This window comes from Mercenaria mercenaria, unplaced genomic scaffold (genome assembly GCF_021730395.1).
Source record: "Mercenaria mercenaria strain notata unplaced genomic scaffold, MADL_Memer_1 contig_1215, whole genome shotgun sequence".
In the NCBI taxonomy this organism is placed as follows: domain Eukaryota; kingdom Metazoa; phylum Mollusca; class Bivalvia; order Venerida; family Veneridae; genus Mercenaria; species Mercenaria mercenaria.
Genome location: NW_026459197.1, coordinates 9,014 through 72,513, shown reverse-complemented (window position 1 = coordinate 72,513; position 63,500 = coordinate 9,014). Strand labels below are relative to the sequence as shown.

The 63,500-nt window shown below is 32.0% G+C and overlaps 4 protein-coding genes across 4 annotated transcripts; all 4 read right to left on the bottom strand.

The window, feature by feature from the left end:
- Positions 1-18,767: 18,767 nt before the first annotated feature.
- On the bottom strand, positions 18,768-20,395 carry LOC123542853 (heavy metal-binding protein HIP-like). The gene is made up of 2 exons (XM_045328875.2): positions 20,248-20,395; positions 18,768-19,183 (listed from the first exon to the last, which is right to left on the bottom strand). The coding sequence occupies exons 1-2, from the start codon at positions 20,393-20,395 to the stop codon at positions 18,768-18,770; spliced, it is 564 nt and encodes a 187-aa protein (XP_045184810.2).
- A 6,612-nt stretch (positions 20,396-27,007) lies between these two features.
- On the bottom strand, positions 27,008-30,543 carry LOC123542361 (complement C1q tumor necrosis factor-related protein 2-like). Its single transcript, XM_045328177.2, has 2 exons — positions 30,233-30,543; positions 27,008-27,875 (listed from the first exon to the last, which is right to left on the bottom strand). The coding sequence occupies exons 1-2, from the start codon at positions 30,492-30,494 to the stop codon at positions 27,460-27,462; spliced, it is 678 nt and encodes a 225-aa protein (XP_045184112.2). The 5' UTR covers positions 30,495-30,543; the 3' UTR covers positions 27,008-27,459.
- Positions 30,544-33,659: 3,116 nt separating this feature from the next.
- On the bottom strand, positions 33,660-37,336 carry LOC128551524 (uncharacterized). Its single transcript, XM_053532416.1, has 2 exons — positions 36,758-37,336; positions 33,660-35,232 (listed from the first exon to the last, which is right to left on the bottom strand). The coding sequence occupies exons 1-2, from the start codon at positions 37,041-37,043 to the stop codon at positions 35,174-35,176; spliced, it is 345 nt and encodes a 114-aa protein (XP_053388391.1). The 5' UTR covers positions 37,044-37,336; the 3' UTR covers positions 33,660-35,173.
- Positions 37,337-43,030: 5,694 nt separating this feature from the next.
- LOC123542513 (complement C1q tumor necrosis factor-related protein 2-like) lies at positions 43,031-44,274 on the bottom strand. The gene is made up of 2 exons (XM_053532415.1): positions 44,130-44,274; positions 43,031-43,446 (listed from the first exon to the last, which is right to left on the bottom strand). The coding sequence occupies exons 1-2, from the start codon at positions 44,272-44,274 to the stop codon at positions 43,031-43,033; spliced, it is 561 nt and encodes a 186-aa protein (XP_053388390.1).
- Between the last annotated feature and the right edge of the window lie 19,226 nt (positions 44,275-63,500).

The window sequence follows — 63,500 nt, the reverse complement described above, 5'->3', positions numbered from 1 at the left end:
AGTAGATCTGGGACAAGCTAGGACTGAATAATGTGGCCATGAACTCGTGAAAATGGGAGAGAAAGCGAAATAAAAAATTCCTTTAGGGAAAATTAAGGGAATAGGGAATTTAGAAAAGATTCAGAAATTATAAGGAAATAAAATCTAGATGAATCTTACAAAAGTTGGAGAAAATATTATCATTGGCTTTCTTTCATGACGAGAAGAACTTTTTTCTAGAATTGTATGAATGTAAAATGTCAGAAAAAGAGCTTGGCTTAATGTTGGGGTGGTAAAGGCATGCTAATATCTTCAAAACTTAATGTACACGGCCCATATATAATCGCCTGTGACTAAACTAAAATTAAGACATGGAGCACCTGTGATAAATTACAGATTCCGGTGTATACCGGATTCAAGCAATTTGAATGATAGGTATCTTTAATGTATATATTTTGTTACCACGGTAATCCTAGTCCTAATCTTTAGTCCAGTATAATTTGCCTATTACACACTAAATGTGTGCGGACTTGCAGTGATTTGCGTATTTTTGTTGTGCGCGCTCCGATTGGTAATCACTTCAGGACATGCGCAGAATACTGCTCCAGGTCTGTAGTGAGTAACATCGTCAAAACTCCAATTGTTAAACATGCAAATTGTGTTAACAATGTTTTAGTGAGTTCATGGACCACTTCTTTGAGTATAGATTCACTGCTTTGTATGTAGAGTCCTCTTACCAACCGGGCTCATAGAAGATACAAAGTCGATGAGATCTTCCTCTTTGATTCAGTCTCGAAATCTCCTTTGTCTAGTGAGTTACTTTAAACCCAATAAATGTATTATCTAGTGAGTTACTTTAAAGCCGATACATGTTTTATGTAGTGAGTTACTTTAAAACCAATACATGTCTTGTGTAGCGAGTTACTTAAAACCAAATACTTGTATTATCTAGTGAGTTACTTTAAAACCAATACATGTCTTATGTAGCGAGTTACTTAAAACCCAATACTTGTATTGTCTAGTGAGTTACTTAAAATCCAATACATGTATTGTGTAGTGAGTTACTTTAAAACTAATACTTGTATTGTCTAGTGAGTTACTTAAAATCCAATACATGTATTGTGTAGTGAGTTACTTTAAAACCAATACATGTATTATGTAATGAGTTACTTTAAAACCAATACATGTATTGTGTAGCGAGTTACTTAAAACCAAATACATGTATTATGTAATGAGTTACTTTAAAAGCAATACATGTCTTGTGTAGCGAGTTACTTAAAACCAAATACTTGTATTATCTAGTGAGTTACTTTAAAAGCAATACATGTCTTGTGTAGCGAGTTACTTAAAACCAAATACTTGTATTATCTAGTGAGTTACTTTAAAACCAATACATGTCTTGTGTAGCGAGTTACTTAAAACCAAATACTTGTATTGTCTAGTGAGTTACTTAAAACCTACATGTATATTGCTTGCTCCAGTATAAAGTCATATCAGAATAACCTTTTCTGTATAAAAAACCCATGTCTGTTATTCTGTTATATAGTTAAGTGTTCAGAATTCGTTTCATTTATCGTAACGTGTATACCTTGTAGAAATATGTTTTGTTAAACATTAAGAAATGATCTAGTTTATACTTTAGGTCTGTATATGTATTTGTTGAATATTACAATCGGGAATTAGAGTAGATGTTGTCAATCTTTAATGTATTTAAGTTTAGTAAACTGCTCATATTCTCAAATCCTAATCTGCCTCAGAATACATTTGGGTCAGACAAGTTCTGTACCATTACTTGGGAAATGAAACTACTAAAATGTCAGAATTGTTGATTTTGTCATAGAAATGACAACTTTTCAATAGGGTGCTGATTTCAGTGAAAGTAAGTGGACCCTATAGGTGACAATTTTCAAAACTACTTCTTGATTTTATTTGGTATTATTGTAAAGGTCTAATTTCGTTTTTAGAACGTTGATAAATGATAGTCCAGACTACATTATAAGTTATTAACACTATTTGTGATATTATCAGCTCCTTTAAAAGCACGATTTAATGTTGATACAAGACTATGAATCGTGACTTCCTTGCTTTTTAACATTAATTAATCGAGTTACTTATTGCCTTGATTAGAAAATAAGACTTTGTACAGATGGTATCAACAGCAACAACATTAAGCATCACCGGCCACACTACAGGCGTAAGTTCTCTGTCCTGCGTCTAAAATAATTCGTCCACCACATCTGATTCATGCATGTTGGGAAGTTTTCTGTTAAGGAGAACAGGTTTGTACTGGTACAGAATCCAGGAATTCTGGTAAGGTTAGTTAACTCCTTGCTGTTACAGAACTGAAATGCGGTTGATAAACCCAGAACAAACAAACGAATATACACTATTGATCCAAATAATTGTTGCAGTTCTTACAGGACATAATTATATATTCCGTTTTAAAACTAAATTAAAAATGTCATTTCTTAGGGATTTAAGAAAAACTTAATGCAGGAAATTTAGTCTTGAAAAGAAAGATGCACGTTTTGCGTTGTGTTGAAATATGTGCTGCACGCTCATTTTGTCTTTTTCGAATTTTTGTAAAACTTCAACTGCTGTAAAACACCTAGAATATCTGCACGTGAGCGTTCAGTGTATAAATGTTTAAAACGCAATGCTCTGTAATATATCATGCTTTTGGTGCTTTGTGTTTTATTACTAAAATAGATGAACGAATGCAGCTTCGAATGTTTTCAGTTATATAGTGTAAAATCAGAAATATTTGGGAGGGATTTAGTCTTGATATTTTCCTCAACTTCCCGTATTCATGAAACAAAATATTTGTGAAAGTGCTATTTTTGTCATAAGTTACCTTTTACAAATATTTTACCACTCGAGTCAATTATAGCCTCGCTAAAATATTTTGTTTGGCATACTAGAATAGTTTAATTGTTGCTTGGAATATTTACTTATGACTATATAGATACAGGAAATATGCGTGTAAAATACAGAAATAGTGTAGTAAAAACACAGGGAATTAGAGAACATTCCAAGAAATCCGTAAGTTTTGTCAGTTTCACATACTTTTGACAATTCCATATACTTTTGTCAGTTCTACATACTTTCGTCAGTTGTACGTAAATTTGTCAGTTGTTCGTAGTTTTTCAGATAAACGTTGTTTCCTTTAGTATGTGTAACAACAATTTCTCCTTAAATTTATGCAGCTTCAATGCCTCTGTTGATGGTTTTAGAAGAATAAACGTTTTAAAAATGCTCTTGAATCATGTTGATATACATTTTAAACATTCATGTTGACAGGAACGTAAGTCGGTACAAATCTTCAATAGTAACGTCTTCCGATATGCGGGTAGATGCACTGATTATGTCTATCAGTCTGTCCGTCTATTACATTATTTTTCTTCACTAAAAAACTAAATGAATTTCAACCAATCATTGTTGGAAGGTTACGAACCAAAGCTTGTTTCGCTTGTCATTGGCATTTTTCGCATGATATTTGGCCGTGTTGGCTATGCTCCCGCTTTTAAGTCCCCTCCCCACAACATACACACAACACAGTGACCTACATCTCCGCAATAAAACCATGAAAATCGTTTTGATAATACAGGTGTAATACAGCTATATTTAAAGGTGACTGTTTGACACTTTAGGCCTTTCTTGACTGAATTGAATTCACAGCTTCATCTATTAAACAATTCAGTCAGTCCCTTCCCAGTATAGATTAAAAACAGATTAAAACCTATCTTACACTGTACAAATTGTGGTCTAAACTTAACTAAATACATTAAGTACAGTTAACACTGTTACGTTTATTCAATAAAATATTCAGAGAGTATTTGCAACTCATTTTGTACTAAATACTTGTATTTCTCATCAAAGCTGGAAGGTCGCCGTATGATCTTACATGGTGTCGGTGTGACGTTTAACCCAACAAAACAAAAAATATTGTCTCAAGTACTTCACTAAATTGTCCCGACTACTGTGAAAGAACTAATCCGTTTTCAACAAATCTTTGTTGGAAGGTTCAGTAACAAAAAAACAAAGACAAATATCAAACAGGAAATGCCACGTACCAAAAACGCAGCCTCCTCAAAACGAAACCCACAGCTCGTAGGCGTGCACACCACTCACAAACACACACAGGACAAAACGAACAAACAAAGGAACACAGTGGGTCACCGCCTTGGAACGGTCAGTGGCAAAAAATCCACTGGGGAGCTTAAACCGGTTTATGGTGCGCACCCAACCTCACTCTTACCCCCACCATGTTCCAAAGTTACGGTACGGGACAGTGTAAATAAAAGTAATCACCGCCAGGTGAATCTCTAACACGTAATGGAAACAAAAAGGCATGGCATGTTAAACACAAAAATGCTTGTGTTTGAATATATAAAAAGCAAACCTTAAGAACCAAAAACGTATGTACTCGATGTCTTTTCAGAAGACAGAGCAACAACAGAAACACCCTTAAGGGCCCGACGAAACAGGCCAGAGGACAGATATCAAAACAAGACTTCTTTGCCCATTTCAATATTTTACAGTTTAATTATTTTTACATTGACTATGCAAAGTAAATGGAGAGATAGCCTAATAGAATCGGTATCCACTTCGTCGATCACGTCCAGATTTCAGCAAGTTTTGATGCACTTTGTACCCGATGGAATTGCTTCATAACCCATATAATTTGATGTTCAAAGCTTGCCATCGTTACAATCGTCGTGTTTCGTGTAGACTACATTCCAACAATTAAAATTCTACTCGAAAATGCGCTCAAAATGGTCGCCAAACTTGGTCTAAAGCATCCTCTCAAGATTATGCAAGTTGTTCTGCTTGACTACCTCTAATATGATGAATGTTTTTCGTACTAAACAGAATTGTAAGATTTCATTTACAGGATATGGCATATGTTTGAGGCCGTGGCCGAGTGGTTAATGTCGCTGACTTCGAATCACTTGCCCCTACCGCTGTGTATTCAAAACCTTGCCTCGGGCGGGGCGTATGTTCTCGTGACTATTTGATAAACGACATTGTGTCTGAAATCATTAGTCCCCCACCTCTGATTCATGTGGGGAAGTTGGCAGTTACTTGCGGAGAACAGGTTTGTACTGGTACAGAATCCAGGAACACTGGTTAGGTTGTATGACTAAAATACTGTTGAAAAACGGCGTTAAACCCAAATCAAACAAAATCAAAACCTTGCATAGGTTGCTGGAATACATATAGCCAGATATGGGGTAATGCAAAAATGTAATTGCAATGCATTACTATTTTGTAAGTAATTCAATGTAATGTGTAATGCAGTCTATTTGCATTACATGTAATTGTAATATAATTTACAGTTTCAAAAATATGTGTAATGCAAGTACATTACAATGCATTACATTACATTACATTAGTAACAAGAGGGTCATGATGACCCTGGATCCCTCACCTGAGTCATATGAGCTACATGTTTCAAATGTCAAACTGATGATAAAATATTAAGAAAGTCAGTAGGTCACATTCATGGTCAATGAAATTTAGTTTTACGATTTAAATTTCAAGGCTGTATCTTAAAAAAACAAGAAAGTAGGTCAGTAGGTCAAGATCACAGTCAAGTGACATCAGGTAATTATAATTAAACAGTCTTGGAAATAGGATCAGATGATTTTTAAGTATTTTTTCCTATATAACTCACATAACTAAGTGACCCCAGGGCGGGGGCTCTTTTAACCCCAGGTGCATAATTTGAACAATTTTGGTAGAGGACTACTAGACAATTCATCATACCAAATATCAAAGGCCTAGGTCCTATGGTTTCAGACAAGAATTTTTATTAAGCTTTTTCCTATATAAGTCTATATAAAACTTGGGACCCCCAGGGCAGGGCCTCTTTTCACCCCAGGGGTACAATTTGAACAATCGTGGTTGAGGACCATAAGACAATGCTACAAACCAAATATCAAAGATCTAAATGTTGTGGTTTCAGACAAGAAGATTTTAAAACTTTTTTTCCTATATAAGTCTATGTAAAACTTGGGACCCCCGGGACGGGGCCATATTTGACCCTAGGGGGATAATTTGAACAACCTTGGTAGAAGACCACTAGATAATGCTACATACCAAATAACAAAGCCCTAGGCCATGTGGTTTTGTACAAGAAGTTTTTCAAAGTTTTCCCTATATAAGTCTATATAAACCATGTGACCCCCGGGGCGGGGCCATATTTGACCCTAGGGGGATAATTTGAACAATCTTGGTAGAGGACCACTAGATGATGCTACATACCAAATATCAAAGCCCTAGGCCATGTGATTTTGTACAAGAAGATTTTCAAAGTGTTCCCTATATAAGTCTATATAAACCATGTGACCCCCGGGACGGGGCCATATTTGACCCTAGGGGGATAATTTGAATAATTTTAGTAGAGAACCACTAGATGATGCTACACACCAGATATCAAAGCCCTAGGCCCTGTGGTTTTGGACAAGAAGATTTTTAAATTTTCATTTTGGTTGCCATGGCAACCAGAGTTCTGCATGGAATTAAATTCTTTGAACAATTTTGAAAAGGGGACCACCCAAGGATCATTCCTGTGAAGTTTGGTGTAATTCTGCCCAGTGGTTTTCAAGAAGAAGATTTTTTAGGAAATGTTGACGGGCAGACGACGGACGACGCACGACGGACGCTGGACATTGTGCGGTCACAAAAGCTAACCATGAGCCTTTGGCTCAGGTGAGCTACAAATAGTTAGAAAAAAATGTATGTGTAAAAAAATGAACTGGTGTTGGTTGTATATAGAAATGTATCAAATTAACAATAATAAACATAAAGCAAATTAATACCAGGATATATTGTATTTTTAACAAAGCTTTATATGAAAAAGAAATCGTCATCATAAGAAAATATCTTATTTGCCTATGCAGTTAAGCTGAGTAAAATTTTACCATACCCAATTACCTGGTTATAACTGTAAAATTGACAAATCACAGTTATCAAAAGCTATCAATTAAGTCTTTATCTTAATCCATCTATTGTGCACTGTAAGAACATCATTTCACCACGTGGGATGGGGTCCAGGGGGTTATGCTTCTGTTGATGGAAGGGCATAGCAAAAACAGTTGATGGGCGCTTTCATCGATAGTCGCTGGACTGTGTGGTGGGGTGTCATTGGGGGTTGCTTGACGCTGCAACGTATCAAGATACTCTGCCAGTGCTATTATTGTATAGTTAAGATGTGATATTATATTTGTATAGTCTCTTATAATTCATCTATATGAACGGCCTTTTACATGTAGTTTTACTGGTTTTTTATATGTATATTTATGTAAATGTAAATGGAAGAGACTCAAATAAACTAATAAAATATTTAACCACTGACCATAGAGCTTTGTATGCAAATGCTTGCTGGGAGGTGTTAACAATTCAGTGATAATTGATCATGTTCATCAGGTGAAAAATACCTGTTTATTACTGTGTTCAGATAGAGCCAAAACTTCATTTTGCAAATTGTATACCGTTGCTTTTTGATATATCATTAGATGCAATAGCTTGTATGAAACTATAATGTATACTGCGTTGTATTGTACATAAATATGTGTCATGGTGATTAATTCATCAAAACTGTCAAAAATGTAATTGTAATTTAATGCATTACAATGTCCAAAGTAACTGTAATGTAATGCATTACAAATGTGAAATCCGTGTATTGTAATTGTAATTTAATGCACTGTTTTGGCAATGTAATTGTAATTTAATGCATTACAATCTCAAGTAATTCACCCCATGTCTGCATATAGTTGGCCAGCGGAAAGTCGGTGATTCTGTCCCGGTGCCTTTTTGTAATTTAATACTGCATGGAGGAGCAACTGGTGTCACCCTCCGCTGTCGGAAGTTTGAAAGTCGCTACATGGCCTACAATTATATAGGGGTGAAGTTAAACCCAACCAAAATATTTAAGGTCAAATGGCCCAGGTTAGATCGGAGTGTTCAGGGCATCATTTCCTCTTTTTTGAATATTCACTATACACACAAACACATTTAGAGCACATCACGCTACTCGGGACATTTAAAAATCTTATCTAAATAGAGTTAGACGCTCCTGGAAACTTTATTACTGCCCATAGGTAAGAAAATATCTACTTTGTTGGAGTTGTTTTCTGAATAGCATTATCGTATGCCGAGTTAATTTACATTTGTATTAACGTCATTTATTATGTTAATTATTGAATTTTGCGTCACTTACATGTCAGTTTGGTGTGTAATTTTACGTCGTCAAAGACTTATGTTTCCTTATTCTTTATACTTTTGTAGTTAATCATTTTTAATATTCACGAGAGTATTGAATTTGTATGTTCCTGTTTGCAAATATTACCTAGACCTTACCCATAGCGAATACATATAAACTTAGTTCTCTCGAACTCCGTTAATTCGGACACAACCCCTTGCTCAAACTCCTCGCCAGGTCCTATAATGCGAGTGTCGATGGCTGGAACTGCTGATAACTGGAAAAAAAAATTCCGGTCTCCTCGCGTTTCAGCGAACGAAGTTTGACTGTATTATCGATTCAGCGGTATATCACACTCATAAAGTGACAAAATTGTGATTTAAGAAAACATTATATCAATTCCTTTAAGGACCAAAGTCCAGAAAACTGTATATTTAGTTAAAACATATTTTATTGCATATAATCCATAAATTCATAAATGTATATTTTCCAAACATGTTTACAGGGTGGGACCACAAGCTCTGCCAGCATTAGTGAAAGTATTGTTCCCAACTAGCTTATATGCAAATTACTTTTACAAAATAAATGTATTACAAGATAAAGAACAAGCATAAAGTTATACTGATAAGTAAAATATTACATGTGAAACGTTATGTCTTGTCGCTTCAAAAGCGGTTTAATTTCCCAAAGGCATGTAAACCATTAAGTTTAATGAAGTTTATAAAACAGTACCAAGACACAATACAATTGCAGAAGAGTTATAACGAAGGACAGAGTTGTATGAACGTGGAAATGCATGTGACAGTTTAATGTCATCGTGTTAAAGCACATACTATTAGGTACATTGCACTTCACATATTTAAACAAAATAGTTATGTGCGTAAACAAATGCGTAAGCAAATAGTATCACTGTATTGTGTGTATCAGGTCACAACCTTGCAAACTCATAAAGGTGTAAACGATCCATTGTCACTTTTCACGTTTACATGTATATCTTATAGAGTCAGCGAAATAACAAAACATTGTCTAAGAAAAGTACGGAATTGAATACAGATTGAGTACAAAAGTTTTTTCAAATCGATATCTATAAAGTGTATTCTAACAATACATTCAAAACATTTAAACAACCATTCTTACAATATAAACTTCTTTACCTTAGTTTCAGATGTGAGTATATAAACAATTACTAAAAGCATCTATGTAAACAAAGTAATTGTGTGCCAAACCAAACAGTACAACTGTTTTGTGTATATCAGTTCAAAACCCTCACACTTATAAATGTATAAGTTAACACAGAATATTTAGTAACATTAAAAGAGTTTTTAATAAACATACTTTACTAATTAACATTTAATTGTGATAGCAGCTGTACATGTACAAATAGTTTTAGGTAGAAATATCTGGATTGAAATAAAATATTTAATAATAAAATTTTTCAAGAAAGTTGGTCACTGTCTTATTGACGACACTGCACTAAAACACCCATAAACGATGGCCAGCGATGTATATTAAACATTATGTAGTTTTCGCTTAACGAAGACGTAACGTACACTTGCTCCCTAGCTTCCATTATAACCGGTGCACTGAGGGAACTGCAGCTGCTATGGCTATCCTCGTATTCTGTACTAACAGCAATTGTGTTTGTTCCATGCATAATAGAAAATACCGTAGGTTTCTTTAACTGATTGCATACATGAACTGTGAAGTGATAAAGTCCAGCGACTGGTGCAGTAAACTTTCCAGTTGTCTCATTATATCCTCCTCCTTCATTTAGCAGGATATTATGAAATATGACAACCTGGCTCATATGGTAATTTCCACTGACATTTGTGTATGCATTGAATGCAATAACTGGATTTCCCAAGTCTTCATCTGTAAATTATTTTGAATATTATGCTATTGATTTAAAGTGTGAGAATGGGTACGTGAAATTATGAAATCTTAGAGAAAAATGCAATATTGTCAATATCAATATCAACAAAATGATAGCTAAGTGCACCAACTTGCTTAATATATTTATATTTTTCCTCCTCTCCAAGTAAATACAGAAATATATAAAAAAGACATTCTAAAAACATCTGGAGCAAAATGGACAGCTCCTGTATTGACAGGTTTTCCCAATAATATATATACATGTTATATTTTATATCGAACTTGGTGTAAACCAAATTGAAAGAAATTAGCTCAAATGCCAAACTTAAATATGTTAGTCAAAGTTGTAAAATTTCTTGAATGAAATTCTTGCAATTTTTTAAATAAGAAAAATTGATGTACTAATAAACTTTCTAGCAGGGACTCGGCACAAAATAAAAAAAGAATAGTATTACCCATGAGAAAGGTGTGCACATTGTACATCGAACACAAAAAGTTTAAAACAAATGCAGGTCATACTTGTTCTGCTTGATCAGTTGGGAAAAGTACCTCGTATTTATTTTTCTTTCACTTTTGACCACTGTTTTTATGTTGGATTCAATTTATTGGTTATTTCACAGTTGTTTCCCTTTGATCTTTTATGACAGGAATACTCTAAAAGGGGTTCTATTTATTAGATACGTTATCGGGGCTTGTTCCAAATGTCACGGGTTCGTTCAAACCCTGCGCAGAACACAATCGTGGTTTCTTTGTCACAGCATGGACTTTATTAACAAAACCACAAATTCTAACATGACACAACTAAGACAAATGTCTTTTAAAATGACGCGCAAATCAATTACATACAATAGGTATATCATCTGTATATATTAAGGTACACTTTATCTTTCCACTAAACGTATATTTGTGTTTATAAATTTCCTAATTGACTCATTTTTTCTTTATAAGATGAAATCATGTTCTTACCTTTAGTTTTGTTTTTTTATTTCGTCGCGTAGTTTTTTGTTTTCCTCAGAAAATTTCTCCAGTTGTCTTTCTGTTTCCTCTCTACGATGCTCTAAGACAGAAAAGATAACTTCCTCGGATCGTTTCAGCTCTTTGTCCCATTGTTCCATTTTCGCTTCAACTTTCATTACTTTCCCTAACATCTGTTCCTCATATGGAAATCTGGAACAAGTCATCTCATTTTCCAAAGTGTTTGAAGGAATGAAGACATAAATCACGCACACAAGTATCCCTGAGACCGCATTCATGTTGTCAGTATAATAGAGAGAAAAACGTGACGACTTTCATTATTATACCTGAAATCAGGATGTTATAGCTAATACAAAGGTTACTATCAACCAGTCATAAGAAGAACAAAATGTTACAAACATAAGACAAATGTGAGGTATTCACTGAAGATTGTAAGATAAATATGAGGCAATGAGATGTAAGCAACAGGATGTTGTAAATGATAAAACATTTTTTTTTTTTTTTTTGTTTGGGATCTTTGTGTATTTTGAGATTTTTATCTACAGACTATTTACCGCACAGTGATTCATATCAAAAATATGTTGTCCAAGTTAAACAGTAAATAAGGAAAATAACTGGTTTTTGTTTACGTTTGCAAGCTGAAAAAAAGAGATATTCATAAACTCTATGTTTAGTACAATGGCTCCCAAAGTTTAACAAAAACTCTACTTTCTTATTTTCTGAGTCATCATTATTTTTCACTGGAGTTTACAAAAGTACTTGAGTTTTCCTAATATTCTATTTTTGCTATGCAAAATCTTAAGTTTTAGTTTTAAAAACGTTTATGCACAGAATAGCACTTAAAATATCTCCTGGTCTATCAGAAATAAATCTGGGGAAGTATTTCCAACAAATTGTACTAACTTACAAACCGACCGTCGGGTCTCTATTGCTTAGGTTTGAGATTAGTGCCAGACTGATCATCCAAGTCGTTTATTTACCTCTTTATATCAACATTCTTTGGTGTGTTTATCATTAAACAATACTTATTTGAGTTACACTTGTACACATGTATTATAGGCTAAGGAATACTTATTGGATCCTAAAGTAGACACTAGGTATCGTTTAAATTATAGTTGATCGTTATCTGTATGCAGTCAGAACATGCGTGTTTTTTTTTTCTCACGAGCACAACAGGATGCTTGTCATATATTTTGCGGAATGTCTTTATAATACCAATCAACAATACTGTACATAATAATAATAATAATAATATATAATATAATAATAATAATAACTTTATTTAAAGAAGGTAACACATAAAGATATATAACAGTGTTAGAACATATTAAACATCTTAAATTTCAATGTGGCCTTCTGTAATATTAATAAAAACGGTTCAACACACAAAAATAGATTAAAACCAATTATCTAATTATAATATAAGACAGAATTAGAATGATAAACATTTAAATACAGCATTCACTCTTGACAAACACTCCATTTAATTAGAAAAAAATATGTATACAATCATAAAAAGTAAAATCACTCAGATATGCATTCACCCATATATTAAAAGAAAATAAATAAATAGCAATTGCAGAAGAAAAAAAAAGTTGTAGCTTATTCAGGTCCTAATAAGTACTTTTGTACTTGCTTTTGAAAGAAGTAAGTGAATCCACACAACGAATATTTTGTGGAATGATATTCCATACTTTAGCACTATTATAGCCAAATGATCTTTTCATATAATTCGTGCGACATTTAGGTATTAAAATATCATTATGTACAACTGATCTAAGGCCATAAATTTCATTGCTGGAAAATGTTACAATATCAGATATGTAAGATGGTACCAGACTTTTTATAGTTTTAAATATCATTACTCCAGTATGGTATTTGCACCGATCAGAAAATTTCATCCATCCGAGTTCTTTTAACATTTCAGATTTATTTGTCTGCAGTTCTTTATTTAAAACAATCCTAGCAACTCTTCCTTGAAGTGCAAAAATCTTATTTAATGAGCCTTTACTGCATGTAGACCAAATTGTACAGCAGTAATCTAAAACAGACAAAATATATGCATTGTAGAATAATTTTTTCATATTCTCTGTTAAAAAATATACAATCCTCTTCAATAGTGCAATTTTTGAATTAATTTAAACATATTTTATCTATTTGTATATTCCACGAAAGTGTATTGTCGATATAGATTCCTAAAACTTTTTGAACTGTTACATTTTCTATGATAGATCCACCAATAGTTAAGTTCAAATTGCTGCAGTTGCGCTTCTTGTGTTTTGTACTTGTAAGCATACATTTTGTTTTTGATGGGTGTAACAGCATGTTGTTTGAAAAACACCATTTTTCGATTTTATCTAAATTTTCTTGGAGTTTACTTTCAACAATTTTCATATCATAATCAGATTCATATATTGTCGAGTCATCAGCGTATAGATCAATATTACCTTCGTTTGTTGATAATGCTATGTCATTGATATAAAGTAAAAATAACAGGGGACCGAGAATTGACCCTTGTGGAACGCCGGAACTAACTGTCATTTGTTCGGATCTGAAGTTACCAACTTTAATCAACTGTTTTCTGTTGGATAAATACGACTGGAATAATTTAATTGTACTATCTGTAAATTTATATAATCTTAGTTTATGTAGTAAAATAGAGTGATCAACAAGATCAAATGCTTTCCTTAAGTCAAGAAATACAGCACCTACGTATTTTCCAGAATCTACGTCTTTTAACCAGGCATCTATTAATCGCGTAAGAGCTGTATGGCATGAATGATTGGGTCTAAATCCTGACTGAGTTTCGTGAATGATGTTAAATGTTTTGAAAAAAGATTGCATTTGAATCGCTATATGTCTTTCAAATATTTTAGATATTGTCGGTAAAATTGAGATAGGGCGATAGTTGTTTGGATCTTCTTTGTTTCCTTGTTTAAATACTGGAACAACAAATGCATCTCTTAAAGAATCTGGAAACGTACATGTGTCGATACTTTTGTTTATCAAAAAAGCAATTGCAGACGTGATATAGTCATCACAATATTTAAGTATATTAGGACCAATGCCGTCTAATCCCGTTGATTTATTAGTATCTAATTTATCTATAATTTTTTTAACTTCAAATGCCGATATTGGTTCAATATCAAATATGTTAAACTTCAATTTGTTGTCTAGATACTTTTCCAAAATTGAGAAATTATTTGTTACAAATTCTGTCTTCTTAACGATATTTGATATATTAATGAAATGACTGTTCAGTGCATTCAATATATTTGAAGGCTCATCGATAATGTTTTCATTGATAACCAGTTTTGATGGCAATGATATGCCATTTTCTTCTGTATTGTTATTTGATATATTTCTTATATTTTTCCACAAATAGCTTGGATTTTTATTATCTTTTATTGCAATGTTATATATATTCTTTTTACTTTTCTTTATCATGGATGAAATTTTGTTCCGCAAAATCTTGTATTCATTAAATTTTTTATCCTTATGTAGCTTATCCCGTTGAATAATTGCTTTTTTGATATCTTCTGTAAACCACGAAGGTTGTATGACGCGTTTTACCCTTTTCGTTTTCATAGGTGCATGTTTTATCAGCCTTTTATACTTACTATATATATATATATATATATATATATATATATCGTAAAATTATAAAATGACTTCACACGCTCGCTTAGTTTTTCTTAAATTTTAATATAAAAGTCACAAACTAGTTTCGCCGTGAATGGCTCATCAGTGTGTCTAAATATATAACAATAAGAGAAAGGGAATTAATTCAATAGAAATGACGTTGACGTCAGGGAAACAAGGGACGTAATTTCGACGTCAAACAGGGGAGTTAATGACGTTATAATGTTATTTATCAATCCGTATCATGTGAAATCAATGTTACAAAGGGAAGGTATAATATTCTGCATTTTAGGTATTCGTTCAGGAGTTATTCAAAATTTATTGTTTAGTTTCCAAATTCATTCATCTTAATAACACATCAAGATATGGAAAAACTATGGTTTAAAAGGCACATTAATGTAAATCAGGGTATCACGTTAAAGTATGAGTCTCCATGGCCTGACGGGTACTGTTGCCCCACACGGATTTGTAAAACTTCAAGTGTAGTTAGACACTGAAAGTGTAGTTAGACACTGAAAGTATCTGCACGTGAGTTTAAAAATCAATGCTCAGTATTACGAGTTGTGTTTTTAATAAAATAGACGAAGGAATGCAGCACTTGATATTTTATATACTATAAATAACAAAATAAAAAAAGTGATTTATTTTTGCTATTTTGTTTCACTGTCCGTAATCATGAATTTAATGATCCGTGAAAGTGCTACTTTTGTCTTGAATAATGCCTTATCTTTCACAAGACATATATAATGTATATTTAAGTACAAGAGCCAATTACAATTTTGCGCAAATAGCGAACTTCTAACCTCGTTAAAATATCTGGTTTGGCATACTAGTATTTTAATTGTTGTTGGAAAATTCCTTTTTCACTAAGATGTACATACAGGAAATAAAAATGTTAAATAGGAAAGTAGTGTAGTAAGAAACACAGGAAATTGGACAATATTTGAAGAAATCCGTAAGTTTGTGTTAGTTCCACAAACATTTGTCAATTCAACATATTATTGTCAGTTCCACGCTCTTTTGTCAGTTCTACGTAGTTTTGTAAGTTTCATGTAGTTTTTACGTCCTTTAGCATGTATAAAATCAATTTTCCATAAATTTGTGCTTCTGTTGATGCTTTTAGTAGAATAAACGTTTTAATTTTTTTTCTGAATTAGGTTTGTATAACTTTAATAGTTAATGTTGGCCGATGACTCAAGTCAGTACACGTAATTTACGTCGTCCCATATGCGGGCATACAATATACTGATCCTGTTTCACATATTGTTGGAAGATTGAGATCTTGCATGTCATTGGCATTTTCCTCATAAACAATTTAAGCAGAGTTACGCACACGCCCTAAAAGGCCCTCAACAACCTAGTGATCTACACAACCGCCCCACCTCCTCACACACAAACTTGATGAATATCGTTTGGATAACAACAGGTATAATACAATTCTACTACAGGATGACAGGTGGTCATTTCAGGTCTTTCGTGAATTAATATTTTCACAACTTTATCTATTTACTTTTAGAGTCAGTCTCTTATGAGTATAATTAAGACATAGATAAATATCTTAATAATCATACAGTTTACATGTGTGGGCTAAACTTAACTAAATATATCAAGTACTGTATATGCTGTTACGATAAAATATTTAGACATTATACACATGGTCTTTACATAATATATGCCACTGTCAATTTGTATCTCAATTGTTTGATTCATATCATGTATTATTACTGTCATAAAAACACGAAAGAATAGATCTTAACAGATCATTTCTGGGTTAGTTTGGATCGCAAGTCGCAAGTCCCAAAATATTGATGGGGTTTGAATTTAATCTGATAGGACTGATTAGTTAACCTTTTTGGGCTGAATGATTTCTGTTATTGACCTCTGACATCTCAGATATGTGTATCATGTTTTGAGTACTTCACGGAATTGATTTTCAGCATTATACTCGATGGAATTACTTAAAAATTCATAACCACTCGCATGATATCTGGAATTAATATCTAATATAAATTATGGTCCTTTCAACTTTGAATTTCAGACAAGAAAAAGGCCTTAAGACCACATTGTGTAAATAGCTGAATGTGTGTTGGTTTTAGCTTGGCTATTAAAAGAATAAATAGAGCTATTGGTCTCGCCCATTCTTCGGGGCGGGCGTTCGCATCGGCGTCCCAATTTGGCTTAGTTTGTATAAGTAAGATGGTATCTCAGTAACCAAACGTGACTTACATTGCATAGGTTCCATAAGCTGGAAGCTCAGTACCAACTAACGTGAATGGATTGAAACTTCATACGCTTGTTGCTGTTATGATTTAAATTGCAGTGCAGAGGTTCCATAACTGTGCTTTGCACTTTTACGAAGTTAAGCACCTTCTTCGACTGAATAATATTTGTTTAAGTTTTTGTATGTAAGCTGGAATCTCTATGCCCACTGATGGAATACACACATGTCCACTGTGATGGTCTGACATGCATTGTACAGGATCAGTTATTCCATTTTGCATTTTAACAAGATTATGCCCCTTTTTTGACTATCTATTCATTTGACAAGGCTGTTGAACAGCTGTTGTGATGGCAAAAGTCTGTTAACTGTAAAGGGAGACCACTGCGTAGGACATTGGGTTCTAACCTAGTGCTCGCCCGTGTCTGAAATAAATATATGCTCGGGGTTGAGCTCCTGTGGTCTAATCCTCTACCATTAAAATATGGACAATCGCAATATGACCTATAATAATGTTGGTGTGGCATTAATACCAACCAAAACATTTAAAGCCAAGTGGTCCAGGCTAGGACCATCATATCTCTCTTGATACTTTTAAACAATCATCATGCACACATGTACATTCAGAGCACACACCACTGGGGTCACTTAATGTGTTTACTGTTTAGAGCTAAGTGCTCTTGGGAAGTTCTTAAATTGTCTGTTGGAAGGAGAATTCAGCTTAATTAACTTAAAATATATTAAAAGGTATAACAATCGAAATTATCAAATGATGTTGTTAGACACAAGTGTAAGCATTTAAGGGTAAAAAATCATAAAATCCTTTTCATTTTTTAAACATTTTAGTATTTTACATATGCTTCTTTTGCCGGTTATCGACCACAATTCTCTAACGTCAGTGGGGTGAGGGGGGTGGGGGCATTTTCCGTCGTAATTACTATTGGATAAAATTCCATCTATGACCTGAGTCGTTGTTGCGACTCTAATTTTATTGAAACAAACCCAATCAAATAATAGGATAGATTATTAGCAAAAAGCTACGTAGAATTAAACAATATATAGAGTAGAAAGGGCAGTTAGTGTCGTAAATGTAATAACAACAAACTCATATTTTAGGTCCAAACACACATTTCTCGTCGGCAATTATTTCAAAATCGTCGCTCAGTTCCAGTACTTTCATATTTCACGCCTTATCTACACACTCGTACATTAGTTCGAACAAATCAATATATATGAATGCTATCGTTCAATGTGTTTATAAATATGCTACAGCACTTGCGCAGCCCAATTTCTGTCGAAACAAAGGCCAGTATTAAAGGTGAAGACGATCCATTGTCTGTTTCCTCATTTACATCTCTCTTCGCGTCAGCCAAAGTCGAAAACAATGTCTAAGAAAATTACGGAATCAATCATAGATCTAGTACAAAATATATATCAAATCGGTATCTGTAAATGATTCCACGAAGTGTCTAAAGTGTATTCTTGCAATGCATGCAAAATATGTAAACAACCATTCTAACAATATAAATTTCTTTGCCTAATTTCATATGTGAGTATATGAACAATTATTACAAAGCATCTATGTAAACAAAACAACTGTGTGCGAAAACAATCATAATAACTGTAATGTGTATCAGGTCAAAAACCTGCACACTCATAAATGTATAAGTAAACACAGAATGAATATTTGGTACCATTAAAAGAAGGAAGATTTATTAACAAAGATATATTACCAAATAATATTTAATTGTGATGGAAGCTCTACATGTACACATGTTTTATTTAATTAGCGAAGGTAGGAGAATCTAGATAAAAATCAAATATTTAATGATAAAATGATTTAGTAGAAGATCACGATAATACATCGTCACTGTCTTATTGACGACGCTGCACCAAAGCACCCATAAACGATGGCCAGCGATTTGCATTAAACCGCATGTAGTTTTCGCTGTACGAAGACGTAACGTACGCGTGCTCACTAGCTTCCATTATAGCCGGTGCACTGAGGGAGCTGCAACTGCTATCTCTGTCCTCATACGCCGTGCTCAAAGCAATTTGAATTTTCCCATGCATAATAGAAATTACCATAGGTTTCGTTTCTTGATTGCATACATGAGCTTTGAAGTGATAAAAACCGGCAACTGGTGCAGTAAAATGTCCGATCGTCAAATTGTATCCTCCTCCTTCATTTAACAGCACTTCCGGAAATATGACAACCAGGCCCAAAGGGTATTTCCCACTAACTCTTGTATATGCATTGAATGCGATAACTGGATTTCCCATTTCACTTTCTGTAATAAGGATATATAAAGAAATATTATTCATCAAAGAGCTGGGACTGACTACATGAAATTCACAAAACATATTCATAAAATATGCTTCCATGCCTGAGCACGTGTCAGTACATTTTGCCTTTAAATTAAACAGAACTTGATCTATTGACTATTATATAACGGCTTATGTTTTCAGCGGAAAGTTTTGGTTCTGCTTTCAAATGTCGCCGGTTGGGCACAGTGGTGGTTTCTTTTGTCTTAGTTAGTTTAATAGATAACGAATTCAAATATAACATAATTAAGGCACATGTCTTTTAAAATGGCGCGCAATGAACTAGTATCAACAGGATATCTTAGGGTTCACTTATCACTTTCCACTTAACGTTTAGAAGCTTCCGCGGCCGAGTGATTAAGGTCGTTGAATTAAAAATACTTGTCCCTCACCGGTGTGGATTCGGGCCTCACTTGGGGGCGTTGAATTCTTCATGTGAGGACGCCAACCAGCCTGCTTTTGGAAGATCGGTGGTTATACCCAGGTGCCCGCCCATGATGAAATGATGCACGTAATCTGGGGATGCGGTCTTCCTCAACCGTCAAAAAGCTGGAAAGTCGCCATTTGACCTATAATTGTCGGTGCGACGGTAAACCCAACAAAATAGATAAAACAAATTGAATATGTTTTATATACTTCCTAATATTTACTAAATTTTCTGTGTAACGTTAATTTGTAACACTGAAAGATTTTTTTCTTGCATATCGGACTGGCGTTTCCGGTGATTTTACCCATGCCGGCAAAACCCATCTGGCATCCCCACAACATACACACTCACACACATGCTAGATGACTTTCGTGTTGTTATGAAAACTAGCGATTCATGCATTGAATATGTAACATATGAAAAACATCAGGTACCTTGATAGTTTCTCTCCGTTCCTTATAGTATATTTCTCGATTAAAAATACGTTATTTTACGGTAAGAACATACCGTTACGCTACAAACGATAAAACTAAAGGGAAACTTTGTTATTGTGCGTCACTTCCATCCGATTCGAAAACATATGACAGATATTACTATTCTTACCTGTTGTTATATTTTTAATCTCGTCGCGTAGTTTTTTGTTTTCCTCAGAAAATTTCTCCAGTTTTATGTCCATTTCCTCTCGACGATGCTCTAAGACAGAAATGATAACTTCCTTAAATCGTTTCAGCTCTTTGTCCCATTGTTCCATTTTCGCTTCAACTTTCATTACTTTTCCTAATGTCTGTTCCTCATATGGAAATCTGGAACAAGTCTGCTCATTTTCCAAAGCGTCTGAAGGAAGGAAGTCGTAAATCACGCACACAAGTATCACAGAGACCGTATTCTTGTTGTCAGAAAATTAGACAGAAAAACGAGACGATTTTCATTATTATACCTGAAATCAGGATATTGTAGCTAATAAAAGTGTAGTATCAACCAATCATAAGAAGAACAAAATGTTACAAACATAAGACAAGTGTGAGGTATTCGGTTCAAATGATAAGATGATTGTGAGATAAAAATATGTAAGCAGTAGGATGTTGTAAATAATGAAACCTTTTGTATTGTTTGTGATCTTTTGTGTATTTTAAGATTTCTATCTAAGAAATTTCAAAAACAAAATATTTACTACAAAGTGATTCATTGTCAAAAATATACTGACCGACTTAAACAGTAAATAAGGAAAATAACTGGTTTTGTTTACGTTTGCAGACTGACTTAACAATAAAAAAAAGATTGACATTCAAAACATCTGCGCTAAGTACAATGAACTCCATAGCTTTCTTGATTCAGGATATTTGTTTACTGGAGGATACGAAAGGACCTTGCTGTTTTCATATAATTGTACTATACATAGTCCTTAGACCACTCAAAGGGGCGGCTATAAAAAATGTGTATGCGCAGAATCGGAAGGACCTACTTTTAAATTGACCTTTGGATCATTATTGCTTAGGTTTAAAATTATTGCCAGGTTGGACATGCCAGTCATTTACAGTGTCAACCTCTTTATATGAGCCTTCTTCGGTGTGCAATCAATACTTATCTTAAATACACTAGTACACATGTACTAAAGGCTAAGGCAAATATAATCCTAATGTAGACACTAGGCTTCTTTTGGCATAGAAACTTTATAGCTGAACATTACCCCTAGAAAAATCGAAAAATATCTTATATCTTAACATCTAGTTGAACTTTGATACACTTTGACCCTTAAACTTTATATGATTAAAGACAAAGGCGAGCGCATTTACTTGAATAATTGCCGTTATATTTCCTGGAAGTATGCAGTCAGAATATGTATTTTTTGCAGATGTTCTTTTTGAAAAAGAATGAACATTGAAGAAATCTATAGATATCGGTATTGATATAGGGAAGGTATCATGTTTTGCGTTTTCAGGTATTCGTTAAGTGGTTATTTTAAATTTAGCATTTAGCTGTCAAGTCCGGCAATTTCTTAAGTGATTTATTTTACTTACACATTTAACGTCTCAAAAAGTGCATTCATTGATGTTTTAATAGTTATAAAACGTTATCATCAGACAGTTTGACAAATGAAAGTTTGGAACTCCGTGGACGAGCGGGTACAGTCGCTGACTTCGGATCACTTGTCCCGCATCAATACTGTATCGAAATCTTGCTTAAGGTGTAGAATTTTTCTCGTGAGGAATCCGCCCTGTTAGCTTAAGAAAGACAGATGGTTGTACTCAAGCTCCCGCACGTGACTGATACAGTGTCCGGTCCGGAAGGTCGACCGGTTCTGTCTCCATCATCAGAAACTGAATAGGTCGCCATAGCCATATGACCTGAAAGGTAAAGAATTGTTCTTGAGGAAAATATCGCTTTCACAAATATTTAATTTCATGACCACAGAGGAAAATAGCAAAAATAAATTCCTAATAAATATTTCAGACATCAAGTGAATCATTCCTTCGTCTATTTTAGTAATTAAAATTCAACGCAAAAAAGGATCATGTTTAACAGAGCATTGCTATTTACACTCGCGCAGATATTTTAGTTTCTTACAGCAGTTTTACACAAGAATAATTAGAAAAAATGTTTCATATATGAAAATATAAACAATTACTTCTGAGTATGTATGAACACATATACTAAACATGTTTGTGTGTATAAACAGAACTATGTGTTAGGTTTAGAATACTACACACTAATCAGTTTATAAATAAACAGTATATAAATACTTAACGCCAAATATCATCATCATTTGACGCATACATTATAATACACTACAGCTTACACATTGAGTCCTTCTATTATATAACATTCGGTCACTTACGAGAGATAATAGGTAAGGGTAGATTTCTTAGAAGCACAGAGCACCATAAACACAGCCTCAGAGCCACGCACTTGCAAAGTAGGCCCATAACAAAAAGAAGCTGTAACGGAAAAAACATTACAGACGGGTTGCTTCAAAAATCCAACAAGTACATTTTGATTTTATGCAAAATACAGATAGAGGGGGAGGAATGGGTAAGGGGTAGAAAGTTATTCAAGTTTCTATTTTCTAAATTTGTATAGATGCTCAGCAGATAAACTTAAGACGAGCCATCCATTTAAAGACCGTTTAATCGCTATTTTCAGCTCTTGTATCACTACCAACATTTCTAAATTTTTGATATCATATTACCAATATTTCTAAGCTTTTGACATCATGTCTTACCGCTGTAAAAGCCCACGTAAAAAAAAATAGCCAGATGAAATATAAACAGTGGAAACTCTCCACAGGTCGCTCAACATGACAAAAATGAAATGTTGTAGGCTCGGTTATCCTTAACGTGGGAAAGTCTAAGGAGGCTTCCTTACGAAACGTCCGGGACTGGTTATGAAGATAGTCGCATGCTTTTGACAGAATTCCCAGAGTGAAATCTTGCATCTTTTTCCAATGGTAGCGATAGAAGTTACTTAAATGACTTTATTTGTTCCTAAGACATTATTGTAATTCAGCAGAACACCAAAATAAAATAAGTCATAAAAGAAAGGGCTTAGGCGGCGTAGCTATCATCATATATTTAGTAAATAAAATATTTTAGTTCTAAATACATATATTCGTCATTAGTATTGCTCAATTGATCAATTTCACTACTTTTGTGGCCCGTACCTGTTCACACATTAATGTTAAATGAACATAATACACAATTATGTATGTTTTCCTTCCTTCAGAACAACGTTAGGATATTTTAGGCTGATTGTATATATGTGTATGAGATCCGTTGTCATTTTCCTCATCTATAGACCTTTTTACGATGCTATTGGATGCCAGAATGTTTTACCAGATGGTTTTATTCTAATGCGCATGCGCTCTTTATATGTGGCAAAAGAACGATATTACGAATTGTTTTACCACAATAAAGTTGATTTTAATCAAAACATTTATTATACAGAATGATTTAATTAACGTTAGGTATGTTATCAATCATATCTTACCGTACGGCTTATAAGCCGGCTTTATTCTTATTTTCGACAGAACAGAACAAGCATTCCCCAGTCTATTTCCACACACAATACACATATAAAAAACAAAGACAAATATCAAACAGGGAATGCCACGTACCAAAAACGCAGCCTCCCCCAAACGAAACCCACAGCACGCAGACGTGCACACCACAAACACACACACACACACGCGCGCGCGAACACACATACACACACACATACACATACACTCGCACACAAAGCCAACACACGAGGACAAAACGAAGAAATAAAGGAACACAGTGGGGCACCGCCTTGGAACGGCCAGTGGCAAAAACACCACTGGGGAGCCTACACTGGTTTATGGTGCGCACCCAACCTCACTCTTACCCCCACCATGTTCCAAAGACACGGGACAATTAAATAAAAGTAATCCCCTCCAGGCGAATCTCTAACACACGTAATGGAAACAAAAAGGCATGGCATGTAAAACACAAAAATGCTCGTGTATAAATATTATATAAAAAGCAAACCTTAAGAACAAAAAACGTATGTACTCAATGCCTTTGCAGAAGACAGAGCAACAAGAGAAATACCCTTAAGGGCCAGACGAAATAGACCAGAAGACAGATATCAAAACAGTTCAGTCCTGGTGGGATTTAAAAACTGCTTATTATAGAGTCCTCCCCCTCTTCCGTCAGACACAATCAAAGAGGGAAGCGTAGTGTCCAACTGTAAACGGACTGGACACTAAACATGCGGTATGTCTCAAAACAGTTGGGTCGTAACCTCTTTTAATAAAACGTTTTATAATTTCGCCAATACAGTTTGAAAATTACTATGACCCAAGATCTTACGAAGTTTGTAAACCACATCCACATAGAAAACGGGTTTAGAAATACCTTCTCGCAGAAGTGTCTTTAAATTACTTTTGAATTTTAAAACCAAACTTGTTCCTTACATATAAAAATGTAATAATTTCTTTAATTTTATCTGTAAAAGGAAGCTTTTTCTTCAAACTTCAAACAGCTGTTGTATATATTTTTCTCCAACTGGAAAGACATCTATTATGAATTCTTAGGGGACGCGGCTCTTTGTCATTGAAGTTGCAGTTTTAAGTTAGAAACCGGAAATTAATACGTATCTGTTATGCAACTGACGTGATAAAACATAGAACACCTTGGTCATCAAGACCATAACATTGGACTTGTTTTTAATTTCGAGGATGTCATCTAATTAGACCGGATCATAAAAGTTACTGAAGCATATACATGTATTAAGATGTCTTTGATGTGACATACTTTATTGTCCTTCGGTCATCAATGCAATAATCAGTCGGATTAATATATCACACGGCGGAGCTGTTTTGTATATAAAAAATAAACATATCACACCATATATAAAATTCTAATATCTATATGAATATACTTTGGAACTTTGATGGGCATTTTCTTTTAAAACGATGTTCATTGACATATAAAAATCAAAATTCGTGAGATTTGGATCAAATCAAGGACTTTCACGGTAATTTACAACTGGAATTTATTTACTGAAGGAAAGTACCTAATATATATATCTAATGTTTATCTTTAATGTTAATATGCTGGATCATTTCCATATTCTTGATATAATCGAAAATGTATCGTGCGCAGAAGTCATTAACCTACAATTAATAGAATAATTATAATGAACTTGTATTCCGCAAAAAATAAATACTCTTCTAACAACAGATAAAGAATGTTTACTAAGTGTAAAACTCCCCGCTAACCGCCCATTCTCTATTAAATTTTACCGCTGCTGTCACTATGCTCACCACTTTGATATTGCTAAATTAAAAATTCAAAGAATCAAAGGAAATAAAAAATAACAATTCTAAAATGATAATAATCCTTTCGAATACGAAATGAATTGATCTCCATTTGGATATTACTGGATACAAAATCAAAGGCGGGACTTTGTCCGTGTTTGTTAAATTTTACATAGGGGACTGTGGGGGACTTTATAGATGTACGTGTGGGGTGGGGGAGGGGAGTGTACTTCAGTTGGAATAAATCTGTAACCCAGTGTCGAAAATCTTCAGTTTTTAAAATTTTAATATCCATACTTCTGTTTCTCTTAATTAAACTTTTAATTTTTAATTTCGACTTGAAATGAAATTACTAGTATCATGAAAGCTAATTGCGACAGGTTGTAAGTTCTGTCAGATCTGTATATGTTTTGTGTCAATTAAAAATGGCCTAAAAAGAATTAAAGATGGCCAATGTTTCATAAAAAATTAACAGGTGGTCCAAAGGATCACTATTACGAGTGAATTATCCGAATTCTGGAGTCTAAAAGCTTTACATTAGTACTTACAATAGATAGATACTGTGTAATCATGAATACGCGTGGGGGACTTATTTTGTAGATGCGGTGGTTGTATAAATGCGCGAAATGAGGTCCAAAAGAACAGTCAAAATTCCCTTTCATTTATTTCGAAAAAAGTTGAAGTCCACAAAGAAATTGCCGTTTCTAAGGCTAAAACCACACAATGTCATTCCCACGAAATTACCGTATAAGTACTTTTTCTGCGGGCTTAATATTATGCGGTTTTTTAAAAAATGAAGTGGTTTTAAATTTCTGGATCTTCTGTCTAACGTTGATAGGATTAATTTCTGCGGTTCTGTATCCACCGGTTGTTTCATTAATTTCAAATAGACAGGTACGTATTTTGTTGTTATTTTGACAGTTATATTGGCTTCCGGTTTGAAAATAGCAGTTGACGGATAGTGATGTAATATCATCATCGTCACATAACTGTGAAAGAATATACAACGTAAGACAACGTACACATTTAGGTGTGAAGTTTTGAAGCAATTAAGCTAGTATAACCGAAAAAGGAAGATAATAAGAGGAGTATGTATTCATTCATTGTTGCAGGTCATTTTATAAATATGGTCATGCCAAACAGACACGAAAAATACCTGAATCTATACAGTGTTCCCTCTCTACAACAACACCCTTTGGGAGACGGAAAATTTGGTTGTTGTTCGGAGGGAGTTGTTGTAGAGAGGTAATATAAAGAACAATTAGCATATTTTGGAGTCAGTAGCAACTGTTGTTGCAAGGATGGACTTGTTTTTCAGTGGGCCGCTGTAGAGAGAGAGAGAGTTCTGTATTTTGCAAACATTTTCCTTTGTGCATTGTAACGGTATCATAAGTTTTGTTAATCAGGCCTTTTTCAAGTCCCATACAAATAACGGTAAATATGACAATCGCCATACGGATCGGTCAACAATAGACACAACAGATACAATGGATTGTGTTTGTCACATAATTTAAACAAATTGAAACTGACCATGCAAACCCTCAAAAGCCTATCAATGGTGAACGCAAATCAAAACAAATTCGATGATTTTAATTATTGTTTATTCAAAAGAAAAACAATAATAAAACGTTTCTATTATATTACCGTTACTACTAAATTTTCAACTTGCTTCGTCGGCCTTTGGCTACATGTGGGACAAAAGCCGATAACGCTATCGGACATTGTCTTATACTTAACCGGATTATAATGGCGGGTTGTATCGTCGTATCACGGCATGTCAGGACAAAAACTGCGGATTTTAAATCTGCGGTCTTATTGTCTTCCGCGGAAAACGCAAAAATAAAGTTCCCGCAGAAAAAGTACTTATACGGTAAATGATTTCACAATACATAAGAACATTCAAGCGAACAGTTTGAACACGTTTTTCTTGGCATAAAGATGTACGTACAGCCCAGTTGTTCTATTTGCGGCTCTACACTAAATCATCCACAAACGACCTATTTGCGGCTCTACACTAAAACATCCACAAAAACGACCTATTGGCGGCTCTGCACTAAAACACCCATAAACGACGGTTGTCGATATACATTAAACTGCATGTAGTTGTGTTCGTATGTAGATTTAACATACACACTCTCCCCAGCTTTCATTAATGCTGGTGCACTGAGGGAACTGCAACTGCTATTGTTGTCCTCATATTCTGTGCCAACAGCAATTGTGTTTGTTCCATGCTTAATAGAAATTACCATAGCCTTGGTGTCTTGATTGCAGACATGAGCTGTGAAGTGATAAAGACCGGCAACAGGTGCAGTAAAATGTCCAGTCGTTGAATTGTATCCTCCTCCTTCATTTAGAAGGACTTCCGGAAATATGACAGCCTCGCCAATAGGGTATTTTCCACTGACTTTTGTATATGCATTAAATGCAATAAATTGATTTCTCATTCTCCCGTCTGAAACGATATAAATGAAAAATATATTTATATAAATTGTGTCATTTTGTTCATTAAAACACAGGAGCCTTGAAATATAAAGAATGTACTTCACTCTAAAACGGACAGGTTCCTTATATGAATAAGAACTGTTTTTATTCTGACGTTTCAGAAACGCTTCACTTGATTTATTAAGGTGAAGATAAATAAACAGTTACGTCTAACAAAGGAGGTTTTTATTCTTGTAATATCTGAAATCGCATAAATATACCATGATGTATTCTGTAAGACCAGTCTTTGAAAGCAGAGAACGAAACTAAGCAAAACAAATAGGTTAATTGAGAGGTAACGGCAAGTTCTACACTCTCACGCTTAAACGGAGCCCTTAATATATATATTTACGTCTCATTTTTGCATACATACATTTCATACAATTACATTATAGTAAAAAACATAAAATCATATGAAAGACCATTCTATTATAGAATTATAGGAGACTAAATTAAATACTATATAACATGTTTATAAAATGAACAACATCATCCGAAAAGACTAGACAACATACCAACATTGCAGCATATCATCAACGCTTTTACGTTACTACTCGTGAAAAGCAAGGCCTTTTTTATATAAACATCTCTGATAAACAACCACGTCTCTACAAAGAGAGATATGAATGCGGAGAAAATACTTACATGGGGAGGGAACGGGAACCAGCAGGAATAACTAACAGGTTTGCTCGGGGAAAACCTGACAGCTGTTTACGAAACTTGTCCAGCGAGGAAACCGTGTTGGGGAGACATAAATACGGGGGAAATTATTTAAAAAAGGAGGGAACGGGTACCAGCAGGAAGACCTAACAGAACTGCATGGGGAAAACCTGACAGCTGTTCACTTAACTTGTCCAACCGAGCAAATAGCTTACGAGAGAGATAATTACGGAGGGAGGGATTACTTAATGTGAGAACGGATAGCAGTTGGTAAAAAACTACAGGCAATCTAATGGAAAATAAGCAGAAATAGAGGAAAAGGATTGAAGATAAGGGTTGGAAATTAAAAGTTAAACAAGACATATTTTTTATTATATGAATCTATGTTTAAATACATTAAGAACTGTTAATTCACTGACTAAAAGTATTTTTGACTTCCCCTTCGTCTTTGCAGCTCGGAAGGACATTATCAGTAATCAAGCAGATATCTGTTATGTAGACAGAATTTAGACTTCAAAAAGTAAAATACTTATAATATTGACCTGGGGCAAGTTCTATGTGAAACTGAAGTATTTATTGATTGATGATTGTTTAAATATAGTTAATTGCTACTATACAAATGAGTATTTCAGAACTTTTGATTATTTTTTCTGTAAAATCAACAATCCATCAACAGATTGTTGGTACAAAACTGTACTCTAATTCTCTCCCTTTAACCTTTCTATAGATAAACTTTGATATTTTATGGCTAGCAAATTCCTCTAACCGCATTGGTCGGTAACTTATCAAATGGAGGTCTTTAGGAAGTGATATTTGCCGCGAAAGGCGATATTCTGATAGACAAATCCACGTGCTTTAGTAAATATAGATCTATCTTATATGGACATCTTATTTGTATAATGCGGCATGATTAGGGATAAAAAAGCATCTCTTAGGGAGCGATTACATTATTACAAATTGAATGGGTTTTGTATTTTCGCAGTTTAGTAGAACATCATTTACTGTCTTTAATAATTATTTCTTATTAACAGTCTAGCTTAATTTCACCATAAGGCACTAACCGCACTTTTTAAGTAGAGCAGTCATAAAACTAAATACTGACTTTATGATAATAAAGGTGAATTTTCAACTCTATGGACCTGACAAGGATGATATACCAATTCATTATTTGTGTTCCTATTAAGTCTAAATATTTTTGTCACCAATTAATCAATTTAACTGACACAGTATTTTCAACGTTATGTCTTCTTTTATATCAATTTATTAATTAAGTTCCTGTTAACTACAATTACTTTTTTGCTAATTGTCTCGGTAGCCGCTTCTCTTGCGGGAGGGCGTGAGTTCGCTTCCTGGCCGCAACATAGGCAAGACATGAAAAATGGTACTAGTATCTTCCTCGCTTGGTGCTCAGCATTAAGAGTATAGTTCTAGGACTGGTCAGCCTTGTGTCAGTATAAAGCGACAGGGTGAGGTATCATGTCATGTGTCTACCGCATGATATTCCAGTAAGGCAGCGCTATTTAAAATTGGGGCTTGTGTTTGCTGCTACAAGTACACACATTCGTTTATATGAATGAACAATTATTGAAAAAGATGCTAGGCCCGAACGCATACACTGAATACTTTTTTCATCAAATGAACAAATGAAACTGAAACAGCATTTCCTACCTTGCATCTTTTCAATTTCGTCTCTCAGCTTTTGTAGTTGTTTGTCCGTTTTGTCTCTACGATGTTCTAAGACAGACAGAATAGCTTCCTCGAATCTTTTCATCTCTTTGTCCCATTGGTCCACTTTGGCTTCCACTCGTAGCATTCTTTCTAGCGTTTGTTCGGCGTATGGAAATTTTGAACAAAATTGCTCACTTTCAACGGACTTCGAAAATTGAAGAGCACATATGGAAATAATAAACAAAACGTACAACACATCCATGGTTTCTATAAAGATATTGAAATATTCGATGGAAAACAACTGAGCATACTTATTTATATAGCTGACAGCAAGAAAAAGGAAAGTTAACGTCATCCAATGAAACACCTTTACTTTCGGGCGCAAATTTTTATTATGTTTTGAAATTGCGAAATTCAGCTTTAGGCTACACCAACTTGATTGTTTGGTCAACGGATTTCCCTTTCCATTTTTATTTCAGAATCTATAAAATATTAATTTTTTTGAAAATCAGCTTCTGCTCGCTTCAATTTTTGCAGATTTATTTCATAATTTCAGAGCGCGCGACATGGATTCATAAAGTTTAATACTTTTAATCATAATTGTCCATTAAAACACTAGGAGAACATGTTTCAGCCTCTGTATTTGTCTCAACAATTGCAACAGTATGCAAAATTGACGACCGATATGACAGTTAGATTGTGTAAAGGTCATTAGGAAGAGTTTTCGAGGGTCATTTTCTTCTCAAGATGAACATCAACATTCATTATTTAAAACAGTGTCATCAAATAATAATTGGTGATAAGAACAAACGTTTTGCTGCAATCCTTAAAATACACACATATATCAGCAATAATTGGGTAGCAGTTAAATGATGTACAGGTGGTATAATTCAATTCGGACTACACATCCAGTGTTACATCATGTATATGTGATACAACAGGAAGCTATAGTAATAACATTTCTATCATCAGAAATTCGTTGTTATTACGGATTATCCCGCTAGCTCTTCAGCAAGAAGATAGTAGGTACTGTTTACAAACTGCCAATTTCGCTAGAAGATGTTAGTATTACGGATAAACTTCAGTTAAAATACATAGAAACAGTTTTGAATTTGAAAAGGGTTCTCCAAATTGTATGATTTATGGTGATTTAGGAGTTTTACCACTCTCAGTGCAAATTAAAAGTAGAATTCTTAACTTTTAGAGTAAACTAATGAGTTCTAAAGAAGACAAAATCTGTAATCTGTTGTATAGGACATCATATCTGCTTTCAACACTGCGTAACATTAAATCAAACTGGATAGACTGTGACTATGTAATAGTTTAAATAGTCTTGGTTTGTCTTATTATTGGTTGAATCAAGGTGTTGCTTCTATTAGTATGTTTAAGGGTATTGTTAGCAATAGGTTAAAAGATCAATTTGTAAAAAATTGCAGTAGTGTTCATGAAAAGTCTAGTAAATGTCTAAACTATAACATGTATAAACAAAACTTTGCATTTGAAAATTACTTCAGAATTCTTCCTACTGATCTTGCCCTTGCATTTTTGAAATTTAGATGTACTAACCATAAGTTACCTATTGAAAAGGGCAGGTTTATTAATATTCCCAGAGATTTAAGGCACTGTCAGCTTTGTAATTCAAATCTTTTGGGTGATGAATTCCATTATCTATTTAATTGCACACACTTTAATGACTTGAGAAGAAAATATTTGGATAAGTTTAATTTTCAGCACCCAAATTCTATTAAGTTTTCTATGCTAATGAATAGTGAGGATACGCTGTTGAAGCTTTCAATTGTTTGAAAAACATAATGTTAGAATGCATGTAATATGTATTATCTCATTCATCATATGTATTTTCTCATTCTCCACATGTTAGATACATTGCAGTATTGCCATTTTTGTATCTGTGTTATTGTTTTTATTGTCTTGTATGTCAGATGCCCTCGTGTGCCTTGAATTTCAAATAAACTTTGAAACTTTGAGCTAAAACTCAAAAGAATGCTAAAGGGCTCACAAACTGTCAATCCATGGAAATATGCATTAATGACTAACTTTTTTATTATTTTTTAAGTAGAGTTGACAAACAAGAATATTACGTTACTGTTTATAGATCTTTTTTAATTCGTTTAATGGGTATCATCAGAACTATTTATCAAAAAGAAACTGAACATGGTAATGCATTTATTGTTACGACTTGCAGCATCAAAAGTATGTCTTTCTTTATCTGCCAAAGTTAAATGTTAAACAAAGAATACTAGAAACTGCAAAAAGAAGTCATTGAATTTACAAGTGGCCATCAGCGGATGATGGATTTCCTGGCATCTGGCGAAATAGCATTGAAAGTTGACAGACACTATAATATATAGATCATGGATACCTAATGTACTGGCGAGGTGATTGTAGTGTTTCCCATATATATAATGATTTCTGTTATACACTACATGGGAGTAACAGCTTTCTTATTTCCATGTAGTGAGATAAAATCCCAGGAGAAACCCTTTGTTTATGTGGATTGGGCACTGTTTTGCCTAGGATAAAACTAAGCCAACACATTAGTTCTATACACGAGGCATAATAAAGAACCCGGGACTCCGCTAGAAATATGGTTAAAATGCCATATTTTCTTGTATCCGCCTGCTGTCCCTTCAGCTTGTTTACATCTCTCGATACTTGTTAACATTACAATGTAGCCCGCCAGGGTTAACATAAAGATATATTGGAGTCAGGTGTTGAGTGGCTGTCATGCATTTTGGGGCAGTTTGTCATTAAACCTTCAATATTTAAGGATCTTTGGCTCTTTTATGTATTTTCAGTTTTGGCAGTGCTTATTGATTCTTGTTACAATGTGTTTTATTATTTTCTTCAAATCGCTCCTCGCCCACTCCAAAAATAGGTGAAATCCTAAAAAATTGTTTTATTTTTATTTCGCTCGCTCGCTTCTATTTTCTTTGTGGAAAAATCCGATGACCAAGAAATCAATTTGGCGTGGCCTTAGGTTATTGCAAAGACAAAAACATATTGTTGTCGCATGTTGCGAAATATAATATGTATTTATTTTCTAATTTTCTGATTACTTTCAATGACAATAAATTCAAAATGGGTTAATCAATCTAACTAAATTGCTGCAAGCGACCGAAATGAGCACGAAAGTTGTAAACAACACTCATTCGAGAAAAAAAAGAAAAGCGTTTTTCGTATTTAAATGATTTATTTTAATGTTGTGGTTAAACTGTTTTGATTATGTACGAACAAATTGGTTGCAAATGTATGTCAACATTTTCAAAGATTTGAGAACACGATTCTAAACTTATAAATAAATATTGTTTGAGTTAATATTACATAAAAATGATATAAAATATAGCTATTTTTATCCTCTTAATATAATATTTCTACTGAGTGACTGTGTTGTCAGAGAGCCTTTTAAGTCTCTACTATTAAATGTACATTCTTAAAGATACATTAAGACTGACATATAAACAATTACCTCATAGTTTATATGTACACATAAACTAAACATTTGTATAAACAGTGCTATGTCTTATGTTAGAAATACTACACACTAATCAGTATATAAATAAACAATATAAAATCTTTGCGCCAAACTATCATCATCATTTGACATCAACATTATTACAAACTTAATAGAGTTTTCACATTGAGTCCTTCTATTATATAACATTCGGTCATTTACCAAATCATTCAAGTTTCTACTTTCTACATTTGTTTAAATGATCAGCAAGGTAAACTTTCCACTATGTATCGGATTCCTATACTAAAGAATCATCCATATAAAGACCATTTCATCGCTATTGCATGTGAAGAAATAGGCTGATAGAATACAAAATGGGGCAACACCACAGGTCGCTGAACACAGCAAATATGAAATATTGTAAGCTCGGTTTGATTGAACCTGTTCGTTGACTGTAGTGGAAATGATGCTACCTTCTACGCCTTCTAGTCCCGGATTTAGAAGACCTCAACATTAACACATGTTACAAGTAACGAAAACAATTTAGACAATTGCAAATGCGTTCATAAAGTATACAAAAACATATATATTTTGCTGCGTAAATATTCTAGCGAAATCCTAGATAAGTTTAAAATTAATTATTACAAATCTTCTACATTCAGTACATCTGATATCTCTACCTTGTATACCACTGTACCACATAATTAAATTAAAAATAAACCAACTGTTTTAATAGCAAAGAAACTGTGAAGGGAAATTCTTCATTTCTCACATGCTGTTTCAAACATATTTTACCAGTATCATTGCTAAAATCATGTAATATGGACCTGCGCAGAAAGTTGTAAAGCCTATTCTTTTAAAATAACGATCTACGTCAGATTTTCTGTCGAGTAATCGGTATTCCCATAGGAGTTTACAGTGCATCCCTTGCGGCAGATTTGTTTTGTGTTGTAACGAAAGACATTTTATTATCATCCTTTCTTCAGATACGCAGTCTGACGTTATTATTACATTTAATAATGCATCATGTTATCTGGATAATATTCTTAATATAGATATCTTTTATTTTGCTCAAACGGTAGATACTATTTATCCCCCGGAGCTCCAGTAAGATAAAAATAACATTGCATCAATTCTTGATTGACATTTCTCAAAATAATTAAAACAATAATAAAGTATGACAGGAGAGATTATTTCCCCAGATTTCATTAAAGCTAGTGCACTAAGGGAACAGCAACTGCTCTTGCTGTCCTCATATTTTGTGCCAACAGCAATTTTGTTTTCTCCATGCATAATTGAAATTGACATGGGCATCTTTTCTCGGCTGCATACATGTGCTGTGAAGAGATAAAGACCAGCAACTGGTGCAGTAAACATTCCAGTTTTCGAATTATATCCTTCTTTTTCATTTCGCAGGACGTGAGGAAATATGACAAACTGGCCCGTAGGGCATTTTCTACTGACTTTCTTCATTCAATACATCTGATATCTCTATTGAAGGCGATAACTGGATTTCCCATGTCTTCATCTGTAAATTATATTGAACAAATATTTTTGCTTAAAAGGGTGAGACTAGATACATTAAATTGTGAATACAAAATCCAAGACGAGCCAAGAGTCTAAGACTCATGAAAAAAACTCTGAGAGAAAGGGAATGGCATGTTCTTTATTATAAGCTCACCAAAACCATTCCAAAAATGTACACGAAAAACTTATTTGAAATTTAATAATATAAACAAACCTGTACAACATTTTACCATCAATATTTTTCATTCGTGGTTGCATTCAATGCAAGAAATAATTGTTTATATAATTGTAAATGAGAAGCCCCCATCAAAAACCTCCTTTTTTAAGTAGTTTAAAGTTGTAAGTTGATGTGAATTCAATAGGTTACCCGCTGACATTGCAACAATACATAAAACATCTTATATGGTTTTTTTCGTAACGAAAATTGGCAAATTACAAATTCTCCGTATGCTATTTTGGCATTTGTCGGAAAGTCATGTGCGCGTTGATCTATATTTGCCTCAAGAGAATGCCGAATTGCCTACAATTACATAATCCCACGAAAACTGCAGAGTGTCATTACGAATCCCACTACCATAAAATTTTAAAATTACATTTAAAGACAATGGCCCGTTTGATACACTATTTGCAGCAAAGTACTCCTGAGAAATGCTTCAAAATTAATAAAGCATAAACAAACACCCTCAAAATGTTTAATTAAATAGATAGATTTAACAACAATCTACCTATGTTGTTACACATGTGCGATTCCAATCTATTAGGTTTTGTAAATTCTCTCTGTTGGATATACATTTTACATTTTATGTTAAACTTTGTGTAAACCATTTACCATCATTGAGTACAAAAAACTAGCTAAAATGCCAAACCTTAAATATCTTAGGTAACGTAACGTCTCTTAAAGTTGTAAAATTTCTTGAATAGAATTCTTGCATTTTTTTTTTAAATTGATGCACTTATAAACTTTCTAGCAGGGCCTCACAACTTATAACATTAGTATAAGCCATGAGAAAAGTGTGCACATAGTATATCGAATAAACAGAGTTTTTAACAATTGTATGTCATGTTTTGTCTGCCTGATCAGTTGTTGGAAATGACCTATTTAGTTTTTTCTTCCACTTTTGGCCACTGCTTTTATGTTGGCTTCAGTGTATTAGTCAATTGAGGCTTGTTCCTCTTATATCATCTATGGTAGGCACAATCTCTACACTAAAAGGGGCTCTGCTTATTAGACATGTTTTCGGTGCTCGTTTCAAATGTCACGGGTTCAAACCCTACACGGGGCACGATAGTGGTTTTTTTTTTGTCATAGCACGGAGTTAATTATCAAAGAAACACAATCGAATCTAAAACAACCAAGCTTAATGAACTACATGCACTACTTATATCACCTGTATATCTTAAGGTACACTTCATCTTTCGACTAAACATATATTTTCATAATAGCAACGTATCAATGTGTCTAATAAATGTTTATATATTTCCTAATGGACTCAGATTATATTCAAACTATGAAAACATGTTCTTACCTGTAGTTTTATTTACTATTTCGTCGCGTAAGTTTTTGTTTTCCTCAGAAAATTTCTCCAGTTGTCTTTCTGTTTCCTCTCGACGATGCTCTAAGACAGAAAGGATAACTTCCTCGAATCGTTTCAGCTCTTTGTCCCATTGTTCCATTTTCGCTTCAACTTTCATTACTTTTCCTAACATCTGTTCCTCATATGGAAATCTGGAACAAGTCTGCTCATTTTCCAAAGCGTCTGAAGGAAAGAAGACGTAAATCACGCACACAATTATCACAGAGACCGTATTCATTTTGTCAGTAAAAAAGATAGAAACACTAGACGACTTTCATTATAATACCTGAAATCAGGATGTTATAGCTAATACAAAGTTCAGTATCAACCAATCAAAAGAAGAACACAATGTTAATAACATAAAACAATTGTGAGGTATTCACTTCAAATGATAAGATGATTGTGAGGCAAAGATATTTAAGCAATAGGATATTGTGAATAATGAAACCTTTTGTATTGATTGAGATCTTTTGTGTATTTTGAGATTTCTATCTAAGACATTTAAAAAAAATAAATATTTACTACAAAGTGATTCATTGTCAAAATATACTGACCGATTTAAACAGTAAATAAGGAAAATAATTGTTTTTTTACGTTTACAGACTGACTTGACAAAACAAAAAAATATTGACATTCAAAACATCTGCGCTAACTACAGTGAACCCCATGGTTTTCTTGTAGAGATAGTTTTTCAGATCATAGGTATGAAGTTAAAAAGCTTTGAAATGAAGACAAATGCACATATATTTCTCAAAAATAGATATATTAACAATATTTTAACCAGAAGCGTAGAGTTATGAGCATTTAATATTTTCATGTAAAAGAAAATTTTGTGATTACGGAAATGTAACTCTTCTTGGACCTGGAGAGCAGAAACATCAAAGGGACATAATATAGCGAATATTTTCTACTTGGGTGCATTTGATTTAACATTCAACTGTGATCTAGATTTCTAAATAAAGATCCATGATAGTGTGTGCTAAAAATATAAAACAACTGGAACAACCCTTTAACAGAAAAAAGATGCTGTAGCAGAATGAAAATTGTTAGGCTCTGACCTGGACTCGAACCCAGGACCTCTCACACCTAAGGCAGATACTCTACCACTTCCCTATAACAGCAGTAGCTATAGCTAGGCAGTTTAAGTGCACCGATTACATTACGTTAACTAGAACAGTTTTGTGACATTCGCGTATTGCGTATTCGCTTTGTTAACTAGCGGCAATTTTCGTGTAAAGAAAAAATATAATCTAATGCTGCAAACGTTTTAATCGGTAAAAACTGCCCAAATTTCTCTGACGTGTGTTTTAGAATATGAACTTACTAACTGGTAGTACCAGTGAAATATAACTTACACTGAATCTTATATATTTGCCTTTTAAGCAGCTGGCGAATGGCAAAGACAGTGGGCTTTGTCCAATTATAAGCAATTACTTTACCAGTTTCGAGAGTATATCAATTGATAGGAAATTACAGTTACAAAGTAAATACCTTTCTGCAATACATGAAGTCATTAGCATTCACTGTCAATCAGTATTATGACTAAGATCAAAGATCATTCATTCATTCAAATAATTTATAGACAGAGTCCGTTGTTTACATTTTGAATCGTAAGCGGTGCTCTTGTAAAAACCACTTTTTTTGAAAAATCGAAGAATGCGAAGAGCTATGGTACGGTCTCTATTTCTTAATTCAGAATTATGTTTTATATCTATATCTGTATAATGTATATATTATATCTTAACATCAAGTTAAACTATGATACACTTTGACCCCTAAACTTTATCAAAGATTTAAGAAAAAGACGATCGTATTTACTAGAATCATTGCCGTTTTATTTCCTGGAAGCATGCAGTCCGAATATGTATCTTTTTCGGATGTTCTTTTTTAAAAAAGAATTAATATTAAAGAAATATATAGACATCAGTATTGATATAGGTAAGGCTTTATATTTTGCGTTTTCGTGTATTTGTTAAGGAATTATTTTAGATTTAATATTTCGATGTCAAGTCCGGCAATTTCTTAATCTTATAATTTTACTTACACATTTAACGTCTGGTTTTTAAACTTCCATCTTTGTCAAACAAAAACTGACTCGGTTACTTGCCAACATTAACTCACATAATTCCAAAACATTTTTAAAACGTTTCTTCTTTAAAACTATCATTAAAACAATAAAGTTGCATAAAGCACAAATATAAGGAGATATCTTTGTCATATATACTAAAGAACACAAAACTACGTGAAGAATTGACAAAAGTATATGGAACTGACAAAATTTACGGACTGTCTGTGTTCTTTTACTATGCTATTTTTGTATTTAGCATGTATTTCCTGTATTTACATTATAGTGATAACGGAATTTTCCAAGAACAATAAAATAATACTAGTATGCCAAACCAGATGTTAAAGCTATGTTAAAAGTTCGCTATTTGCAAAAGCTGTAATTGGCTCTAGTGTTAAAAAAGTCATAATATGCTAGCATAGCTTGTGAAAGATAAAAGAATACTCGTGAGAAAAATAGCACTTTCACAAATATTTAATTGCACGACTTCAGCGGAGAAAAAAAGCAAAAATAAATCCTTCATAAATGTTTCAGATTTCATAGTATATAAAACATTGAGTGAGGCATTCCTTCGTCTATTTTAGTTAATGAATTTCAATGCAAAAAAAGCATCGTGTTTCACACTCATGCGCAGATATTTTATAATGGGCACGTGACCCGAAGTCAGCGACTGTTACCGCTCGGTCACGGCGACAAATACTTTGACGTTATACCTAGACTTATATAAACGTAACTGTTAATAACTTTTAAGCTTTAATCGATATATTTTTCCACATTTTTATATGTTACTAAAATTGTTGGGGACACTTAATTTTGAATAACTCCCGAACGAATACATATAAACACAAAATGTTATACCTTCCGTTTATCAACATTGATATATATATAAAGTATATATAAAAGTCTGTTGTACCGTATTATTTATTGTTCTTATAAACGATCATCCGCAAAAAATGATACAGTATATTTTAAGTATCCTGTTGTGCCAATAATGTAAAAATGTTTTCCAATTTTCTGGGAGATAAGGTAAACTATAAAGGCACTATATTAAAGGATACTTTGTATCTACATTAGGATTCGATATGTATTTCTTAGTCTTCATAACATGAGTACTAGCGTATCTTAAAAATATTGTTTAATGATCTACACATCCGAATGATTAATGAACGACTTGGATGTTCAGTTTGGCACTGATCTCAAAGCTAAGCAATAAAGACCCAAAGGCAAGTTAAAAAACAGGTATGCTTTGTCGTTAAAACGTCCCCAAATATATTTCTGATAGATCAGAGAAACATTGCAGTGCTATTCTGTGCAAACACATCTTTTATAATTCACTGTGTTGTCTCTGCTTGCATAGCAAAAATAGAATATAAGAATCGATAATCTGTTAGAGCCAATGGAATTAACTTAAATGATTTAAATGTTAGTCTATTTTGTTTTGTAAATAACATTCCATAAGATCCCGTTTTGATTAACATATGACTGGTTACTTAAACTTATAGACAACCCCCTACTAATAATTTATCTGATGTTTAGAAATTCATGGCGTATGGTTGCAGATTCATATTTATACTGTTGTTGATTAGTTTGATTAGTGCTGGGTGGCTCATTGCAGTCGCACCACGTCTTAAAACTAATTTCTGTAAGAGAATTCAGCTTAATTGTACCTTTAGCATGCTGGAGGTAAGTAATTCTGCCTTTGCGACCAGTGAAGACCAAAACTAGCATGCACGTCCGTGAAGGTTAATCATGGTCTGCACTGTTCGCTATTTGGTCAGTAAACTTTCAGTCATCACACTTTTGAATGATATGTGTGGTACTGCCCAAACTGAATGATGGACCAGTCCATTTTAGAACTTTAGCAGAGAAAAGGTAAGCTTCAAATATAAAAATGGTATAACTATTTAAATTATCAGTTGATGTTGTTAGACACAAGTTAAATCATATATGGGAAAAATCACGAGATCTTTTTTATCTTAAAAACACTTACTATTTTTACAGATATATCGATCAGAAATCTCTAAGGCCAGTGGGGGTCACTTTCTTCGTAATTACCATAATTTGGATAAAAGTCTATTTATGACTGAAGTCGTTAATGAGTATAGTTTTATTGAAACAAACACAAAGAAATAACTAGGATAGTTTATTAGCAAAAAGCTACATAGAATAAAACAACGTAGATTAGATAGTGTAGTGAATGTCATAAATGTATTAATACAAACAAATTTTAGGTCCGAACGCACACAATTCTCGCCTGCAATTATACGAAAATCATCGCTCAGTTCCAGTACTTTCGTATTTCATGCCTTATGTACACACTATTACATATCGCGAATAAAACAAATTATTTTTAGTCGAAAATAAATACAATTACAATATACATGTATATGAATGCTGTCCTTCATTTTGCTGATAAATATGCGACAACACTTGCGCAGCCGAACTTTGTCACAACAAAGGCCGGTATAATACAAACTTTACAAATTTTAGGTCCGAACGCACACATTTCTCGCCTGCAATTATACGAAAATCATCGCTCAGTTCCAGTACTTTCGTATTTCATGCCTTATGTACACACTATTACATATCGCAAATAAAACAAATTATTTTTAGTCGAAAATAAATACAATTACAATATATATTAATGCTGTCCTTCATTTTGCTGATAAATATGCGACAACACTTGCGCAGCCGAACTTTATCACGACAAAGGCCGGTATAAAAGGTGTAGACGACCCACTGCCTGTTTCCTCACTTTCATCTCTCTTCGCGTCAGCCAAAGCCGAAAACAATGTCAGATCGAGTACAAACGTTATATCAAATCGGTATCTGTAAATTATCCCACTAGTGTCTAAAGTGTATTCTTACAATACATTCAAAACATTTCAACAACCATTTTAACAATATAAATTTCTTTGCCTTAATTTTATATGTGTATAATATTATGAACAATTACTTCAAAGCATCTATGTCAACAAAGCAAATGCGTGCAAAAACATACATATATGTATATTGTATAACTGTATTATAACCTGCACACTCATAAATGTATAAGTAAACACGGAATGGATATTTAGTACCACTAAAAGAAGGATGATTTTTTAACAAACAAATATTACAAGTTAACGTTACTTGTGATAACAACTCTACATGTACACGAATCTCAATCTTTTAAGGATAACATGGTGTAATAGGCCTCAATTTCACCAAAAACGTACATTCAACTTGATAATTTAAGCTTTAAAAATGTCAAACGATAGGAATAAGGTGCATATTGACAAGTTATATAGTGACAGAAGTTCTCAAAAATTTCCTTTAGATTACCTCCCCTGATAATTTTGGTTTTTCGTGAGTTATCTCCCCTGAAAACTAGAAAAAAAAAAAGATTTTCTCCTATACCCTACGGGGAATTTTAGATTTCTTTTCGATATTTGTATCAGAATCATATAATGCAGCTTTCTACCTCAAAATTTTCTCGAAACTGAAGTTCAGATTCTCATAATCAAAGAAATTATATATTTCCCATAGGCATCAATGTTAACTTCAATACCGATTATCTCCCCAAAAAATGATAAAATTTGAAAAATCTCTCGGTGAAAAGTTTTTAATTTTGAATGTCTTTAAAGTGACCAAATTTCATTTAAATATTACTATCCAGTTACAAGATATAAAATATGGCTATTACACCATGTAATCCTTAAATTCATTCTCTTTCTTCCTGTGCTTGTCTTACTTTCAACTTACACACTCATTAGCCTCATGTGTGCTTATTTCACTATATTATCCCTTTAATGACGATGTTCTAATTTATAGTTCATTGAATTAGGGTTCAATTTAATTATATGTTTTAAAGATAATATTTTAGACAAGATCATAAACACTGTCGCACTGTACCTTAAACAATATGTAGTTGTAGGAGACCAATTCTATAAGCTGTTGCTTCCAGCTCTAGTCCTTTTTTTCAGGCATTATCTTCTGTATTATGTATCATGAATTGTAAATATTGCAATTATTGTTTGAAATAATTTTAAATTACTTGTACAAATTGTTTATATAATTAGCCGAGGTTGAAATATCTAGTCTAAAATCAAATATTTAATGATAAAATGTTTTAGTAGAAGATGACGATGGTACATCTTTCAAGAAAGTCTATCACTGTCTTAATGTCGACGCTGCACTAAGACACCCATAAACGATGGCCAACGATGTGTATTATAACGCATGTAGTTTTCACTGTACGCAGACGTAACATACACTTGCTCCTTAGCTTCCATTATAGCCGGTGCACTGAGGGAACTGCAACTGGTATGATTGTCCTCATACTCCGTGCTAACAGCAATTTTGTTTCCTCCATGCATGATTGAAATCGACATGGGCATCTTGTCTTGGTTGCATACATGTGCTGTGAAGAGATAAAGACCGGCAACTGGTGCAGTAAAATGTCCGGTCGTCGAATTGTATCCCCCTCCTTCATTTAGAAGGACTTCCGGAAATATGACAACCTGAAGAAAAGGGTATTTCCCACTGACTTTTGTATATGCATTGAATGCGATAACTGCATTTCCAGCTTCACTTTCTGTAATAAAGAAATATAAAGAAATATTATTCATCAAAGTGCTGGAACTGACTACATGAAATTCACGAAAAGTATACATAAAATATGCTTCCATGGCTGGGCATATGTCAGGACTTTTTGCTTTTAAATTGAACGGAAACTTATCTATGGACTATTATATACTTTTTAAGTAGAGCAGTCATAAAACTAAAAACTGACTTTATGATAATAAAGGTGAATTTTCTACTCTATGGACCTGACATGGGTGATATACCGATTCATTATTAAGTCTTCTTTTATATCAATTTATTAATTATGTTCCTGTTAACTACAATTACTTTTAACTCTAACGGTAGCCGCTTCTCTTGCGGGAGGGCGTGGGTTCGCTTCCTGGCCGGAACATATGCAAGACATGAAAAATGGTACTAGTATCTTCCTCACTTGGTGCTCAGCATTAAGAGTATAGTTCTAAGACTGGTCAGCCCTGTGTCAGTATAATGCGACAGGGTGAGGTGTCATGTGTCTACCGCATGATATTCCAGTAAGGCAGCGCTATCTAAAACTGGGGCTTGCGTTTGCTGCTACAAGTACACACATTCGTTTATATGAATGAACAATTATTGAAAAAGATGCTAGACCCGAACGCATACACTGAATACTTTTTTCATCAAATGAAGGAATGAAACTGAAACAGCATTTCCTACCTTGCATCTTTTCAATTTCATCTCTCAGCTTTTGTAGTTGTTTGTCCGTTTTGTCTCTACGATGTTCTAAGACAGACAGAATGGTTTCCTCGAATCTTTTCATCTCTTTGTCCCATTGGTCCACTTTGGCTTCCACTCGTAGCATTCTTTCTAGCGTTTGTTCGGCGTATGGAAATTTTGAACAAAATTGCTCACTTTCAACGGACTCCGAAAATTGAAGAGCACATATGGAAATAATAAACCAAACGTACAACACATCCATGGTTTCTATAAAGATATTGAAATATCCGATGGAAAACAACTGAACATACTTACTTATAGATGACAACAGGATGCAAAAAAAGGGAAAGTTAACGTCACCCAATGAAACACCTTCACTTTCGGGCGCAATTTTTTATTATGTTTTGAAATTGCGAAATTCAGCTTTAGGCCACACCAAATTGATTACTTGGCCAACGGATTTCCCTCTATAACTTGAACAAGTACAGTTCATCGTTATAAAGCTTAATACTTTTAACCATAATTGTCCATTAAAACACCAGGAGAACATGTTTCAGCCTCTGTATTTGCCTCAACAATTGCAACAGTATGCAAAATCGACGGATGATATGAAAGTTTGATTGTGTAAAGGTCATTAGAAAGAGTTTTCTCGAGTTATTATCTTCTCAAGATGAACATAAACATCATTCTCATTATTTAAAACTGTGTCATCAAATAATAATTGGTGATAAGAACAAAAGTATTGCTGCAATCCTTAAAATACACATATATATCAGCAATAATTGGGTTGCAGTTAAATGATATACAGGTGGTATAATTCAGTTCGGACTACACATCCAGTGTTACATCATGAATGTTATACAACAGGCAGCTAAAGTAATAACATTTATATCATCAGACACTTAAATGACTTGAGAAGAAAATATTTGGATAAGTTTTATTTTCAGCAACCAAATTCTATTAAGTTTTCTTTGCTAATGAATAATGATAATAAGGATACGCTCTTGAAGCTTTTAATTGTATGCGAAAACATATCAAATATAGTTTCTGAATATCATCACATGAGTAGTTCATTCTACAATGTTAATTAGATTGCCCATCAATATTATATTGGATTCGAGTGAATTTAAATTTCGGCAATTTTAATACTTCTCTTATACATGGGAAGAATGAAATTATCTTACCTACCCAGTACATTGAGACCAAAAATGCGTAAAAACATGTGATAAAAATTGTTGTCTAGTCTCTTTGTGCATTTTAGTACAAATATAGTAAGGGCTATGGACTACATACATGTGTTAGTGTAATACAATCTGACATGTGTAAAATACATGCTTTTGAGTTTATTTAGGGTTCAAGCCTTTGACATCCGCACATTCACCTATTCCAAAAGTTATGTAGAGCCAGAGGCATAAAATATTTTATGCTTGTCCTGCTGTTTATCCTCGTAACTTGTAAGAAATAAAGAAGTTTTGACATAACTTTGATTTTAAGGAATGGTAAATTGCTTTTATCAGCTATGTAAAATGAACACACTTTTCCGGTGGAGAGGGATACGCACGTGGAACCTAATTAGGGCGAAAGAATCCTAAAAAAATTTATTAGTATAGCATTATAAGGCTATTAAGCCAGTTTGACCTCATTTGACCCTTGTCGCGATTCTATAAGTGCACTTTGACCTTACCCTAAACTCAAACTGCTAACCCAGTACCCTTAGTACTGTGAAAACCTTTGGTTAAATCAAATGAAAACCTCTGGTTTAACCAATTAAAAAACCCACAGGTTTTACCAAAGTGAAGAAAAAAAACCGGAAGAAAAATTCACACACTGAAAAACAATTTATAAAATAGTATAAGCCTTTAGTTTAAAACCAATATTGACTTTACTAGCTACTTTTTGTGCGTGAACAAATATCGGTTTTTATAGCTTTATGATAAGATTTAAATATAGATTTTACATCCTGTTTTCCCTGTATTTCGTAAGAACTTAACACTTTAGTTGATTAACAACGTCGGAACATTGTTTGCATAGCACATTTTCAGATTACAGGTATCACTGCGTCACACTCAATGAGGTCATCCCTATTATTAGTAACAAACACTCGTGGCAAAGAGATTTTCGGACAGTAGTATTCTATAGCACACAGAGTTAATTAGTGTAAGGATTGCATTTGCACATTCTCGTCTCACAGTAAATGATGTACCTGGCCAGTGTTGCAAAATTTGTTTATATTTAAGGCACTAAATGCATATTAACTGAGAAAGTTGAATATTTGGCGCATTTTGTCCATATCTTTTAATATAATCATGAATGGAATATACATGTAATAAATGATCATGTATACATATTTATGAGACTTAGTAAAAATGCTTATTAAATGTCTTAACATTTGGAGAAATGGGTAATTAAAATACGAACATATGCATGATTTATATATATACGATAGTTTAACTTAAAAAATTAATGGGTTGTAATTTTATAGTCCATTTTAAGCTACTTAATTAATGTACCTGGTAAAGGTGCTGGAAAAACTTTTAAACTATTATTTTCCACGATGTTGTTAGATGATATTTGTTAACTGTATTTTGTAACAATCTCTGCTTTTGTTAAAGATGGAAAATTAAATTTGAATTTAGTAACTTTTACACATAATAATTATTTAATTAATCTTGAATGATAGTAAAAAAAAAAAAATGCAGAAAAGTATATTGTTTTTAATTTTCGTAACATATATAAATTTGTAACATTTGTTCTGACAGATTCTACTTGTTTTTTTTCTTTATTTACTGTTTTTTTTTTTGCAGCATTATTATCGTTTTAGTCCTATTTGGGCTATGTATTATGAGTCTCTGAAGTAATGTAAACTGTCATACAACTTCCCCACAAAATTTGGATCAAGAACAAATTATTTCTGATTTACTCTCTCTAGTCAAATTGCCATCGAGATTAAACTCGCATCATCTGGATTGGTCACGCTGGGTTGGCTAAAATACTGAATATATTTTAGTTTAAACAAAAACAATAATAATTTTCATACAAAGTTAAGACAGATGTTCATAATCTCCCCACTTTGGTTCTCAAAAACAGGGAAAATTGTTTTATACTGACAGATCACATTATGTAACTTTTATATTACATGTATTTTTTGATTGAGACAGATTTCAATTTAAGGCTTCAATAACAGATGGTTTATTTTATTTATATGTCATCTGTTGTTTACGTTCACCAATGATAATACAGAACAATATGTTATTTGATTTTATGATTATCTTAGTTAAAATCAATTTTTAATGTTATTTTTTATTCATCAAGTTTTCCTGAATTATTATTTGTTATAACTAATGTCATAGCTCTCAGTATAGTCATTCTAATTAAATTTTAACACGAATAAGATATACTAGTAATCTAATTTTGTGTGAAAACAGTTTACTGCCTGTTATAATAACATTAGGTAAAGTAGATGTTTCTGTAATTCAGTCAACAGAGTTCTAGGACATGTCTGAGTCCATTTAAGTTCTTAAACAGAAAACAATAACGTGTAAAACAATATTCAACCATCACATAACATTCATTGAATCTATATAAATAACACCATCTCTCTGAATGTTTGTCCGAATCCTAAAATCATAAACCTGGGTTTTATCAGGTCATTCTAAAAATAGACACAGGGGCTGATTAGAGAATGTGCTATTAACAGAAAGAGAACTGTAAGTTTTATTTTTCGTTCAGAAATATTATTTTGTATTCTTAGAGATAAATTTTACTTTTACCTGTTTATGGTAATGCAATTGTTTTTTATTTCAGGGATAACATTACAACAACAGAACTATTAGGAGATTTGATAGAGTTAACCTCCCATATCGGGGTCTAAGCGGCATACAAGAAGTGATTTGGCGGAGAAAATAAAAGAAGAAAGTACGAAATCATTTAGACAAGAAGAAATTCTAGAACATTTTGATGCGGATACTATTGGATTTATAATTACAAAAATAAAATCAACTTGGCCAAAGGATTGTGCCATAGGACTTTACCTTCATAGCAAAAGGTGTACCTAATACAGATTCCTACTGTCGAAGCCTGGTTTTAGTTTATGAATTTAAATTTTGGAACTTCAATCAAAAAACAGGAAATCAGGATTCCATGTACTACGTTTACGTTTATTTTTGGAATTTTATGTACTGCGAATTACTCAACCGTAGGAGTATGCATGGTCGAATATCATAATACTTTCATGCTGTGAGAATTACTCAACCGTAGGAGTATGCCATATACATACGCATGGCTGAATGTTATGATATTTTGATGTTGTATCATAATACGTTTATATTTTATACAATCATTTATAAATGTTTATACTATTTTGTATTTATAAAAAATAAACAATAATAACCACACAATATACTTGTTTTGTTTTGATACGTATTGTATGATTTAAGGCATTAGATCAATAGAGAACCTCCTTTTTGAAGAGTATTTAATTCCTACCATAAACCTACTTTAACTGCAATTCTTAGGGGGCGTAGGTTCAAGCCCTACTGGGACCAATTTTTTTTCTTTATTTTCCTTTTTTACTAGTAAGTTTTTACTTCTTTCAAGACCTATTATTGATGTTTTGTACAAAAATGGAAAAGATGAATCTTATAAGCGATTTTTTGGTGTTCAAAGTGAATTTACTACTTAAACAGAAGGGGTAGAGTTACACATCTTTAAAAATATTGAGTTACGCACGGTGAAAGTTCTCTATTTTGCTTTCACTCTTAGATTATATATTGTGGAAGAAATTTAGGTAGGTTTTACATCTTCTCTAAGGTTATTTTTAAATGGAGTAAGCAAAATTCAAAACAGAAACTCATCATTCGACCTTATTTTTTCAATGTTGAAATATGAATTCTGTCTCATTAAATCCGTTTACTCGAGGCACCATAGAAAAAATGATATTAACATTTTTATTTTGTGTTTTATAATTGGTTACCAATAGTTTGATGTTTCTTTGATTGAAATTAATGGTAAAATGTGTTCTCTGCAAATGTTTTGGATAGTGGCTATCACTTTGAAATTTGTCTCTACTTGAGCTTGAGGAGATACCATAAGTTATTCAAAATTTATAAAAAAAACGAGTCGGTAAAAGTTGTTTAAAATTTGCAAAATAGTGCAAAACATGGTTACCTTTCAGAATATACCAAGCAAAGGCCATTTTGTAAACATTACTATTAGTGACCTAATACCTTAAATTTAAATACATATAATATAAATGAGTTTACAGAATAAAATATATTGTTTGAAAGAAAGAAGATTTACTGATAATATAAATCCTCATTATGTTACAGCAAAAAACGGGAGAAAAATGATAATGGCTACCTGTTCATCTTGTGGAAGAATGAAATCAAAGTTTGTTAAAAGTACAGGGGTTAATTTAGATATTCATAAAGCAATGTTACCTTTATTACCTACGAAAGGTTCATTATTGCCAGGTTACAGATATTGTGGGCCCAGAAATGCTTTAGATAACGGGCCTCCTGTCAATGAACTGGATGCAGTATGTAGGGACCATGATTTTTGACAGCAATGTGAAAAAGAGCATATGCGATAAGCAAATGCTTTCCAACTTTCCAACACTAAATCAAAAACATTTGGGGAAAAGATTGCAAAACATTTAGTTGCAATTAAACGAAATACAAACTTGGTCTTGGACTAAAACGAAAGTCAAAAAACGGGAAAAGAGGGTAAATACAAGCTTACTCAAAAAGACCCCCGAAATAACATGGAGTGATGAATTAGCAGAATAATTACATAAACCAATTAAACAAAAAATTTACGAAACGACGGGTGATTGTTCGTGACATTGATGATACTCGGTCTGCTGATTTAGTAGATATGCAAGCTTTTTCAAAATATAATAAAGGAGTAAAGTACTTGTTAACCGTTATTGATATATTCAGCAAATATGCATGGGTTATTCCATTAAAGAATAAAACTGGAGAATCTGTTACTGAAGCATTTGAAAAAATAGTTTCAGAAGGTAGAACACCAACAAATTTATGAGTAGATGAAGGAAAAGAATTTTATAATAAAAGTTTGAATCATTTTTGAATAAAAATAGAATTAACATGTAACATACATTTAATGAAGGAAAAGCTACAGTTATTGAAAGATTTAATAGAACACTTAAACGAATAATGATGAAATATTTTACAGCAAATAATACTTACACTTATTTAAATAATTTACAGGAAATGGTTGATAAATATAACAAAACAAAACATTCTAGTATAAAAATAACACCAACTAAAGCCAGTAGAAACTTAAATAAAGGTACTGTTTACTTTAATTTATATGGTAATTTAAAGATACCAAAGAGTAAACAATAATTTAAAATTGGTGATCGAGTTCGCTTAAGCAAACTTAAAAGACATTTTGAAAAAGGATATACACCAAACTTGACAGAGAAGATATTTATAATTTATGAAATTAATAATACAAATCCCAGAACATACACTATTAAAGATTTAAATGATGAAATATCTCAAGTTTCATTTTATGAGCAAGAACTTTTACCTACTAAACAAGAGGTTTTTAGAATAGAAAAAAATATTAGATGAGACTGTAAGAAAAAACAAGCTTTAATAAAGTGGAAGGGTTATAGTGAAAAATTTAATAGGTGGATTCCGTTTAGTGAATTGGAAGAAATTTAAATTAAAAAAATATATTATATAAATGAGTAATAAAAATCTGATTTCTAATGGAATAGAAACAATAGATCAATTAATTGTTTACTTGACTAAACTTGCTGCTGCTTACAGAAAAAGTTATAAGTTTTGCGGAAGAGTAAGTACAGGATTACAAATTACAGCAGGTATTTTTGGTTGTTCAGCTGCATTAGCACTTGTTCCCGCTATTCCTATATTTGTAGCAGTTGCTGGCGCTGTTCCATCAGTAATTATTATATTTATTAATAGACTAAAAGTTGAAGACAAAAAAAGCTATTTTAAAATTACATCATCACAAAATAAAACAACTAATAACAAAAGCACGGATTGGAAAAGTAAATAAAGAAGAAGAGAAAATAGTTATTCAGCATATTTACTGTTAGAAATGCAGAAAGAAAAAAAAATTCAATGCCTTTTGAAACGTATATGAAGGAATTTAAACTTAATGGATATAGAAATAAAAAAGAAAAAGAGTTGTATTAAATTTTGATTGCTGATTTTTAAATGTATTTTTCTATAAGTATTTTATATAAATGAGAAAAATTATATCAGTTGAAGGTAATACTGCATCAGGAAAAAGCACATTTTTAGATATTATTAAAGAATGTAATCCTAATTTTAATAAAATTTCAGATCCAATTCATGAATGCCAAAATGTTAGGGACCCTGATTATAATTCATAGAACCTTTTTGAAGTTGCTGCTCAAGAACCTTCAAAATATTTATTTCCTTTTCAACTAACAACTTTAAACAGTCATATAAAATGTTATCTTCTGCTAAACAGTTTGATGGTGTTTCTGTGCTCGAACGGTGTTATTTAAGCAACAGTAACGTTTCTACAAAACGACATCACAACAACTGTGTTATAAATGACCTCGAATGGGCAGTAAACAATCTTTTTTTAACTGATCATATTATAAAATCATACGGAAAAAAACCAATTGATGGATTTGTTTATGTTGAAACCGACCCAGATATATGTCTTAAAAGACTTCAAAAAAGATACAGAACTGAAGAAAAAAAGAGTTGGTTCAGATTATTTAGAAAAAAAAATACACACATTACACGAAGAATAGTTAAACAGAATGTCTCAAGAAGGTATTAGAATTTTAACAGTTGATAACAATTTAGAAAAAATAACTTTAAAATCTTATTCAAAAGATATAGATAATATTACCTATTTTTTAAATGTTCTTTAGGTGCGTCGTTAAAGATAGTTTTTCTTTAAGTATATTATATAATGGTTAATAGAAAGGTAGATAGAATGATTATGCCAGAATTATCTAGCACTTTAGGAGAAATAATGAATGAATGAAGAGAGAAATGCATGTAAAAAAGTTCTTAAAAGAAGAAATGTTATTAAATCAACACTTGATCAAATAGTTAGCGATGAATATAAAAATCATGTGATTACAAAATGTAATAGATCCTTATCTTTTACACAATAATCTATTTGAATGGAACTGTGGTTGTTTAATGTTGGAAGACGAGAATAATGTACCCTCAGAACCTCTGATTTTAAAATATTATGTGATTGTCCCAGACCAAATAATCATCGAAACAATCCTAAAAGTTATTGCAACCGATTCTGACACTAATGAAGAAAAAATATATAGAAGCGCCTACGCAGCATCTAAAGACTTTGATATTAATTCTGGGTTAATAAAATGTGCTGCGAAGGGGAAAAAACAGAGTAAAAAGTGGAATATCAAAAACTAATGGAAAAAGATATAAATTTAAATATTTTATTTCTTCTGATTTAAACTTTACTTTTTTTTTGCTTTACAATTTTTTTAGAGAATAGAGTCAGTTGATGCTCATTATATAAATAGATATAAATATACACCGCTGACTGCTTCTAGTTATTTAGAATTACCAAAACCATTACAACATCCAAGAAAAAGATGGATAAATATAAAGAATGACGATAATGAATGTTTTAGATGGTGCCATTTAGCTTACAAATTTCCTGTAACAAAACATTCTGAAAGAGTTTCAAATTACAAAAAGCATATAGAAGAACTCAATTATAAAGGAATAAAATTTCCTGTTACATTAAATCAAATACCTAAAATAGAAACTCAGAATGATATTTCATTTAATATATTTGGTTATGAAGAACCTACATGTATTTATCCATTGTACATTTCAAAATATCAAGATGAAGAACACTGTGACATGTTGTTAATTAATAATGATAAAAAATTACATTATGTTTGGATAAAAGACTTTAATAGATTAATGTTTAAAAAACAAAATGTAAAAATAACAAAACATTTTTGCAAATCATGTTTACAAATTTTTTCTCAAGAAAGAATATTAAATGAACATATTCCAAACTGTTTCGCTATTAATGGTGTTAAAGCTGTAAAAAATGCCAAAAGAGGGAAGTAAGATTTATTTTAAAAATTATCATAAAGGCTTAGTAGTACCTTTTGTAATTTATGCTGATTAATATCTACTGCTTTATCGTCACCTGAATCTTCATTTACTGAACCATATCAGAAACATATAGATTGTGGTTACGGTTATAAAGTTTTTTGTTGTTATGACGATAAATATACTAAACCAACTAAGATTTACAGAGGTCCTAATGCAGTTTATAAGTTTATTGAAAAAATGCTTGAGGAAGAGAAATATTGTAAGAAAATATTTAAAGAACATTTTAACAAAGAATTAAGAATGTCTAAAAGAGATGAAAGTGAATTTAAAAAACAAAAGTTTTGTCATATCTTTAAAAAAGGATATAAGGAAAATGAAAAAAAAAAAAATTCCAAAAGGACCAAAGGTCCGAGATCACTGTCATATAACAGGAAAATTTACAGGAAGTGCTCACTCAGAATGTAATAATAATTTTAGATTAACACACAAAATTTATGTTATTTTTCATAATTTAAGAGGTTATGATAGTCATTTTATAATGGAACATATAGAAAAAAAAATCCTAATAATATGGAAAGATATATGGCATTTATGGTAAGTGAATAATTTTTATAGATAGTTTTCAATTTATGTCTCAATCATTGGATTGAGTAAAAAATATTCCATAATTTAAGTACACATCTCAAGAATTTAGTAAAGGAAAACTTGCGAAGCTGGAACCTTCGGTTGCACTTGAATTATTAAAAACAAAAGGTATTTATCCATACGATTACATAGATCCATTAAAAAAATCAAAGAAACAGAATTACCTCCTAAAAAGAGTTTTATTCAATTTTAAATGAAACACACATATCTGACAACGAATATGAATATGCTAAAAATGTTTGGAATAAATTAAAAATTAAAACAATGGGAGAATATCGTGATCTATATTTAAAAACTGACGTATTACTTTTAGCTGATACATTCGAAAATTTTAGAAAACTATGTTTGGAATATTAAATACTTCACCCTTGCCATTATTTTAGTAGTCGGACAGTTTAGCTTGGGATGCAATGTTAAAAATGACTGGAATAAATCTGGATTTAATAACTGATATTGATATGTATTTTTTTATTGAAAAGAGACTGAGGGAAGGAATAAGTTATATAGCTAATCGTTAGAGCAAAGCAAACAATAAATATATGAAAGATTATGATCCTAAATTAGAATCTAAATACCTCGACGCCAATAATCTTTACGGTTGAGCCATGTGCCGACCTTTGCCCTCTGGAAACTTTAAATGGGTCACTTTAAAACAATATAAGAAATCAATTGCAAAATGTAAAACTAACTTTATGATTGAATGTTATCTTGAATATCCAAAAGAATTACATACTGTACACAGCGATTTTCCTTTAGCTCCTGAAAAATTAAAATACCAGACAAATGGCTTTCAAATTATAGTAAAAATATTAAAACAGAATTTGAAATAGGAAAAAGTAATGTAAAAAATATTAGTTCCAACTTTAATGAAAAAACAAAACTATGTTGTTCATTTTAAAAATCTTGAACTATATGCACAATTAGGACTAAAAGTAACAAGAATACACAACTTTTGACGAAAGTCCTTGGTTAAAAATGTATATTGATTTTAATGCTCAAAAAAGATCTTTTGTTTGTTTGTTTTGGGTTTAACGCCGTTTTTCAACAGTATTTCAGTCATGTAACGGCGGACAGTTAACCTAACCAGTGTTCCTGGATTCCGTACAAGTACAAACCTGTTCTCCGCAAGTAACTGCCAACTTTCCCACATGAATTATCAGAGGTGGGGGACTAATGATTTCAGACACAATGTCGTTTATCAAATAGTCACGGAGAACATACGCCCCGCCCGAGGATCGAACTCACGACCCCGCGATCCGTAGACCAACGCTCTACCTACTGAGCTAAGCGGGCGGGCCAAAAAAGATCTAAAGCAAAAAAAAAATCATTTGAAAAAGACATTTTTAAAGTCACGAACAACTCTGTATTCGGTAAGACGATGGAGAATTTGCGCAAAAGAATCAATAGTAAATTAACACATGATGAAAATATTTTATTGAAGTATATAGCAAAAACCTTCATTTGTTAGTTCAACAATGTTTAATAAGAATTTGTTTGGTATTCATAGAATAAAAGAAAGTTTGTTATTAAACATACCTTGTTATGTTGGAATGTGCATTCTAGATTTATCAAAATATTTAATGTATGATTTTCATTATAATTACATTAAGGAAAAGTATAAAGCCAACTGTAAATTACTATTTACTGACACTGATTCATTATGTTATGAAATAAATTCTGAAGATGCATATGATGATTTTTATAAGGACACAGATTTATTTAATAATAGTGATTATGACAGTCAAAATTTTATTTTGATTACAACAAAAAAGTAATTGGAAAATTCAAAGATGAAGCTGCCGGCATTCACATTGTTGAAATTATTGGATTAAGAAGTAAAATGTATTCATATTTATTACAAAATGAAGTTAACATTAAAACAATGTAAAAGAAATTAAAAAACATGTTGTTAAGAAAACAACAGTTCATGAAAATTACAAAGATACTTTGTTTAATTCAACTCAATTAACCATACATTTAAAGTTATTCGTTCTGATAAGCACAATCTTTCCAGTTTCTGTTATTAATAAAACATCTTTATCATGTTATGACGATAAAAGATATATTCTTGATAATCGTATTAATACATTAGCCTATGGTTATATTACAGAACCATAAAATGTTAATTGAATATTTATAACGTTTAAAGAATTAATATAAATTACAGCATTTGTTTGAAATTGATTAGCATAATTAATAGAAATAGATTAATTTCTTCTTTTGGTTTTTGTATTATAACTTTGAAGAATTTTATTTTCGTTGTTTTTTAATTGGATACTCCCTTCTCCTGTATATTTTTTACCTGCATCGATAAGAATAATTAAGATGCAATTTTGTTTAATTGTTACATTATTACCATTTTGAACTTAACCAGGACTAGCATTTACAACTTTCCATTGAAATAATCCACTATCGGTATCTTCTGTTGCAGATGTTAAAAACAAAGGAGGTTTTCTTATTATTTGTCTTTCTATTTTACTTACTTTTTCATTTATATTATTGATTATTCCCATTATATAAAATGAAAATAAATGGAAATAAATCAATTAACTGGATTGACCAGATAGAATCTTATATAACTTCCGGGTTCTATAGTAAATTTAGGATTATGAAGATCAGGATTAGCATAATTGATTGAGCTCAGATAAATTTGAAATGTTGTTCCTTTGCTTAAATTAATTTCATTTTTTTTTCTTAATAACCAGTGTTGTATTTTTAACCTCAGATAATATATACTCAATTCCACCCGTGTGACCATCATCCCAGTCAAAACAAATCGGACCAATATTTTCACCAGAGTATTCAATGATAATATTTATTTCAATTATATAATCCCCATCCTGTTTTATTTCATATTTATATACGTCTGTTTTAATAAAACGTCTATAATAATCTGTAACCCCATCAGCTTGTAATCCAAATAATACCAATAAATTTGAGGTATTTAATACCTTTTGTTGTAATTGTTTACCTTCAATATTATATACTTCCGCTCCCGGATAATGATATTCAACCATTGTTACATGTAGTTGTCTGTTATTGTAATGTTCAAAAAGAAACACTTCGCGCTTTACTTTTTCTATTTTTTTTTTAATTGCTTGATAAGTTTTATTTAGTTCAAGAATTACTTCAGCTAAATCATCAAGTCGTTTTGTTGTAGCTACACCAGAAGCAGAAAAATTATCAACAGTATTTTTTGTTCTAGCTAATTGTGTTTCTTGTTTTAAAAAAACATTTTTACTTTTGTAATTTCTTCTGCATTAGTGGTTACTGATTCAGTATTAGAGGTAATTAACTTTCCTTGTTTAACTGATTTTTCAACTACAAAGTCCAGTTTATTTTTATTTTCTTCAACTTTAGCATTAAGCTGCGCTGATCTTTTTGTAATATTTCTGTAAGTTTACTTAAGTCAGCGTGCTTTAAATTGTGACGTGTGTCAACAGTACTCAAGATCCGAAGTTTTTCTTAAAATTTTCTGTTTTAGAATCAAGCTCTTCCCCAAGGTTATCCAACGCTGCGTCATGGTCATCACCTCTTTGTGAAGCTGCCTTTTCCAATTTAGATTTATATTCTGCAAATTAATTTAAAAATGTATCTAGTAAATCTTGATTTTTTTTTACTATTTCAGTATCTAGTTTATTTATTTCTATTCTGATTTCTAACTGATACATATTTTGTAACTTTTTCTCGGCTTCAATAATCTTGTTTTGTTTAGTTTGTCAGGTTTAATCATAGTATTATTTATTTCCTGAACTTGATTGTATAACTTTTCAAAATTGGTTCTAAATACTTTTTTATGTTGTCATCTGTCAAATCAGATTTCTCTTCAAGTTCTTTAATAGAATCAACCATAGTTTTCATTTCTTCTTCAAGTTTACCTTGTAATTGAACTATTAATAATGAATTGTTTTTTAAGACTTTTGTTAATTCTTCAATATTCTTTACTTCTGCTTCTAGTGTCTTTTTAATACTTTTATTATCTTCAAGATTATAGTCTTCTATTACACTTTGAATTTTTTAAAACAAAAACTGTTTTGGAACTGCATCATTGTGTTTATCTGGATGTCCTAGGTTGATTATTTCATTACCTCCCATATCTAATGCTCTGTTCATTGTATTATCAAATTTCTTATTTTTATGAAGATACGATTCCAATTCCTTTTTAAGTTTTTTGAATTGTTTTTAGTAGCTAATCACTTAAATCAATATCAAATTTAACTTTACGTATACTGTCGGGTTCACTTATTTGTTTTACATCATTGAAAACTCCCATCTATATAATTCCTGTAAAGTTTTTTCTTAAAAACTTCCTTGGTTTGTCAACATATAAGAAATCATATTTTTGTTTTGTTGCATTAGCAAAAGAGTTTTAATCTATATTTTGTTCATTACAGATCATATCATTTTCTCTTTTACCCGGACTTTCAAACAAGATATAGTGTGAACAATTAATTTGGATATCTTTTGGGGTTTTTTTTATAACAAGACTGACTTAAATAAATAACAGAACAGTTTTTGTGACGTCCTTGAATAAAGTATTTTGTTATTTCATTTTGAACCTTTTTTCTTTACATAAAAAATCATCAAATATTACTACTTTTTGTTTTTCTGGTTCAATGTCATTAACGTCAATTATTTGGCTGGGATCAGCCGAATATTCAAGTATTTCATTTGGATCTAATTTAATTCCTTTTGCAATTTCATTAAAAAATTAATTAAATCCTGATATTTAGATTGTTCTAGGTTTTTAGCATATAGGTATAATTTATCATAATATATAAGAGGTTTTCGTAGCATATGCATTAATGTATTTGTTTTTTCCGACCCGGAAGACCCACATATTAGCTTTCTAAAACATGAATCTGGCATAAAGGGATAATGTTTTTTAAAGTTATTAGATTTATCACTTTTTGTATCATAATTTGGAATTTCCATTATATAATAATATTTCATCATCTTACATTATCATACATTAATTTACAATATCTTACATTATCTTACATTATTATATAAATGTTAGCAAAACTTAAAGAAATGAGAGAAATAAACTTCCTAGTTGAATAAAAAGTAGGAGCTAAATGAGAAGAAATGAGAAGAAAAAAAAATAAGGAAAGCTACTAGTCAATAAATGTATAATGAAATTTATAAGCCAATTACTGAAGGAATAACAAGTCAAAAAGAAGAATTGTCAAGTCAGTTAAAAGCATTACCTGGAATTAAAAAACAATTAGCATTACTTCCAAAAAGGTTTGTTGATAAAATACAAGAAGTAGAACAACAACAAAAATTGGCAGAGTTATTGGAAGAACCACCCCCGGAGGAACTACAACATCCATTATTACCACCACTACAACCATTACAACAAAAACTAGACGAAGAAGAGATTGATAAAATGCTAGAAGATTATGAAAAGAAAAGATGGAAATAGCTGCAAAGCCGTTACCATCAGAGATTATAATGACAAAAGAAGAGATTGATAAATTATCAAAAGAAGAAATTAGTGAATTAGAAGAAAACTATATGCCAATATGTAGGGAAGACGGGTCTATTAGATTCTTATCTGAAGAAGAGATTAAAAAATAGAAGAAATAGATGCAAGACCAAAAGAATTTATAGTTGATCATAACAAAGAAATTTATTTAGAACTTTTAGATAGAAAAATATAACACACCACAAGAAGTGTTTGACTTTTTTTTCAAATCTAAAAATTCTGATGAAAAAATGACTAAGGAAGAAGTAGAGGATATCATAGAAAATGTATCGTATGAAATAAAAGAACTGGGTAATGAATCTGGTGGAATAACTAGAATGAAAAACCCCACAGATCTCGATCTTAAACAAAAGAAAGCAATTATAGCCAAGTCAAATAATTATAAAAATATAGAGAAGCACTCAGTGATATTCTTAATCAAGGAAAATATATGGGAAAAGGAATAAGACATTATAATCGAAAACAAAGTTTTCCTAAAAAGTCAAAGGTTCTAAATCCATATAAAGTTTCACCAAATGGGCAATATGGTAATTTGATTATTGATCTTATTAAACTTTATAGTCAAAACAAATTGGTTGCTATAAAAATAAAAACACTTGGAAAGAAGTAATTAACACTAATTAAGAGTAGACAATGATTTAATTGATTTAATTAATAAAAGATATAACAATAATAAAAAACATTCAATACTTTCTAGAAAAATATTTAAAGAATTAACAAAAAAATCAGGATTACCTATTAATAAAAGATCCATGAAATTTAAAAAAGTAATTAAAGGAGAAGGTTATGACGTTTGTCCGTTTAATCCGGAAGAACTGGTCAGTAACTTGGAGTTAATTTGTGGTTCAAATGATGCTGGAAATAGTAATGAAGAACTAAAAAATGAAGGTATTAGCATAATTGATGAACTATTAAAAATGAATGAATTGTTACCAAAAGAACATGAAATGTTATATAAAAATATTTTTCTTGAATATAAATGGAACAAAAAATAGTATTAAGTTCTGAAGCTGTTAAAAACGATAGCAAAAATACTCCAAGCGATTTTACAGTTAGATTCAGTCGTTCTTTAATTTTAGATAAAAATAAAACTTATGTTGTTGGTTTGGATAGTATTAACACTATGACTTACTCTTGGCATAATATTAGTGACGAATACGATAATAAAAGTATTCGCTATAATAATGGTAAAGAATGGAGAGATATCATATTCCCAAATGTTACAGTTATACAGACATTAATAATTATATCAGAGAAACATTAATAACCAATGGTGATTTAGAATTTGATAAATCAAACATTGCCGCAATAAGTTTGGAATTTGATTTAAATAGTTTTAAAATCCTAATTTCAATTAAAGATAAGTTTAAGTTGGATTTAAGAATGTCAATTCTTCATACATTGCTTGGATTTGAGAAAAAAGCTTTGAGAAATACCGAATGGGGAACTACGACACCACTCTACAATTTGCATTCATTGTGATTTTATTGATAATTCACTTGTTGATGGTAATTTTATTGATATTATCTATGCTTTAAGTACTGAAGATTTAACAAGACCTTATCCATTTACAAATAACCAAACAGAGTCGGATATTCTGAAATTAATAAAAATATCATAAATTCAATTAGAATATATAATACAGAAGTGTTCGGTAGAATAATTAATTTTAATGGTGTTGAAACAAGGTTTACACTAATTTTAAAAGAAATATAAATATATAATTTACAAGAAAGTTTATGACAAAAATAAAGGAATATTTATTTATGTTGATGCTAAAACCGGAGCTTCAGCTCCCTATGAGCTTTACGCTCAAAGCGAAGAAGAAATTATACACGGTACAGGTATCTTTGACACTTTAACAAAATTGTTTCCATATTCTGTTGCAACTTCAATTAGCACTGCTGGAAAAAAAAGCTCTGGAAACAGCAGGAAAAGCAGCACTTGAAAGTGAAACAAAAAAGATTGGAGCGGAAGTCGGAAATTTAGCTGTTGATAAAATTACAGAAAAAATCAAAAGTTTTAAAAAACCTGTAACACCTGCTGTTGGTAATTTAATTGCTAAGGGATTACAGAAAACACATTCAAATAATAAAGAGGATATTGATATAAGAATAAGTAGAATATTATCAGGATCTGGGACTTCAGCTCAGCGTAAACGTATTAACAGATTAATTTATAAAAAATAAAATGATATATAATATACATGTTTAGAACAAAACAGTATTGTGAAAGATACGAACTAACTCTTATTCAATTAGATACAGCTTTAATTTCTGTCTTGGGAAATAATGTTAAACAACAAAAAAGTGGATATCATTTTACAATTAATGATAGAAGTTCATATTTTGATTGGTTTAATGGTTATTTTGAAGTAAGTTTTAAAGTTAATAAACTTGCTAATGGTAATAATTATGCTGATGGAGATCAAATTGCTTTAATTAATCATGCAGCTTCAATAATTGATCAGCTTATAGTTAAACAAAATGGAAAAAATGTTTATGATTGTAATAATTTATATAAGATAATAAATGTAAAGAATTTAGTTGAACTATCTAGTGAATATGTAAAATCAACTGGAACAAACGAATTTATCTATTTAAATACTTCTGCTGTTACTGAAATTAGGGATACCGAAGCTGAATATAATAAAAGTTTTACTGTTAGAAAGGGATTAATCCAGGGTGGTAATGAGGTAAATACTAAAATTCCGTTAAATAATTATTCATTTGTTTCAGGGTTTGGAACTAAACTTGCTGCCACCAAGTCAAATACAAATAACATTACAATTAACAAATGACGATGAATTAATTTTTAGAGCTAATGCTGCTGATCCAGGTAGGGTAATTGTAACTAGATTAATATTAAGGGTTCCACGTTTAATTTTTAATCCATCATACGGACAATTTAATTTCTGAAAAATATATAAAAGCAACAAGTTGGAAATATCTTCATGAAATGGTAACACAATCAACATTTACACAACAGACTAACATAACTTAATAAATAACGGCTGGCGTAACAAAACCCGAACATGTGTTTGTTTATTTTCAACGACCTGACAAAAGTAATTCACAAGAACATAATCCACATTTATTAAATACATTTAAAATTTATGCAGCAAATGATGATTGCAAGCTGGAATCTTGCCGTCTTGAAGTTGGTAATTGTGTTGTTGTTTTTTTTTTATCCAGAAACGGAATACACAAGTATATCAAGAATTTATGATGATGTTCTTAATTATTATTATAAACAAAATAATAAAACTACTGGAAGTCTCTTAAATTTATCAAACTTTAAAAAATTGTTTGGATTTGTTCATTTTAACTTAGAATTCAAAAAGAAAGGAATGACAGAAGATCTTAAGCATATTACTTTAACAGCTAAATTAAATATTCCACCAGGAGCTAATATTCGTGTTTACGCAATTGTATTGTATGAAGAAACAGTTAAAATAAGTACTATTAGAAATGAACTTGTTATTGTTTAAATAAAATAAATTTTAAATATATAATGACATCAAATTATATTGAATATAAAGTAAATTTAACAGATGGATAAAAGAAAAATTTAGCACAAGCTTATAATAATAAAATTCCACATACTTTTAGATTAAAACATAAACAATTACGTGGAAACTTCCCTTTACTTTTAACAAAAACACAAAATAATCAAATTGAAAAGTCTATTTGAAATAAGAAGGGATTAGAAATTACAATTTCGAAAAAAACCAATGCCCAGCTAAGGTCAAAATGGAGGATTCTTGGGAGCTTTGGCTGGTCTGTTAGGTCGGACAGTACTTCCGGTAGCTGCAAAAATAGCTCTAAAATATTAGGACCGTTAGGCGTCGGAGCTTTGTCAGGGCTTGCCAGTACTGGTGTTAGTAAAATACTTGGAAATGATATGATTTCGGTAGCTAATGATAAAAGAAACATAATATCACCATATCTTACACCTAATCAGGGGAACACAACTAGTGGGATCTGGAGTGATTAAATTAACACAAAAACAAAAACAAGACGGAGGGTTCCTAGATATGCTGGCTGCTAGTCTCGGAGTACCTTTGATTACATCTTTTTTAAGTGGTAAAGGCATACAAATTGATTCTCAACGGAGACCTTATAAAAGTAAAAGACCTGAAGTAAA

Excerpts from the sequence above, each read along its gene's own strand:
- LOC123542853 (XM_045328875.2), bottom strand. The coding sequence starts at position 20,395 with ATGGAACAATGGGACAAAGAGCTGAAACGATTTAAGGAAGTTATCATT. Across the intron at positions 19,184-20,247 it reads GATTAAAAATATAACAACAG|AAAGTGAAATGGGAAATCCA; the intron begins GTAAGAATAGTA and ends TCCTTATTACAG.
- LOC123542361 (XM_045328177.2), bottom strand. The coding sequence starts at position 30,494 with ATGGATGTGTTGTACGTTTTGTTTATTATTTCCATATGTGCTCTTCAA. Across the intron at positions 27,876-30,232 it reads CGAAATTGAAAAGATGCAAG|ACGGGAGAATGAGAAATCAA; the intron begins GTAGGAAATGCT and ends ATATCGTTTCAG.
- LOC128551524 (XM_053532416.1), bottom strand. The coding sequence starts at position 37,043 with ATGAATACGGTCTCTGTGATAATTGTGTGCGTGATTTACGTCTTCTTT. Across the intron at positions 35,233-36,757 it reads AATAGTAAATAAAACTACAG|ATGAAGACATGGGAAATCCA; the intron begins GTAAGAACATGT and ends TATAATTTACAG.
- LOC123542513 (XM_053532415.1), bottom strand. The coding sequence starts at position 44,274 with ATGCTACGAGTGGAAGCCAAAGTGGACCAATGGGACAAAGAGATGAAA. Across the intron at positions 43,447-44,129 it reads TGAAATTGAAAAGATGCAAG|AAAGTGAAGCTGGAAATGCA; the intron begins GTAGGAAATGCT and ends TCTTTATTACAG.